Source organism: Poecilia mexicana, unplaced genomic scaffold (assembly GCF_051168715.1).
Source record: "Poecilia mexicana isolate PSO_F unplaced genomic scaffold, ASM5116871v1 scaffold_8, whole genome shotgun sequence".
NCBI classification, from domain to species: domain Eukaryota; kingdom Metazoa; phylum Chordata; class Actinopteri; order Cyprinodontiformes; family Poeciliidae; genus Poecilia; species Poecilia mexicana.
This window is the reverse complement of record NW_028263377.1, coordinates 21,147,829-21,209,911: the sequence shown is the minus strand read 5'-3', so window position 1 is coordinate 21,209,911 and position 62,083 is coordinate 21,147,829. Positions and strand designations below refer to the sequence as shown.

Below are 62,083 nucleotides of genomic sequence, written 5' to 3'. Positions count from 1 at the left end.
CTATTTTCCACTTGTGCTGTCAGAAAAGAATTACAAACATATAATATTCTCAGGTCAGCAAAGGCCAACACCTTCACGCCATTCTTGATGCGATCGACTGTAACATATGTTTGCTGCTTTTCAGCATTCCAGTTACGAGAAAGCCGCTCTCCATCCTCATACCGGGATCCCAGCGATCGTCACAAAATGACGTCAGGAAAAAAAATGTTCTTATCAGGTTCAAAAGGTGGATTTATTAAAATTTAAAGTCTTATGAGGTAATTCTGTTCACAGGAAAAAAAAAAAGAAGTCTTTGGTCATCGACCAAAAACTTTCATCAACATTTGTCTGGCATGGCGTGACATTTAACTTCACCACATTCACCACAGCATGTCTGTAGTTGTTTCACTTCTGCTCAGCTCTTTCACATGGGGCTTCCTGTTGAGCACATCTGCATCTGTTGCCTCACTACAGTACAGATCTGATTCTGTGAGTGCATGCATTCATGTGTCTGTTCTTTCACAACATTAGCATAAAAACGCACAGATTTCATGTTGCTGCGGAGCATTTTTGGTTCCAGCACTAAACTGTTTGCAAAGCGGTGTCAGCGCGGCAGTTTTCTGCATCAAATGTCTAAAATGAGTCTCACATTTTCTTCCCTTTTTGTTCTGAAAAATGCCACAAAGACATGTGGCGGTGCACGTGGGGTAATAGAATAACTTTCCTCTCTCTTCCGCTCTCATTTCACAGCTGTAAGATTTTCAAAAGTCTGCTTGCCCTTGTGATGTGGGTTAGTCTTGCCAGAGAGTAATTTTAATGTTTTTTTCTGGGTCACTGTGCACTTCCAGTGGACCTCTCGATAATTATTGGGCCTCAGAGACACTGTGGGTCATGTGCAGCAGAAAGCTTCCAAAACTGCCCATGCTTTCACCAGCCTGCCAGAATGGATCGAAGGCCAAACGACTGAGACCGGCTTGATTGTGTGCAGAGGTAAAAGTGACTAAATATTACACAAAGCTGAACAGATTATCATTTTCTGTTCCCTTACTCGCCTATCAACTCATCGTCATCATTTTTCAGTAGTGCAATCTGCTTATGTACAGCTTTAACATCAATTATAATGATGAAACATCATATTCCAGAACAATTGGCCTCTGTAGGTCAACCGGACACCCCCACTTCTCCCATTTTGCAAGACATAGAACAGCTAAAACCCTCTAAGGTCAGTCAGTTCAAAAGCTTAAAACAATGCAAGGGAGTTGCAGAAATTTCAGAGAGGCTCAAGGCTCACTGTTATCTGTCCTGCAGACTCCGGGACAGCAGCCAAACTGATGCCATCTCAAGGAGAGGAACGCAACAAAATGGCAGGAAATTCCTACTCGGTTTGCTCCCATCAGAAAAAGAAATTCTTTTCAAATGTGGCTGCCGAACAGCTTTGTAAGTATGGAAGCTGCTCTTAAAAAACAAAACAATTACTGCAGCATTGTCATGTAACAATGGCCAGAATGGAACTGTTCACAGAACCAGCAAACATATCCAGCTTAGTCTGAACTTAAAAAGAAAAAAAAACAAAACTTTTTTTCTGCACGGAGAGCAAGCTTTCGATTTAACATTTTGTTTTGTGTTAGGATTTGCTGTCACAGTCATGCAAAACAAAGCCCATAGATCTGTCAGGGAGCCCCAATGACAGATCTATAGTTTGTATAAGAGGCCACCTAGTGGTAACTCATCTTTTTGCACATAAACAGATTTTTTTATTATTATTAATTGATTAAATTAATTAAAAACAATGAGGGATATGTTTGATCCTGAGCTGCTGGTAGCAGTTCAAATGTAAAAAAAAAAAAAGTTTGATCTCCAAGTCATATTAGATTAAGCGTTTCTTGTTAGTTTTTTCAGTGTATCCTTCCTTCTAATCAGCTAGAAAAGTCGTATGTTCATTGTGTTAAATTTGCATTTGCTACAGTTATCCATCTCACTGATGATTTTGAAGCTGTCATACGTTAGAGCAGATTTAGAGACTGCTCTATAAACCAGATATGAAAACAATAGTCAAACAATTCTGTGCTAAACCTATATTACTCATCGCAAAGTAATGGTAGATCTGCAAATCAGATATATTCACTTTACTACAGTGTCAGGATAAAACCCATTAGGCCCTCCATTGTTGTCTTTTTATCAATAAAACATAGCCTATTTGTCATAAGAGTGCCATTATGAACTTATGCTGCCATCTGGTGCCTGGTGGCAACACTGAAACTATGACAGCGCTAATCCAACTGTTTTAAACATTTAGAGCTCAGACCATCGTAATCTCATATACTCTTGTTATTGTTACTGATGTGGCCAGGAATTTTAGCAAGGCACATAAAAAAAAAACAAGGTTCAGTTTCCCACACATCTCCCCTCCAAAAACCAAAACAAGCCAAAATAACAAGGACATGAGATTTAATTAAGGAACTCCAGATGGTTGGCGACGTGTGGCCTTGTGATGATCTGAGGAGAGTTTTCACCAGCCCCCCATCACATTGTTTGACTCACTTTGATCGTCTGTACTGAGCTGCAGTTCTGTCTTTTCAGCCGAGACATTTTTGAGACACCAGCATGTCGATGGAGAAGAAGGTGGTGTTGATCACAGGATGCTCCTCTGGGATCGGACTCAGCTTGGCCGTTCGATTGGCCTCTGACTCCAGCAAAGTGTTCAAAGGTAACCACAGCTGACATCTTTCAGTCATGATCTCGAGATGTTTTTGCTCAGGACTAACTCAAAACGGAGCCAGGCATTCTGCTACTGGATAGCAATAAATAACTTGTCATTCTGTCAGGTTTTATTGTCAAGTTTGTTGCCAATCCCTCACTTTTCTGTGCAGTTATTTTGTTTAAAACAAAAACATGGGTGTTGCATTCTCTTTAGTGTATGCCACAATGAGGAACCTGGCCAAGAAAGAACGTCTTTTAGAGTGTGTAAAAGATCTGCACCGGGATACGTTGGAAATACTTCAAATGGATGTGACTGATAGACAATCCATCCTGACGGCACGGGACAAAGTTGTGGAGAAACGGGTGGACATTCTGGGTTTGTTCCCGTGGCTGTCTGATCTCTTTCAGTTAGGATTGCTTTCAGTTTTCACATAATTCCCTCTTATTCTTCATTTACAGTGTGTAACGCTGGTGTGGGTTTGATGGGACCCCTGGAGGTTCAGTCCTTAGACACAATGAGGCGTATTCTGGAGGTCAACCTTCTTGGCACCATCCAGACCATTCAGGTGTTCTTATCAGGAATGAAAGCACAAGGTCAGGGCCGCATTCTGGTCACGGGCAGCACCGGAGGGCTTCATGGTGAGATAATCAACTAAGAAAGGGATTAAGAATGTCAAGTTACTTCGATTTTTGTTAGCTTATGCTTAACATTTCCAAAATAACACACTCTAATGCCCTCGCAGGTCTGCCTTTTAATGAGATGTACTGTGCCAGTAAGTTTGCAATTGAAGGAGCATGTGAGAGTCTGGCTGTCCTCCTGCAACACTTTAACATACAGTGAGTTTTAACGGCCACATCACCACTCCTGACAGAAATACTGAAAATAAAAGTGTGTATTGTTCAATAATCGTAAATTTACATAAGTCCAATCTGAGTTGTATATTTTTGCTTCTTTTTTTTTTTCTTCCAGAGTCAGTCTCATCGAGTGTGGTCCGGTCAACAGTGACTTCTTGATTAACCTGCAGAAGGCAGAGCTTGGGGATCCATCTCTGCAACAGGTTGATGGCCGAACGATCAGTCTGTATGAGAAATACCTGCAACACTGCAGCACGGTTTTCCAAAATGCTGCACAGGACACCGAAGATATTGTCGAGGTGTGCAGTTTTTGTTCATTAACACATCTAATAAGCTAAAGATGCCATAACATCTTTAGCTTATTAGATGAGACTGAGCATTCAGTCTCAATGCTGGACCTATATATATGATTGTTATAAGCATGGTTATGACATAAAAAAGATGTTGCAGTGGAGAAATGTTTGAGAAAAAAAAAACTTTGAATGTGTAGCTCACTGAAAGTTTTTTCTCTCCTGTCTGCTGTGAACAATTTCTCCAGCAGCCAAGAAAGAAGCTAAAAATCACTCACAATCAAATACCTTTGTTATCATTGCATGATTTACACAACAACAGATGTTAAGCAAGACCAGCACACCAGAAAAAACAAACAAGGCATTGTAAAATAAATTACATGGTGTGAAGCTGCAATAAAATTAAATCACATCACACCGCCGATAGACAGCCACACCATAAAAATGCACTATAAAAGTCTCATTTGGCGTTCTGTGCCAAATAGCACTTGGATAAAAATAACTTTTAAATCTGGTGGCTCGTGCTCCGACGGAGATGTAGCATTTCCCAAGAGGCACAAGTGCGAAACAGTTGTTCCCTGATTGAGAACTGCCCTGAATCATGTTTGTGCCTCTCTGCTCACAGCTTGTCATTCAGCCAATATAGCGGTGTCTTTACAACGCCCTACGCTGATTTTCTGTCTTTCGCTCACAATCCACACATTAAAAGTTCCTCTTTAACAACCTCAGAATCTTATATAAAATCCTAAAACTACACGTACCCACCTTTTTATACTTCTCACAAATGCTTCTTGCCCACTTTTCCAGCTCCGATCAGCAGCATTGTTACTCTTCAGAGATTTTTTGACAAGATCTTTGAAACCTTGAAAACAGACGAGAGCTACATCCTTATCTCTAAACCCTCCCTAAGTTCCAGCGGTGTAAAGATACAATGAGCTGCACATAAAGAAAGTGAATGCTTTTCATGTTATACAAACAACTGAAGAAAATGTACTTTTTATATTTCCAATAACAGCATTTTTTATTTTTTTTTAAACGAAGAAGTTTACAATAATAAAATCTGTGACTGATTTAAACCCAGCAGACGTAAAACAATGCAAAACAAAGGAAAGTTCATGAAAACAAGAAAAAATAAAACTCTTGCATTTCACCCACATCAACGTTAATAAGACTCTTATTAAACACAGTGCATTTTCTTCACAACAGATCAGACATTCTTAGTTAGTTACAGGTTAGATAAACAACTGAATTCTTTAAAAGGAAAGTTGCTGTTGAATTTTGTAAATAATTCAGTAATAACCTCTTCACGTGCAGTGGTGTAACGACTGTTTCCTCATGTCTTTGTTTTTCTTTTCCTCCAGGTATTTCTAGATGCCATCCATTCCACCAGTCCTGCATTCAGATACTTCACCAACAGCGTCATGCCTCCTCTTACCCAACTGAAGGTCACAGAACCAGATGGAATGGAATACATCAAAACTATGAGCAAGCTCATTTTTGCAGATGTGGACCAATAACTGCAGAAATGTTGCTCTTTCAATCAAGTAACCGCTTTATCTGCAAACTTTGGCCTAAGTGAAAAGAATAGTGTTTGTTTTTTCCAATTTTAGCTTCTGGGGCAAAGGTGATGAAGTGAGTTTCATAAGAGGAGTTTGCAAAAAAAAAAAATGCAACTCCACATTCTATATTTGTCTGAGTTATTGCTTGTGGAGTAATATTTGATAAGGATTACATATCTTGTTTTAAGTCATTCCACAACCTTTACATTAGTTTATTTCAACAAAGCCTTTATCTCACATTCCATATTTTTTCTGGGATTGCAGTGCTTCATGCTAGGCTCTTGCATTAGATTGTTGAAACTGAAAATTTTCTAAAAATGTACCTATGTGACTGTAGTTTGCTATTTTTAACACACGGAAAAATCTGTCCCATTTTAAGGCAAGAAGCAAAGACTGGCTGAACGATGGTCTATTTAAAGACCAAAAACCTGGAATAATTATTGGGTGTCACGTTATAATAATATCCACACATACATACAAAATTATGCATGTATGTGTGTATTTGCATGTGGGCATTTTGCAGTTTTTACTTATAAAAGCAAAAGTTATCCAAACCGACCTGATCCTAAAGTGAAAAGCAATCGCTCCCTTTAAAGGTGCAAACACTTCCACAAATTGTGTTAGACATAATTTGTATAACAGTTTTTTTTTTTTTCTTGTTTTTTTTGTTAATGCATTCATGCCAGCTACACTAAAAGCACAAATATGGGGGCAAAGTTTCAAAGAAACAGCCTGCATTGCATCACTGCATCATGAGATGTTCAGTGTACTTAGTGAAAGGCCTGTGACAGGACGTCAGCCAAAAACAAACACAATACAAAGAAATCCAATTGAACTTTTAATCAAAGCTATATGAAACAAAGGGTTCCTGCAACTCCTTTCTCTTTCAGCAAGAATCGAACAGGGTTAGAAGTCAAAAAATGTTTACAAACATTTGTCTAATCTGAATTTGACTGATATTTGAAGAAACTGCTGAGACATTAAATTGTTGCACAAGGTTTCATGGATCAAAGTCTCAGTAGACAGTGGTTCACGCTGTAATGTTTAATTCAGTCAGGGGATTAGCCTGTCCTCTTCTGACATGAGTCAGGTTGTCTTGTCTGTACATCTACGTCTTGCGTATCTGACCTATTTTTTGACATGCCTGACTGAGACTCTGAAATCCTTTCCTGATCAGGTGCTCTAATTCCTTTCCGAGGATCCTTTTTTTGGATTCAACTGCAACAAGTTTGGCCGTGTTAGCTCACAACCATTTAAGATAAAAGCACTTATAGACATGTGAGCTCTTTAGAATGTAATGTATTATGTGGATCTATATTACTGGGATTTAAGGTGCTGCAACAAATGATTTTTCACATTCGGTCTGGAGAGATGACTTGACAACATTTTTTTCCAAGATATTTTAAATAAATCAAATGCTTGAGTGCTATTTTTTTTCTTTTTGTGTCTGGTTTAATTATTACTCCAGTCAGTTTCGTGACCTCTGCTGCTGCGTCATATCAGAGTCCAGGTTCATCATGTACAGGTCAGTGACCTGCTGGACTTTCATTCTGCCCTGTGAGTGGAGAATTCTTTAAATGCCATTCATACACTGGATGCCAAACGCCATGTGATTTAGTTGCAGTTCACTCTTTCCTGTCTAGTGGTTTATAGGATTTAGGTAATTATGTACGTAGATTAAAGGTAAATAGACGAGTTGCTGATCCTGTTAGATTATTACTACAAATGTCCTGAAATAGTCTTATTTCAAAACTCTTTTTCCCTAACAGTTTTGTATCTGAACCAAGGTATTTTTTGACTAAATTAATTTTATATCCAGGGCTGGATATTGGTTGGTTGAGTTCAGAAGAGGACATTTCAAAAGAAGTTTTGTCACATTCTTTCATTACCTTGTTTATCCAATCTCAATGATTGCTAACCACTACCATATGAGAAATATGAGAAAAATATGACAAAATGAACCCGTTTTTGAACGCTTTGCTGGTACATTTAAGTTTTGTTATATAAAAGATGGTTTAATTCAAGCAAATTAAAATTTGTGATTGTCAGTTTTTCACTATAAAAACAGCTTTTATTTTAGTTGAAAATGTTCTACTTTAAATTGAAAATAAAAAAAAATCAGACAATCTAATTAGCAGACCAACCATGCATAGATTACATTCATAACTGCACAACATCTACACAAACAAACAAAAAATCTTATTTTGCCAGGCTCGCTAGGGTAAAACAGGCACAGTACTACCAAAAGAAGTGACTTATTTTGTTTTTTATTTTGACATTTTTCTTCCTTTTTTCTATAAATTACTCATACATATGCATTCAAAGATAAAGTTTATCTTAGACAGACTTTTATATTATGCTGCAAAGACATTGAAATTGTGATTTATGACTACTTTTGGAATTTGTGCGCATACTCACCTTTTTAAAATGTATCATTTAAAAACCACCCATGCGTATTCTGATTGGTCAACACCGATGACGGGGCGGCGTTACGTAAGCCATTTCCTTATTTGGTAGCATCGACACGCCCCATTTGTGAGTATAAGGCGCTCGCGCAGCAGCTGCTGGCATGGTTTTACCGGTTAGTTTGTGAAACGAGGTATTTGGTGGAAAAATACAGAATGACCAAAAGAACGACTTCTCTGCTGTTCAAGGCGCTGGTGGATATGAAGGACGGCACACTTTTAAAGGCTGTACGTGGAAACAGCAGAAGAGCACACTTTAGGTGAGTGAGACTTTTTCCACTCGAGATGCTCCTCCCAAGCATTAATTTTCTTTTAATGATTTTGCTTCATCATCTTAAAGCTTGTTTCTTTATTAAATAGAAAGTGCATGTAGGAGATTAAATAACTTTTTCTTTGATTTATTCAAAGCATGCATTTGCCATGTTCACAATTTAGCAGATTATAATTAAAGCGAGTTTATTTATTTATTTTTTTCAGTTGGTGGTTTACTCTATTGAGTAAATGAAATAAGTAAATATCCTCTAAGGGGTTATTCTGAAGTATTAGCCACAGACTTGACGTGAATGTGTTCAGAAATACATGTTTTCTTCCACTTTAGACACTTGGGGTCTTGTGGGATCCTGACAGAGAGGCGAGCCAGCCTTCAGCTCTGCCCTGCAAACCCCATGAGGACAACCAGGCGCACCTTCATCAACCTGGCTGCCCCCATCAACACCCGCAGGATGGAGTACACGGAGAGCAGGATATTGGAGTGAGTACCAATTTAAACAGTTTGAAATGATCATAGTAATAATAATAATAAAAAAAATAAATAATCTTGTTGGGGCTACCATCTATTATTTTGTAACCATATCAAAACCATGAAACATTCTAACGGAAAGGGATTTAAATTAATTAGATGATTTGCTATGTAACTGTGTGTCCAGGTACACTCCAGAAGAGATGTACAAGGTGGTGGCCAACGTAGAGGAGTACAAGTATTTTGTTCCCTGGTGCAAGAAGTCTCGAATGCTGAAGGGACCGAAGGGAAACGTCCGGGCAGAGCTTGAAATTGGTTTCCCTCCCATCACAGAGCGTTACACATCTGAGCTCACTTTTGTTCCTAACCACCAAGTTAGAGTAAGTCCTTAGATTGACTGGGATTTTTATAGTTTAAAATGTTTTTAAATCGTCATTAATTTACAGTTATAATGCAAAATGCTTCTTTTTAATAGTTCTCATGAGTGGTGTAGTGATTAGCTTGTTAACTTTTAGCATTGACACATTGCTTGTGTCCAAATCAGGCGGTGTGCTCTGATGGATCACTCTTCAGCCATCTTGAAACGGTGTGGAGGTTTGCCCCTGGAGCCAAAGACCTCCCAGGATTCTGCAAAGTGGATTTCTTTGTAAGTACTTTTCTGTGAATAAGATCATTCTTCTTCTTTGTGAGTTAAGCAAAGACCAGAAAATATCCAGACTGGCTATAAATATTTAAAAGGGCTCGGACATTGATTTAAAGGGAAGAAATTAAGAGATCAGACTCTATTCCTTGGAGTCGTTACTTTTGATCTTTTCTTTCCGTACTGCTGTGAATGGATTACTGGCGGAGAGGAAGTGTTGAATGAAATCTCATTATGCTCTAAATTTAGTGTAGTGCATCGTTGCTGGTGTTGTGTAAGAATGCAGCAGCAGTAAATGTAGCGCATTAAGGAGCTGCCGACAGGAGTTTGGCCTCAATGTCGGCACTGATTACACCAAGATTAACCAGAAACCAGTTCGTGTTAAGCTTGGAGAATCTTTGGCTTCTGATAGTCCTGAACTTCCAAAGCCTAAATATCATTCAAGGATGCAGAATTTGTGATCATTTGTAATTTTTAACTTTTGAAGATTTTAATTTTTCTTTCTCCTGCAGGTGTCCTTTGAGTTCAAGTCTCTGCTGCACTCTCAGCTGGCCTCCGTGTTCTTCGACGAAGTTGTGAAGCAAATGGTCAGTGCCTTCGAGTCCCACGCAGCGACTCTTTACAGAAACAAGCCGGTCGCTTCCTTGAGGAGCCGTGCAGCTATTAGCAACCACCTCTGACCTCTGCAGTGTCCTTATCCTCCTGGGCTACTACCAAAACCAAAACCTCATCATGCTGCTTTGACTATGGTCAACACTTGACTCTCGTCTGAGACCAGTTCTCCTGTTTGCACACACCTAGATATTTTATTGATATGTAAATTGAACATACTCAAACTGTATTTATTTTTGAGACAAATTATAATTTATTTACATTTCTGTACATATTTATTTATTTTTGCTGACAATAATAAATCAAATAAAAGTTTTTGTTAAAAGTCCTTTGAGAACTGATTCTGATCTTATTTTTTATAGTGTAACTAGAACTGTTTGTTGTCCAGTGACCAATCACAGCATGACGCCAGTAAAGAAACAAAGGTCAGGTTATTGCATTTGTAATCTTTACCATTTAACTCGTTGTTGGGTAAGCATTCAAAGAAAAGGGGGGAAAAAAACAACTGTTTACGGGAATAGTTGGACAATGACCCAAACACAAAGATGTCCATCCTTAGTAATAGATTGGATTTTGTTTTTAGGAATATTCTCAAAGAATGTGTTATTTAGTACTTTTTTCTTTTTCGATTAGGTTTTAAAGTGAGAAAAAACTGACAGGAAGACCTGATTGGGGTTTATGATGAGAACTACAAGTTCAGAAATAGTTCAAACTGACATGCACAATAACTTGACCTACTTCTTTAAAAATTACCTGCTGTGGGAGGAAAGTGTTTGAATTTTAGTGGGGTTTTCCAAAATCAATCAACATGACATCAAAAACAAAGGCAGCAGTTCCCGGAGTTTTGTGAAACCGGCTTTTACGCTTTTACGCAACATCACATGCAGCCAGCAGGCATAAAAGGCTGGAGACGTCTGAGGAGAGGAGCAGAGACTCAAAAGCAGCAAACATGAAGAAGATTGTTATTCTGATGCTAGCATTCGGCTTCTGTCTTTCTGATCCTGGAACTGATGAGAATCACAGAGTCTGTCAGACTGCAGGCTCAGCTAGCTGCTGTGACATCTGTTCTCTCACATCTGTAACTCAAAAAGTGGGAGAACTGGGGGAAAAGGTTGTAAATATGGCAGAAAAAATTACTTTTCTGGAGACCAGGCTGCAAAACGCTGAAAAAGAAGTTCTGGAGTTACGGAGCCTCACTGCAGGTAGAGTAATACATTTTCCAGCTTTATGGTGAAATATAATCACTTCATGTCCAGTTTTCCAACGTATTTGTGGTGCTTTTGATGTTTTCAGGCTCTCCTCAGGTGGCTTTTTCAGCAGCTCTCAGGGATTCCGGTTCAGGAAACATAGGACCTTTTACCACCGCTACCCCATTGCAGTACAAAAAGGTTTTCTCCAACACAGGCAATAGCTATAATCCTTCAACAGGTGTGTACAGCATTAGGAAGACATGTAGGCAAATAGAAAAAAACAACAGTCAAATCCATATTAAGTGGTATATTCTTTTCCATTCTTCTAATCCTTCATATTTTCACAGGTATTTTCACAGCGATGGTCAGTGGAATGTACTTCTTTCGGTTCTCCATGTTCAACAACCTGGCTTCTCCTCCCAACTCGGTTGTGAGCCTCATGAAGAACAGCGAACGGCTGACGTCAGTGTGGGACACCAATGGGTCTGACATCAACGACATGGGCAGCAACGCCGTGGTCATCCCTCTGAAAGTGGGAGACAACGTGTTTGTGCAGCTGGAGCCAAACAGGCTCGTCTACGACGACGTGATGAACTACAACACATTCAGCGGCTTCCTGCTCTTTACGATGTGATGCGTACAACAGCTCTGCATGCCAGCATGATTCTTCATTGTCTCACAATAAAGGGAGTTTCTTTTTTCAATTTGCAAATTAGCATTATTTGTGTAGAAAATGCTTGATGAAATAAATAGATCAAAAATACTGCATTTTGTGTGTGTTTAAAATTGTGTTTTATCTGCATAAGTGAACATATTAAATAGCATTTAAAATATTCTAAACAGTAAATAACGGGGTTATTTTCCAGATAGCTTTTAACTTTTATGAGAATTTTAAAGTCATAAAATGAATCAGTCAAAGAGCAACTGTTGTGACTTTTTTACACTTATATTGTTCAGTATATTTGCATGATAAGTGGCTGATATGTTAAGCATAATTTACATGATGATTATTATTAATTGTATTGAACATGATTGTATATAATTACAAAGGTGAAGTGAAATATATTTAAGTGCAAGACATGATTTATTTGAATAGAGGAAGTCTTTTATTTTGAAGAATGCTTAAGGATCTGTTTCTGTTTTGTCACTAGCTTGCTTTGTTGACTTTTGATTGCTATTGGTAATGAACAGCTGTTGCCCATTTATCAGCTGACGCCGTTCCTTTTTTTTTTCTCTCAAATAAATACTGAACAAAAAGGTTCAGTAAAAGAAATACGAGCCTCCGTCTTGTTTGAGAAGAAGCTTTACTCCGTAACAGCAACTGCAGCAGAGAAGTACTTGGAAACTTACAAAATAACTGAAGTAGATATTTGTAGGAGAGAAAAATAGAGATGTTGAAACTTTTAATACTCAAATAAATAGTTCAACTATGTTATACTCTTTCAATTGTACCAAATGTTTTTCAGGACATTCCTCATTTGGTACATATTGCAGACACCAAAGATACTCATGTCGGTACAATTCCTCTTTGCAGACATAGATATACTAACTATTATACAACTGTTGGTTTAGCAGTGCAGAATTTCTCCCCGTGGTCATTGGTTGCCCTGCAGGTGTACATATTTGCATCCTCTGCTTTAACTTTTGAAAGAATCAAAGAATCCATCATCATCATACTCTATTTGGAGAGTGGATGACTCTTCTACAGATTCATCTCCACACAGCCACACCACCTCTGGATCAGGATATCCTGCAGTAAGAAGTAAGAGGAGTGAGACATCTGATGTTGGTGCTACTTTTACACCTTCAATTGCAAGAGAACCTTTAGCTTTTCATGTCTGAATACACTAACAAGTAACTGTAATGGGTTGTCATCAAATTGTTTGTTTTTGTAATAGCACATTAAAAGGAAATAGTTCATTTTTTCTAACATAGCTACATTCTTTAAATAATGTAAAAATGACAAACATGAACCAATAAAATAAAAATAAATTCTATCCTTTTTTAAAAAATATATTTCAAAAGACAATTTTAGTTACTTAGTATCTTTTACTGCAAGTCATTTTTTATTAATTGTAGGACCTCTATGTAGACTTCAGTTATCATGTCATGTGAATTGTTACAATGATGGAAATTGAGCATTTTTTTCTTGGTTGCTACGTCTACTTTAGACTGAACTCTCTCTTGGAGGAAGCTGCACCTTCCAAACTGGTTTTGGGACACAAAACTTTGATCATACTTTTATGTTGGTTTTTATGAACAGTCACACCTTTGATCCAGAGTTAACAGTACTTATGCTGGCCTGGTTAATAAATAACAGCATGGTGGCGAAGACCAACAAGATGGTAAAATGGCTTTGGATTAGCAAAAAATAGATCTAAATGAAAATATGGTAGTGAGAGTTTCTGACCTTAATCGTTTTATTTAATTTCAACAACTCAGAGTTAGCTGAAGCACAACTGAATATATCTAAAATTTTATGTTAACATTCACACAGGATTCCTGACCTACTTTTGCGCAACATCACACTCATAAGTGATAAAAGGTTGGAGAGGTATATAGAGTGGTGCAGAGGCTCAAAGCAACAAACATGAAGAAGGTTATGGTTCTGATGCTAATCTTCGGCCTTTGTCATTCTGGTCCAGGGAATGATGACGATATGTGTGCTATTGGAGGCTCAGCCAGCTGCTGTAACATCTGCCCTACAAACATGGAACAAAGAATTACTTCCCTTGAAACCAGGCTGCAAAACACTGAAAGAGAAGTTCAAGAGTTGCGGAGACTCACTCAAGGTAATACATTTACCAAACTTACGAAGAAATATAATTACTCCCTGTCCAGTGTCCAATCTGTCATTTTGATACTTTCAGGCACTCCTCGAGTGGCTTTTTCTGCAGCTCTCGCTGGCTCTGGAAACACAGGACCTTTTATGACTGCTACCCCACTAAAGTACAAAAAGGTTTTCTCCAACGCAGGGAACTGCTATAATCCATCAACAGGTGTGTACAGCATTAACAATAAATGTGTGCAAAAATAGGAAAACAACCCAATCAAATCAATGGGTTGAATTTCTTACAGTTCTCATAACTCTTTATATTTTGCAGGTATTTTCACAGCGACGGTCAGTGGAATGTACTTCTTTCGGTTCTCCATGTTCAACAACATGACTCCTGCTCCCAACTCGGTTGTGAGCCTCATGAAGAACAATGAACGGCTGACGTCAGTGTGGGACACCGCTGCGTCTGACGTTCACGACAGTGGAAGCAACGCTGTGGTCATCTCTCTGAAAGTGGGAGACAACGTGTTCGTGCAGCTGGAGCCAAACAGGGCCGTCTATGATGATGGGATGCACTACAACACATTCAGCGGCTTCTTGCTCTTCCCCATGTGATGCGTACCATACCCATGCATCCCAATATGATTCTTTACTATTTCACAGAAAATTTTTTAATTTATTTAAATTGAAAATTACTACAATGTGCAGAAATAACTTTTTTTTTTATTAAAAATGTCATTTTGTATAAATGTGAACATTTGTATTTTATCTGCTTGATTGAATATATTGCATACTCTTCAGATATAGTCTCAGCAGCAAACAATCATGCTCTCTTGTAGATAGTTCTTACCTTTGGAAACAAATTTTAGACTTGTGGAAAGGACCAAATTGGATTAAATTGTGGAAGCTAATATGATGTAGCTTCCTTCTGCTGCTTTTTAATATTATAATAAAAGATAACATTAAAGCAATGTGACACTTGATCTTTCCTCCACTGCCAAAAAAAGTCTTCTTTTGAAGTTTTCTGCATCACTTTTCATGTTATTGACTAGGAGGGTATTTGAGCATCTAGTTTACAGAACTCACCTGTACATTTGTTTTAAACGTTTTTTTTTTTTACCCAATGGCATAGGGGTTGCATTCACATCAACGTCCCCCGAAAAGAAGTAGTGGTCGTTAGTAGGCAAAGATGTGATGTTGCAAAGGTAAAAATCAAAGACGTTTCATTGCTCTTTATTCATTACAAAAATATTTCTGTATATATCTTCATGAATCTCTACATTGTTTGGTATGCTACCGGTCAATTTTAACAAGTTCTCGACAATTTTATCATGGTAAAAGAAGCAGCAAATGTGACACATAGGTTGCAAAAAATTACACCTACTTGAAATGCAAAATAATGGTTGGTTATACTTTTTCCAGTAATATATTTAGACATGATTTTTTTTTTCAAATATTCTACCAAAACCTTAAAGTCAATCAGAAATATGATGGCATCCTCTTAACATTACTCCAACACTTTAGTTGAGACCACTTTATCTCTAAAAGCTAATATGAAAATATTGCTCCATTGTTCACATTATCAGCAGAAACCTATTTTAAATTAGCATATCTATAAGCCATATAAGGAAATATAAACTCTTACACAGCGTGCTTTGTAACTATATTCAGGAACCTTATCAAAACTGTGTACAATAATGTGTGTTATACTCTTTCAAATGCAATAAGTCTTTCAGAACATTCCCCATTTGGCCTTTCCACATCAAAACATTGCTGTATATATTAAAGACACCAAAGATCCTCATGTCTGTTCAATTCCTCTTTGCACATATATTTACTCAGTTATAGAACCGTTAGTTTAGCAGTGCAGAATATCTCCCCGTGGTCATTGGTTGCCCTGCAGGTGTAAACATTTGCATTCTCTGCTTTAACTTGGGAAAGAATCAGGGTGCAGTGTCCATCATCATCATACTCTATTTGGACAGTGGATGACTCTTCTACAGGTTCATCTCCACACAGCCACACCACCTCTGGATCAGGATATCCTGCAGTAAATAAACAAGAGGAGTGAGACATCTGATGTTGGTGCTATTTTTACACCTTCAGAAGCAAGTGAACCTTTAGCCTTTCATGTCTGAATATGCTAACAAGTGTGACTTGTCATCAAATCTTTTAGTATCATACAGAGACTGTTTCAGTATGAAAGATTTGAGTAGAAATTACATAAATTAACCAACAAAATGAAAAAAGGGTTTTGTTTCCATCTTTTATCACAGCATAAAATAAATAAATGCACAATTAAGTTTCAGGTCACTGTTACAGATTTCATCTTCTAATATCGATATCAATTCATACTAAATCATTGATATTCTTTGCTCTAAAGTGCAAAGAATATCTAAAAAACTTCACAATTATTCACAATTAGAATGACACCAACAATAAACAAAGACTGTTTTTTAGAGTTATTTACTTCTTTAACAGTTACATTTTTCTTCCAATCATCTTTTCCTAGACGCAACACTTCTGTGTCGACTCCAGTTACTGCTCACTATGAGTTTTCACAAAGAAGGAAATTCATAATTAGGCTCTTTTTAGGCTATAAGCTCAGTCCTGTTGGTAGAAGGTTCAGCTTTGAAACTGGTTGTTGAGACATTGATCTTGTTTTCTTGTTGGTTTGTCAAAAAGGCGTACATTGAGTCATGAGACCAAAACACCCAGCATGCTGGCCGGGTTGATAATTAAGTGGGTATGTGCGTACCACTTAGGTGGCACGAGAGCCGGGCACAGGAGCCCCGAGCTACTTTCTGGTCCTCCGGTTTCTTGGTAAATTGGGGTGGTCTCTGCATCTTACGCTCCAGAGACTCCAGTGCATCTTCTGCCTCAGGGCTCAGCGGAAGGTCTAGGAGACAAAAGTAAATAAATATGTCACACAAGTAAAGTAAAGTGACTAAAGTCAAGATGAGGAAAGGATAAAAGTATCTCACCCTTACCAGTGCTTGGAAGAGATGCAGAGCTTTCATTTTTAGACAGCAAAGCCATTCTCTTTAGGGCTAGCATAGCCTTGCCAGCTTTCTGTAACACACATTTTAATGAGACAACAAAGCAACTGATCCCCACAGGACAGATTGCTCAAATATTGTGTGTTACCTTCCACTTCTGCCTGGCTAAAAACCTCTTCATCTTCTCCTTCGACAGACATTTTGTGGAAGATAGGTTTTCAGAGTCAAACTTCTTCATCCAGGGGTGAGCAAGACCCTCTTCACAAGACATCCTCTGCCTACAGATACAGAGAGAACTGCGTAAGACTGACTGAAAAACGGTGTCTGTGGGAGAGTTTTGGCCATATATCTGTGAAATGACCTGGGATCCTTATTTAGGAGAGAGCTGATGAAATGCTGGGCCTCCTCAGTTATATCTTGAAAGCTCTCTTCATCAAACTCCCACTGAGCTGCTGTGACCAAGGCCAGAGTCTCCGCATCGCTGTTTCCCTGGAAAGGAGACTCACCGCTTAGCCTAAGACAGAAAGATTGAGAAGAGTCTTTGTGAGTTTTTACCACTAGGTGGCATTATAGTCTGAGGTTTACTCTATGGCTTTCGGATTAAAGTTTGTCCTTCTGTATGATTCAGCATTGTATACTGTAGAAAGCCTTAAAAATACATCTTTTATGTGCACAACTTGCAAAAATATTAACACCTTTTTAAAGTTTTCACTTTTTTGATGCTACAAACACTAACTTTAATGTATTTTATTGAGATTTTATGCCAATAAGGTGCAATACATAATTGCGAGATGAGATGGAAATCTCATTAAAATCGTTCAGAAATAAGAAGAAGTCCAGTAAAATGTGTGGTGCCTATGTTTTTAGCTCAGTGCTTTCCAGAACTATGTTTTGTTGATATTTGCAAGCCTTTAATATTGTTTTTTCCAACCTTGGATTTTCATAAATTTAAAATGTTGACCATTTTCTTTGCAAAAGAGTTCCGGTTAACTTCAATTTTGAAGCTTTGCCATTTTCATTTGGATTTTGGTATGGACTTTGACTGAGCCATTCTAATGAATGTGCTTTGATAAAAACCATTCATTGTTCAGGTTTATTGTTCTACCGGATCCATAAAACCGGCAATAAAATAGATTGAAGTTTGCAGTTTAAACATGTTAAAATGGGGAGTCTTCTAATTTCTTCTAAGTCAAAAATCCAATGTCTAATAAATGTATGTAATGCATTCACATGTGCTAACTAGCAACAGGTTTTACTGCATGTAAGAGTGGTGAAAGTAAAAATGTTTCCTGATGATATCACTTATAATTACTTTGACATATTTGGGGGGAATTTTTGATCCAAAATTTCTTGGGTGCTTCCTGGAGTGAAAGCTAAGTGTCTCACCTTGAGCCAAATCCCTGCTTTGAATTTATTGCGCTGTCAGAAGAGCGATACCAACTTTTTGATTTGCATTTTGGCAATAAAACGAATAACTGTGTCAAAGTGCTGTTTTGATGTGGCGGAGACAACAAGGTGACTCACAGGATGTAGCAGATGACGCCGATGCTCCACATGTCAGTGGCCAAACACACAGGTTCGTAGCTGATAACTTCCGGTGCTACAAACTCAGCAGTGCCGTGCATCACCTTCACAGCCGTGTTCCCATCTGTGTAAACGCGCATTGCAAACTGAGAACACGTGTCCAACACAAGTGAGATGCATAAATGGGAAAAGAATTAGATTTTTCGTACCAAGTTTGCAAGCTAATCCAAAGTCAATTATCTTTATGCAAGTGCCAGTGGTGTCAACGCAGACGATATTTTCAGGTTTCAGATCCAGGTGGACAATTTTCTGCTGATGCATGAAGGCGATCCCCTCCAGAATCTGCTGTATGTAGCGCACGCTGCCAGGCTCTGTGTACTCAAAGCTGTCATCCACAATGCGATCAAAGAGCTCCCCACCTGCAATGCTACAGGGAAAAAAATAAATAAATAAAATACAACTCTGACACCTGGCAGACAACCTAAATTTTGAGTTTTAATGAGAATTTGACATGATGGTACTTACAACTCCATTACCATGACCATCTCTGGTTTATGATCATATGCTCCCAGACACTGAACCAGCTTGGGGTGGTGGAGGTGATTCATCAGCTCGATTTCTTTACGAGCAGCTTCTCTCTCTTTGGCTCGCCGTCCTTTGTAGAACTTTCCCGCGCACACACGGCCCGTCTCCTTGTGGGTGAGCTTGAACACCAAGCCAAACTTTCCCCTGAAGAGGACAGAAGAAGGTTTTGCCTAAAATCTTCAGGCATGAAAGTGACCATACAATAACATCTCAACAGATACAAGCTAGCAAGTTCATTACAGTATAGAAATCATGCAGTTTAGCGTAAATAAAATAAAATGTCTTCCACTCGTAAGACACTTTATGCAAACTGTTTGCATAAAGTGGATGGACAAACTAAAAGATTATCATTCTCTGTCAAATCTTAATTGAATTTCTTTCAGTCCTGTTTGTCAAAGCATGACCTTTAGACATATTTCATCTTTGAAGTGTGCTTAAACCCCCAAAAAGTATTTTTATCCATAACTTGCATTTGTGTCATGGTAAGGTTAAAAAGGACTAGATACTTTGGACAACCTTCAGAGAGTCTGAAGATTAAGGTTACTTGAAAGGATTACGAGAAAATTTGGCTTCTTGCGAGTGACGAATGAAGAGACGTGATTGAAACGGTTGAAAAATCAAACACAGACAACACATGTGCATTTTAGATGAGTTATTATTTCTTTCTTCAACTGTCAGAGTCAAATTGCATTTGTTTTTTACAGATACACATCAACACACTTTACGTTATAAACTCTGAATCGTTGGAGGAACAGGTTTCTGCAAGCTCATGTTGTAATCACATCTCCTGGCAGAATTTCCCCTCCAGCCATACTGCTACTCTTAATTTCTTTCTTCCGAAATACTGTAACAGAAGTTCTCGAGAAAGGGGAGTTTTGGCTCAAGCTCCAAGAAAAACAAGTGCTAGAAAATGTGTGGGCTGCAGATACTCACGTCCCCAATTTCTCATGCAAGTTGTAGTGATCTGTAACTTTGTGGGAAGAATCAATAGTGACACAGGAGTATTGAGTGGCTTCTTCTTGTGTTTTCTTAGAATCTACAAATACAAACACAACATATTGATTAAACACTTCCTATTATAATTACAACTTTCAGATATGGTTCCAGACACAAATAACACCCAACCTGATTCCTCCATCTTCACCACTGCTGAAACTGGGCTGGGATCACTCTCCCCCACTGCGTTGTAAGCCCTCACTCTGAAACAGTACTCCTGTCCTGGTTGCAGCCCGGATGACACTTTGTATGAGGTGCTGGCACACTTGGCAGTGAGTTTTTTCCACTCCCCAGCCTCAGAAAGTCCCTGGTCTCTCAATTCCAACACGTAGCCCAGGACAGCACTGCCGCCGTCGTAACAGGGTCCCGACCAGGACAGCACAAGTTTGGACGGAGATATGAGAGAGGCCACCGGGCCCGAAGCAGGAGGCTCTGGCCGGTCTGGAAAGATGATGGAGAAGGGCAAGCTGGTTCAAACTGAGAGGACCATCATATTTTTGAACCTTAAAGCCAATAAGCTGCTGTAGCTGAATACCACACCAGCTGTCACAGTGGTTCTCCAAAACTGGACAATAACAGGTTGAATAAAACAAGCCCTGGTCCTATGAGTCTTCATTCAGACATTCATGAGTCATAGTTTAGTGTAAATAAAGCATAGATCCATCATGCTTTGAAGTAAAGTATTCAGACTGCTGGTGGTGTGATGTGATCAAAATATTCGAGGAATGTTTGTCATATTCTTGAATCTGTACCATAAAGATTTGAGGCAGTTCTGAAGGTAAAAATGGGTCCAACCTTGTATTATCAAGGTCCACTTAATAAAGTGACCACTGAGTGTAATGTATGTTATTGTCTTACCTATGACAGAAAGGGTAAGTGTGTGTTGGGCTGAGCTTTTGCGGTCTTTCACTACCACAGTGTAGCGTCCTGTGTGCTGCGCCGTAGCCTCTGCTATGACCAGCGTACTGCTCCGTTCTGTATGTACTGTCCACAATTCTGGACCATCAACTATCTGCACACACACACAAACACAAAAGAAAAACCACAGTGTTAGGTAAATACTGTGGAGAACTCAACAGCTGGACATTTGCTTTGTTTTTACCTGTTCTTTGTTCCTGATCCAGCAGGATACCACAGGGGGGCTTCCAGTAAAAGAACAAGTCAGATTGGCAGTTTGTCCCACCTTCACTTCCAAATGCTGGGGCGGATTTTGAAAGCTCAATACTGGGCCTATAAAGACAAAACAACAGGAGTGTTTTGTCTTTGAGGTCAGAGTTTCATTTTATCATGCTGGAAGGAAACAATAAAACAGGGAATGTAAGTTAGAGATAAAGACTACAAAAATGTCTTGCAGAGGGTTTTAGGCCTTGTTCTGTCCTGTATGGTGGGGGAATGTGTTCGGTTTCCTGATACCATTATTATTGTGGTATACAGGAATATCAAGTGTCTTATGTAAAAACAAAGAGCAAAACACTAATGATATACTCACTAACCTAGCTCATGTTAAATGCAGGTAAAACAGCTCACTCTTTGAACACAAGTCCATATATGAGCTTAGGTTATCGTCTTCTCACACTCTGTCAGTATGTAAATATTGTGGATGGTAAATTTAAATGACCTTAGAAAGATAAATATGTTTTAAAAGGCTTTAGTGGTAACAGTTAACTCACTGTGTCTAATTTCTCTCCATCTTTCATATCTAATTTATTATAATAAAAAAAAAACAAGAAAAAAGAAATATGACACAGTATGTTTACTCTACAACAGATGGCCTGGCATTATCATGTGCGTTTCTCAAGCTTTTGTTCAGGCAGCCAACACCCTTAGGCAAAGATTTTCAACATAATAAAGCACAATAACTTAAAAGCAATTCATGTTTGTTGTTTGTTTGTTTTTTTTGCAGCCCCAATTCAAACAGCGCAAACACCAAACTACTCACAATTACAAGTTATTCAACAAAAAAAGCAGTGACTAAAAAGAAAAAAAGAAAATTAAAAATTATATATTAAACAACACATGGGAATGTTTTGTTTTGATGTATATCTGAGCTACTTGGTTGGCAAAAAAAAAAAAAGAAGAAAAAAAAGTATTTCTCACCTGTTGAGTTGCTTCTCTTCTTTGGGATGACTTCTATGCAGAGAGATGAAGAGCAGGCAGGTTTAAGCTGCTGAAAACGAAGGTGTGGTTCAACTTTGACTACTATGGCTATCAGCTCACAGACTCAGGAAGTTTCAGTGAACTTGAAGTGCAATGTCCACTTCCCTACATGGTGTTTAACTGGGAATGAAAACCTTCAGTGGGTGTATCAGGGAGCCACATTGTTGAGGAAGGCTTTTACAATTGGTATACACGTTGCCTGACAGCCAATCACGCAAGGACTGGAAGTGTGTTTCCTTTCAGAGACTAAACAGGAACATCCTGAGGTTAAGATATGGTTCGGGTTTTAAATGCAGGAAAAAGTAATATATATATACATGGCTTCCTTTCAAATAAATAATGGAAATTGCCACAAATTAAGATGCTATTGAAAAGTGTGATGATGCCTTTACCTTTCGGTGAAGAGACTGGGCTCTGCTGAACAAACGTTACAGGCGATGTACAAATAGATCCATTACTCTTGTGCAACTCAGCTTTGGAGGTTTGTGAAGACTGGCCATTTTGTACAGTGCTCTTGAATGCAGAAGTGGGAATCTTTGTGACACCGTACATACTTTCGAAGTCTGTATTGGTTGGAAATTAAGAGGAAAAGAAAAGAGGCAATATCAACAATAAAACTCTAGTAAGCTCTTACAGTGTCTTGCGAAAGTATTCACAATCAGTCACATCCATTTACAAACATAAACTTCATTTCCTTTTATTAGGTTTTTGTATAGTAGACCAAAATAAAGCAATTCATAAATGTGATGTTAAAGAAAAATGATGCATTCTTTATTTATCAATAAAAAAAATAAAAAAAAGGTGTGCAATTGTATTTTACACACCGGTAGTATTTACAAGTTCTGACTCAGATTTTCAGTTGAATATAGGTCTAAAAATTGGATGCATGAATACCAATCCACTGAATATTTTGTGTCATTGCTCTGCTGGAAGATGAACCTCCACCCCAGTTTCTCTTTTATGTCATAGTTCCTGACACGTTTTAATTGGCAACTTGATACAACACACTTTGAAATGTTAATATTTGCTCCATTGATTCTGTTTTAATTAATTGTGGCACTTCTGGCACAAACTTGGTCAATTGATGGTTACGTAGAGTGGTTTCAAGAGGTTTCTGGGATGCTACTTGGCCAAGTAGCGTTTTTGTTGGAGATTTGTGGATTCCTGCAGAAGGAAGCTTGGTGTATTGTAACAGAATGTACAAAATGAGCAAGTTCTTTATTCAGAAAATATTACTGTCATTAACTCTGTTAAAAATTAACTTCCTTGTTCATGAATTACTAACTTCTTTTTAACTACTATGAAAATATGTTGATCTCTCTTACCTTTAACAAACACAGCTGCACTGCAGGATGTTCTCCCTGCGCCATTTTCAGCCAAGCATGTGTAAGCCCCAGCATCTTCTGGCAAGCACTCCCTCACCACAAAACTTACATCATGGCCATTCAAGGAGGAGTTTCCAAAACGCACCCTTTCACCTGCCAATTAAAATAAAAACAATTAGAAGCTTGATTTAACTAAAGTGGGTACAGTCAGTGTTACAGACAGAGATAAGGGGTGTTCGAGAATTGGGAAGAAATACTGAAAAGGAGCCAAATCTTGTGTTGAAAACAACTTTTTCCCTAACAACATCCAACTTAAAATTTTCTTAGGAGTTAGCTGACCTACTGCTATGCCAGCGGTTTAGATAGCTGTTCAAATGGCAGTGTGGAGGAAGAGAACTTTGTCGTTTTGCTGTCCAGGTTCTGATGTGAATTCTGCTTCCCATAGTGGTTGGAAATTTTGAAATTTCCTATTTTGACCTCATTCCAATCTTAACTCCCATTTTAGATTAAACCGATTTATAAAAATCATCATATCTGAAAGTTAAACATGTATTGGATAACTTTAAGGTCTTCAGTCAGCTTTAATTCCAATGCAAAACAGCATTCATATTTTATCTACTCCTGTAAGTAAGAGGTTAATTTGTTTGGATTGTAGATTCCAGACTTTTTTTTCTGTTTTAGATTACCAGTGTGTATTGTGAGACAATAATATCTGTCACTGAGCAAGGATACAACAATGTACCTTATTCTTTGCTTACCGTTGTGCAGCCATGTAACTTTGATGGGCTGACTTCCTGTGAGAACTCCTCTTAGCACTAAGTCACTTCCTTCATCCACACAGCAGTCTTCAAGTGGCTTTATAAATACAGGTGGGTGCAGATTTTTTGATGAATCTACAATGGGAGACAATAATGTAAAAAGGTTTTTGTCCATATTGACATTAGAGCATCACACAGTCCCTGCAGATTGTTGAATAGACGTCCTCTATGTACGTTACCCATCGCACCAGATCTAAAAGGTTGAAATATGATGACAATGAAGGCCAGTGGAGTTTAATGAATTCTTTTTTTTTTTACACGTTCAAGAAACCAGTTTGAGTTTAGTTGACCTTCATAACATGGTGACTTGTCCTCCTGTAGATAGTTGTGCCAGTGCTCAACAGGGGCCAAGAGTGTGAGAAGAAACTATCACCACCACCATGAATTAAGATGTTTACACCAATTTCTGACATCAGAATGTGCTTTTCCAATTTGTAATTATCCAACTGTGCTAATGGTACCCTCGGTTTCCTGACAGGATGACACCTGTTGTGTTCTGCTGCTGTTGCCTGTCTGCTTCAAGTTTTGACATGTTGGACATTCAAATATTATATTCTGCAGACCTAGGTTGTAATGAGTGATTACCTGAGCTGCCACTCTAGCTTCTCAAACCAGTATTCCCTTCCTCCTCTGAACTTTGACGTCAACAAGGCAATTTAATTCACACAACTCCTTCTCACTGGGTCTTTTCTGTGCACAACCCCAAAAGGTGGGGTGCTAAAGCTGCAGACCAACATTTTCTGAAATACTCTGACCATTCTATCTGGCTCCTAAAACCATGGTGTATGTTACATAAATAACCTTTCGATCCTAAGGGTTTGGTTTGAACTTCAGCATTCACATTGTTGCTTAAATGGATGAAGTTGTTACCCTATAAAACTATTTGTTGACAAGGTAGACCTAATAAAGTAATACAGTGCCTTTAGTCATAGACAAATATTTTTTTTCACCTATCATTTGGAGAACATGATCAAAATAGCTCTCTTGCCAATAACAACATTTCGAACCACTGCATCAAGTAGACAATTTGCTCTGCGTCTGTTTCTTAACACGTGACACGTTTCACAACAGAAATTAAGATAGTATACAAGGAAGTATGCAAGTTATTTTTCTCAGTAACAAAAAATGGTTGCACTTCTTTATCTTTTTAGTCCTTCTCATGTTAAAGGAGGTGACAATGGCACAGAAAAGCTAGATATTAACGGCACAATTTAATGAAAGCATGGTTTTTCTGATGGGGGGGGGGGGGGGTGAGGAGTGTGCACACATTTTGCGTAATAATGCCCCGAAGGTAAATACCTTGTTCTCTTTGATAGAACTTGAGTTATTTTGTTAGATTTGGATGATGGCCATGCGGGGGTTGGCTGCTGCTTTCTCAAGAATTTCCCTTCCTCATTCTGGCATGGCCTTGTAAAAAAAAAAAAAAAAAAAGTGCTATGTTGGAGATGCAGCCTGACAGAAAGTGTCACTGCTTGCATGATACTTCTACAGGTGCATGTTAAGCAATAAAACTTGCAAGTTAAGGTTTATCAAAGTAAGAATTTTGCCTGCAATCTTCAGTTGCTTAAAGCTTTTGATTTAGTGCAAAACGTTCTGTGTTAGGACATATTTGGAAACTGTCACGAGAATGGTCAATCTTTATCACTCTTTCTTCAAATCATATTTTTTACTTAAGCTGAGCCTTTAATTCGGGGGACTGCTCTCACAACCACCTTCTATTCTTACTGAAAAACCAGATACCTGTCTAATGGTTTTCTCAGCTGCTGAAACTGCAACATGCCAAACGCAGCAGAAAAGCTTTTTGACTGACAAACGAAAGTTTGCAGTCATGCATCCCACATGATAACTGATGTCCAAACACTTTGTGCAATACTTTGAATAACAAATGCATGCATGATGAGCTAAAAAGGAATGATAAAATGTAGCAGATTTAAATGTTGGAAACTATTCATATTTGTAACAAGAAAAGAGGAAGAAGCACAATTTAAAAAACAAAAAGTTTGTTAGCATGCAAAATATGACATTTTGGACTAAAAGGAAAGCTAAAGATGTTTGATTAAGTACAATGAAGACATATTGAGATAACCTATTTGGAAAAACTGTGATGAGTGCAATGTGTACTTTAAAAACAAGCCCTGCTGCAATGTGTTTGAATTCAGTGTGCCAACTTATGAGATGCATTGCCCTGTTCAGACTTGCTGCTTGAGCTATTGATATTAGTACCAAGGAAAATGTGACAAATGAAAGTACTGAAATAAAACATTCTCTGGTTTTCTAACCCCATCTTCAGCTCTTACCTGGTTCCGAACATTTTCCAGGAGTCCCGATGTCTGTTGTTCTTGTCCCATTTTTCTGTGCACATGGGGGACGTGATGGCTGGAGCTGAAGCTTGAAGGTTGACACATAACGCTGTTTGCTCCTGTCTCCGTTCATGTCTGTTTTAGAGTGCCCTGCAGGGTCTGGACAGTACAAAAAAATGAAGTTACAAAGTTGTTTCTCTGACTGGTTATCACACTTCCTTTCTGGGTTTGTGGTGTGAGCCTCCACAGCTTGAACTCTCTTCTGTATAAAAAAAAAGAAGAAAAAATCAACAAGTCACTTTTGTTTACACTCCTCCCTGTTGAACCAGCAACGACTCTGCTTTCTGCCCTCACACTTTTCTGTAAAACCCTCTTCTCTCACCCTTCCTTGAACTGCACTGACTCCACCTACGTGACAAATTTTGTCTTACCGAGACCCTTTCAGGTGTGAAAGGCAGCTGCTAATCTTCGTAGAATCTCTCACTGTAACCACAACCCGCATCTACTACAACCCCCCCCCCCCGTCTTTTTATCATCATGGACAACAGACACGCACTCTGGATAAACAGGGAAAGGCAGAAAAAGAAAAAAGAAAGGAAGGGCTTATCTCCACCACCCAGGCAAAGGTCATATCGTGCACCGTTTGTTGAATTCACTGCTGTCCGTTGGTTTCTATTTGACTGGTAACTTATCGATGCTTCAGCTGAACTTTGTAATGCCTGACATCAGCACATTCATCCCAAGTGTGACTACCGTAAAGCTTTGATTGCGAACAGGAGCGTTTTAAATCCCTCCTCTGACAGTATTATCCCTACACACACAAGGTGGCCCTTTCTAAGGCAACCGACCCATCCACTGCTAGGGTAACTCTCCCTCTCTCAAGGGCTCTGTTGTTTTTAGACTGTGTGCTGTAGAGGTAGACGGCACACCAAACACACAATCTGAATCGGTTAGGTTAAAATAAGGAGAAAAGTAATAATCAAACAATCTGCACATAACTGCTCAAAAACCTTAAATGCCAGCACTGAAATGAGTTGTGCATTAAGCAAGTGACAACCAGTGAAAGGAGCATAACAACAGTTTCTACCTCGCTCCCATCCCCGCTTTCCAAATTCCACATCACCGGTCACAAAGAATAGCACTGCCAGGGGCTTGTGTTAGTTTCTGTGTGAGTGGAATTCCTAAACTCACAGAGATTGATGTTTAGTGAAAGCAGGTTGGTGTAGCACAAGTTGTAGATGCAAGGTAGACAGCACTGTTCGATTAGAGGTAAAAATGTCTTCTTGTCAAGAGGAAAGGTTGTTAGCCTCATCAAAACTATACTCATCTTCTTAACAGCACTTAGCTTGTTACAATCTCTATGAAGAAAATGCTGACATTTCTTGCAAAATTTAATGGAAGTAGCACAAAAATAAGGCACCACTGTTGTCCACTACTACACTACATGATGGACACCTCTGCTAATACGGCAAGGCACAAAGCTTTTAATCAGCCATGACAGATTCCTGAGAAGAACAGAGAACATTCAGATGAAGTTGGTTGTTAAAAGAAAGCTGCATGAAACACTGAATAACTGTAAGAGTTTTTGACATGAAGCAAAAAAAAAAGTGTAATGTAATTAAAGCTGATGTTGCACATAAAAGGATTGTGGAACACGAATCTCCTAGGTTTTGGGTTTTGATTATTATACCCGCATGTAGCTTGTCTGCAGGTATCCTTCGAGGAAGTTCCTATTCTTGAAAACATTTCTATCATCTGTTTACTAAAGCTTAAGATTGTAGATGGTGGAAACATCTATTATCTGAGTGGGCGACAGATTCGGAAATCTGAAATCAGAAATAGTCACAATTAGTTATAGCAGGTAGATGGACAAATAAAATCTCCAGACTGAAGTCTAAAGTTTCAAGCAAAGGTGTTGAAATACAAATGAATCAGAAACCAGTAAAATTAAAGAGAAAAACACACAATAAGGCACAAACACATAAAAACAAAATCAGAAAAAAGACACAACTAATTTTATACAAAATTAATGTTGAATAGTCTCTTTTCAGAATAAACCTTAGCTAAAATATTTTGTTTATGTTTTTACACAGACTTTATTTTGTTCAACGTAACCTTTTCTAGTTACTATTCCTCCAACTGTTTGGTCTGCATGTATTTTAGAATAAACATAGTTTCTTGTAAAATAAAAGCAAAGTCAAAAGGCAAACTGACACTACAATTATTCCTCAACCTGAGCCATAACAGATCCAAAACCCCCACCTACACAGAGTTAACGTTTTACATTCCTTTGCAAAGGTAATTTAAAGGTGAAGGCCTCTCCTGTCCTTCAGGTCAATCAGATTGTTCAGGGAACAGAAGGAGTCGTTATTTACATATCTGGCTAATGGATGGGGTTCAGGGCCAAAGACAAAATACCAAACAAACCCTTATTGATTTCCATTATTTGGCAGGAACAGCAAAAGTGACAACTTCCATAGTTAACTGCACCGTGACAAGACACTATTTGGAATGGAAATCGATGCATGTACATCTCCACTTATTAGAACTTCATTACACCATTGTAAAAACAAACTAAAATATTATTTTAGGAACACAATTGCATCTCATCAGCTGTACCAAGGAAGGCTGCCATTTTATATCATGTGGGGGGTTTTTTAATAGAAGCCCCTAATATATTAACATGAATGCTTTTTTTTGTGGCACTACCAACACTTTTTGTATTCAACTTTTAAGAAGGGCAGGAAAGAGGTTTTTTTAAAATAACTGGAAAAGAGCTGGAGCACGAGAGAAATTATTCACGGGGTCTTTTTAAGCCCTGAAGTCTGAAATGAAAAATGGCATGATCTGCTTCTACCACTTTGTAAAGCTGGTAGAAGCAGCTGCACCACCAACAGGAGGGAGAGAGTTTGCTCCACCTAGAGGTTAATTTTGTACATGGCAGCAGGCCCGTTAGTGGCTATGAACTAAATTGGGTCATTTGCTCCATTACGAGACAAGCAGTGGCTGAAAACTAGTAAATAAAAATCCCTAACTAACTATTTAATTAATTAAGTAATTAATTAATTAATCAATTAATTAATTAATCTAACAGCAAAACACTCACAGATGTTTTCTACAATGGTGATTTATTTGATCTTGTAGTAATATTCTTACAAATAATATTTGCTAATAAGAGAGAATTGTTTACAAATGCATTCATTTCTTTGTAACTGCAAGATGAGCTTCTCAGAAGTATTGTTTATTCCCTTCCCCAAACACGGGTTGAGTTACACTGAATGCTTGAACAGTTTAAGGCCCAAGATTCCCAACACACTCTCCTTTATGGAGCTCCCCCAGTGTCAGTTTGACTGTTGACCTGCTGCATAAAGGTTCCTGCTTGGTTTTTGCTTCATTGGTTTTACACACTGACTGTGACTGTCTGGTCTCCAGTTCTCAAGGCGTTTCAACCAACAGTTGCACACATGTAGACATATGAGACCATGAGGAAACCACAAGATGCAAAAAAAAAAAAAAAAAAAAAAAAAGCCCACGCAATATTCTAATTGTATACTGGAAACTACTAATGAACATTAGTTAGTCATCCAGAAAAAGACGTAAACTAAAATAAAACCAGAGAAAACTTAAAGCACTGGACCTGGACCACAGAATCTTAACCCTTTTTTTCTCATTTTGTTTCATTGCAACCACAAAATTCTATATATTTTAATGGGGTTTTGCATGACAGAGCAGCACAATGTATAACTGTAATTATAGAGGAAAAGGATACACACATTTCAACAGTTAATTTAAAATATAAAAGTGTGCCATTCATTTGTATTCTGCCACTTTTACTCCTTTAGCCCATAATTTTACCCATCATTTTCCATCCCACAGGAAAAAAGAAATCAATCTTTTGTTTGCTAAATTTTATGTTCATTTTTATTTTAAGACAGAAATAAAAATTAAATGTTAGCTCTTAGAAAATCGCGACAAATTTCCGAGAGGAGACATTTATCTAAAATTATATGTTGTCTTTTTTCAAGTCTTGTGACATTTGCAGCTTTAAACAAATTTCATTTGGCTGGTCAGAGATGGGGAATGGCTCTTTAGGCTGTAAAGATCGCCCACCCCGGAGCTAGACATTTCTGGACCACCTGCGTCTCTTCTAAATCAAAGGGGAGGAGTTGATACCAGATGTTGCTATGCTGACAGATCTGCTGCTTTTTGATAATTGGACTAAATAGTGATCATCTATTCTTTCAGCCAATGCGCGTTCAAGTCGTCAACGCACAGTATTGAACCCCGGACAAGAAGAAGCCAGGTTCGGGGGGGCTTCGAGAGGTCCCGAGAGTTATTCGGTCGACTTCTGGAGGAAATGGTAAAACTCTTAAAAGTGTTTTTCCCCGATAAAATTTCATTCAGAGTTTTTTCTTTTGGTGTTCGACGGTTATACCGACTAGATAAGTTGACGTATGTCAGTTTAGAAACGTGAGGGTGCGTGCTAAGAAAGCTAGCTTAAGCAGCGTCAGGTCCACTTCTAACGGCTTGTTAAATATGGAAAATTAGCTATCCGGTGTGCTATTCTTCGACTACAGTTAAACCAAAATTGTAAAAAATGTCTTACTTAGATAATTGTGTTTACTGTACAGGGGTTAAATGGCATTAACAATGAAATACTTGGCCTTTTTCTTGCTAGCCCAGTAATGAACTGAAGAATCGGCCAGAGTTTAGAATGGCGTTTGACGGGCATCAGACCACTTTGGGAAATTCACTGTTTCAGCCATGTCAGCGTCAGGTAAGTTGAAATTCTGATTCCTCCCCCCACCACTCTATATAGTTCCTGCATCTAATTTCTTGGACAATGGTGTTTAATTAGTTTAATTTCTTGTTTAAAACTATGTGAAAGCAATGCACATGCATGTTACTGTTATTACAAAGTACTTACGGAAATCCTTGGATGGCATTTTTTTTCCTGACAATCATATAACTAGCAACTGAATTGCCGTTTTAAAATATATTTTCTTGGCATGTTAAAATTACAAATTTAGGTTTTTGGGTTTCATTAACCCTCAGAAAATTTACATATGACAGCAAAATATTTTTTTATCTAAAAATTGGAACACTTCCAATTAATGTATTTTTTTTTTTTTTTACAGAAATACACTTTAGTAAATTTCAAGATTATTAAAATGTTAAATTATTTTAAATAATTCAATTAAAAAAGTGAAACATAACATCTGGAGTGACACATTTATAGCGTTTGTGTGTGTTCATTTTGATGGCTATTGTTTACAGCAAATGAAAAGCCTAAAGTATGATTATCAAAAGGCAGAAAAAGTTATTTAATTATTGATTTGGTTCTTATGCAGAACTTACTACATTGTTGTGGCATAGGGTAAAAGCAACCGCTCTATGGCCCTCTATGAAATGGTAAAGGAAGTACAGGTTGCTTTAAGTGCAACCTTTTCCTCATCTGTATTCCTGGACTTGGTGTCTTATTTTTTCTTGACAATAAGCTATTCAGTTCTCTATTGGGTTGAATGTAAGCAAAGTTTTACAGTATATTCAATTAATGCAGTATATGTATGCAGAACTCAAAATGCCTGAATACCGTTTTTTTTAATATTGATGTTTTATATTCAAATTTTCTGAAGCTTTGATATTATTTGGCATATATTGTTTTGTAAAACAAATCTATGTAGCATATGACTGACTTTTTGAATCTGTAGTCTGATTTTTTATTTTTATTATGGGTAATAATTCCCTTATCTGTAGGTGAAAGATGTCATATCAGCTTGAGCTTGTTAGAAAAGTAACATCCTCACAGTGCTGGAAAGCTGACATCATCCAATAGGCAAATGAGCTGAATGGGATGATTTTTAAGATCTAAAAAGCTATATTTCTTGCTACGCTTCTGGGTGTCTTCAGATTTGTTGCTGACAAATTTAACACAAAAGAGAAACAGGACATATTTTTAGTTAATTAAACATCTTGTACATTTGAGCAGTAACATATAGAGGATTTTTTTTTTTTTACAAAATTGAAAAGGAAACAAGAAAGCATGTTGTTTGCATGGCAGCTTTGTATGATCCAGATGAGGATCCAGGCTGTTATATGGAGAGTCCAACTGAATAATTTATAGTTTATACCAGGTGTGAAGTGTTCAGAACCTCATTTGTAAGACCAGTCGACATGGGAGGAAGAAAGAAGCACATTGTTGAATCTAATCTTTCTCTCTCTTTTAGACAGGTGTTAATGTAGGTGGTAAAAGTGGTTGCATGTCAGTCCCCTTCATTCCCAACCCAGTTCCATCACGTTGTGAGCTTTCGGATGTTTCCTGGTCTCAGGAGTCTCAAGATGATCAGTATGAACTCAGATATACCCAGACTGCCATTAAGAACAGGTATTGCTGTTATTATAGGACAAAGTGTAGTATTATAGATGTGCAATTTATTTCTCAAAATAGGTAATACTTTTTAATTTTGTTCTACTGAAGAGCTTCTGTTTAAATAAAAAGATGTTTAATGAGCACAGAATACCTAGAACACAGCATAAAGGTGATTAAAAGAAAACAAAAATTTGCCACCAAAACACTTGGAAATTTTTAGATTAATTTCATATATCCATCCATCCATCCATCCATCCATTTTCCATCCATTTTCTGCCGCTTATCCGGGGTCGGGTCGCAGGGGCAGCAGCTGTCATATATTTAATCAATTTCATATAATAGAATTATAGAAATTATAGAAATAATTTCAATGTTAAAAAAATGTAAATTTGCTAGAGAAAAATTAAAATTTTCCATGGTCAGAAGTTTCCTGAGAATATAAAGTCAGACACGGTATGTTTTTTGTATATAGAGTTTTTTGACAGAAATGTACTCCTTCATGGATAGTTTTTTTTCTTTCTTTTATATACAATGACCCTAATGCTTAGTCGTAGAACATCATTTCAATATCAGATTTTGTTTTTCTTTGAAGGAAACACACTGATACCAACTGTGATGCTGAGGCAGACCTTCAGGGTCTTGTTTCAAATATTTTGGATGAAGCAGATTCACAAGATAACTTCTACAGTGAAAGGTATTTCAGGGTTTTATTGTTACATATTAAGTTCATATGAATTGCTGTACAGATTATGACATCAAATAAAACGGACATATGTTCCATAAACTCTGACAATAAATCCTATTATCTCTTTTTTTTTAAGCCTACCTACATGCAACCCTATCTGGTCTCCAAAGACACTGAAAGAAGAGTTACTACAATATTTTCAACCAGAACCTAAAACATTCAACAACCCTTCCTTTATACCAAACCATCTGCCCCATGAGGCCTTCAGTAAAACACAACAGTCGGTAGACAAAGAAGTTAACGAGCTGAGTCAGCTGTCCAGTGGACTAGCTGGGAATCAGCAGTGGTCGTTTAATTCACCAAATGGAGGCAGTTATTCCATTCGTCCTCAGAAGCTGCCCCCAGGACTACCGTTGTCCAACAAAGTAGCCGCTGATCTGTCTCAACAGTATAAACACATCAGCATGCCGCCTTATAACAGCAGAGGGAATGATGCGCCTTCCAAAAACGTCCCAGTGCTGAGCGACATCTTCAGACCTCAGAAAGATGCAAACGCCTCGTGCCTTGACGATTTATGCGAAGACCACTACAATCCAAAGACCATGAATCCGTTCCTAAACGACCGCTGTGTGCCAGAAGACATGAATCAACTGGTCAGCAGCTTTCGGTCATTCATGCCATCAGATCATGGTAGCGGCTGTTGTGGAGACTTTCCAGGCATGCACAAACCAACGGTGGACATGGTCAGAGGAGGAGGACTGGCTCAACAGTGTAGGAAGCCCAACGACCCTACAGCGTTGACACAGAATTTCCCCCCAACGCAGACCCAGAAGGAGCTCTTTGGCCACTTGGAGCAAATGCAGAATGGAAGAATGGGAGATGTGAGGAAACAAAACTTTAAACTTGACGACTTCCAAGATCTTCCAGAGTTCAGCTCCGAGCGCATGGAGTACTTTCAGAAACCAAAGCCGTTCCCAGCGCATCTGACCTTCCCGAACCAGCACAAGATGATAATGCATGTAGACAACCACAATCATCAAAGCATGAACCAGTATTCAAAATATTATACAAGGCAGAGCCAGAAAAAGATCAAGCCGCAAATGGAGAAAGAAAACAAGATGATGCAAATGCCTGGATTTACAGGAGAAGGCTTCTCGAGAAGGCAACAAACCAATGCACACCTGGCAGAGGGAGACAAACAGCGCTTCTCACAAAATCCGTACTTTGATTTCCAGGGAAACATGCAGTCCCAGAGACGTGACGGAGAGAACATCATGATCAGTCCAGGGAACATGCAGCAGTTCACGCCTCTTCCGTATTCTCTGAATGACTTCAGGAGATACTCCAGCATGGCCATGAACTCAAACCTCAGCTCCAGATCCATCTTGCCATGTGAAAACCGTGGGCCTCACATGGACATGAACGGCATGAGGTCCACTAATGATGCAGCATTCAGCTCCTTCATCAGCGACATGAAGAACCACAGAGGGGAGAGCACCTATCATGGCATGGCCTCAGCACTGACGGCTTCACTTATGATGAATCAAGAAGGACCCGCTTTCCAGATTCACTTCTACCTGGATGAGTGTTACGAGCAGTTTAGGAGTTTGGAGAAGGAGAGAAAAAAGGTATGGTTTTTCTAACACCAGGATTTTATATATATATATATATATATTTTTTTTTTTTTTTTTTTTTTTTTTTTTTTTTGTGTGGTTATCGTTGTCTAATGCCTTCTATTTTAGGCAGAGGTCATCCTTAAAAAAGCTTTTCCTGGGAAAAGAGCTGCAGTGATGACCAATACCAATCCCCCCAAAACTCCACCAAAATCAACAAGAGTTGACTACCTTATTGTTAATCAGATGAAGGAGCAAGCAAAGGTAATATTCTCTGCAGCAGAGCCATGTGTAGGGACAATGGGGTATGAGGGCCGTAGTAGATAGAAAACAAGAGAGTAAATTTTCACCAAGAAAACGGACATTTTTTAGATTAATCTCAGAAATCTTGGAAAAAAACTCTTTTTTTCTTTCTGAGTTTGAAATTATAAACTCTTACATAAAACTAATCTCCGAAATTTACTAAAAAAAAAGTTGGAAAATTCTGGGGTTTTTTTTTCTAGAAAATGTTTAACTTTTCACACTCAGAAATTTCCAAGTTTTTTCTAGAAGATTTCTGTGATTTTTTTTTTTGGGTGGAAATTTTCCCATATACTTATTTTCCATTTACAAAGGCCCTTATAAGCCGTTTCATTTAGCCACCTTGAAACCTCAGGAAAAAATGTTTGTTCTTAAATGTAACTGTGTAGCTTAGAAAAAAGTTATAGCTTTAAATATTATTTGTAAAAGTGCTTCCTTTCCTGTTGCCCCTTCATCAGAACACACTTAATAAATTATCAAGTATCGCTGTTTTTATTATTTTTTCCTTGTTTAGATGAGTGAAAAAAATGGTAATATTAATTTGTTCCAGGTGGCAAGCCTTTTTGATAGAATGGAGTGTCTCTGTGGAGTTCCCCTGCATATTAACATCCACGCAGCGCTGAAAACACACCACATGGCCGTTTGTATCACCCAGTCAAGACGCAAAGAGGACAGTGGAAACATGACAAAACAGCAGCAGCAGGGAATTAATTTCACAGAGGACAGAGGTAATCATACTTCCATATACGTTTACCTCTTCTTTTAAAGATGCTCATGGTTCCACCTGGCTTGCTTTATAGATAACCCGTTGATGGTCATGGCACTGAAGGAACTGGCTGCTACAACCAAGAGGCTCCGAACAGCCCTGTGGTGCGCCCTCCAAAGCACGCTGCCGAAAGCCGTCAAGACTCAGGAACACGATGTGGATGAGGAGGCCGCATGTGCCGAAGGCGTCTCCTCTCCTTTCCTAGGTTACTCCTTCTGCTTATGAATTATCTAAGTACAAATGTGAGATTTTGAATAAGGTTATAGAATCAAATATTCCTGTAGTATTACTTACCTTAAAATGACTATATAACATTTTATTTAAAAAAAAACAACAAAAAAAAGAGTGATCACAACAAATGAGATAAGCAGTTTGAAGCTCGGAAGATAACTGATTTTTCTGACATCGTTGACCTTTTTGCTCCAGAATTACATGAAATGTAATTTACAATTTCCAACATCTTAATTTCCTTTGATTAGTGTCCTCTCCAGATTAACAGCAATCTTGTACCAACACAGTTGTATTTAAAGACACTATTTATGCAGAAGATTTCAGTGAATTCTTCATTTTACTTATTTATTGGAATATAATAGAACCTCAGTTTTATGTATTCCCCAGTAATAATTGAATCACAAAGGCAGTCGTTTAAAATTAACAAACCCTAAATTGCTTTCTGGAATGTTCCAATCAAATCCTTCGTATTTCTTTTGTAACCTTACCATTCTGTAATCAGACAAGATTTTTTTTTTTTATCTCTAGTTTGATTTAAAATGTTCTAACAGTATTAAGAGAAAGACTCAATGTATTTAAATGCTTTAATCACACTTATTAGAAAAAGTGTTAAAAACATCAGTGAAATAAGAGTTATCTCAAAAGTGTTAAAGGTTTCACTCACCAAGTTTATGTACAAAACATTAAACCTTTTGAAAACTTTTAAAATTAACTTGAAGTGTTCTAGTTTGTGAAAAACTATATCTTTTGGTGTTAACTTTATAATCAGTCAGTTTTACTTATTTAAAGCATAGATCTAAAGATTGTAAAATCTTAGTAGTTAAACATTTAAATATAAACTTAGATTTCATATTGTTAGCAAAATGCTACAGGTAGAGTGTGACCGTTTGTACGGAGTCTGTATTTAACTCCTGCATTTCTGTATTTTAATTGTTGTGGATGTTTTTTTTTCATGTTATCTGTTCTGTACAACTAAATTAAAAAAAAAATAAACACACTTTTCTGGAAAAAAAAAATATTTTATTAGTACTTTTAAAAAGATAAACTTGAAAACATTTGAATGATGGAACATTGTACAATTAGGTTAATTTAGCAAATTTTGTTCGTATTTCTTGGCAGAATGCATAGAAAGTAAAACCAAAACCTAATATGCAAAAATGCACATGACTTGCTATTGAGAGTTGTGCAGAAATATGAAGCATTTATCAGATGATGGCTGCTGGAATAACAGTTACATGCTTTTTATTACTTAAATGGTGATCATGTCAAATCCTAACCAAAGTATGCGAGACTTTGAAAAGAATTTCCTAAGGGTAGAACATTGTTTCAGCATACGTACATCATGTCTAAGGTTTCTCTGGATCGCCTTGAATTAGTGTAAATGTATTCATGTATGAATTTTAGTTCTATGCATCCAGTTCAGTGTTTCTCACAAGTGAGAAAATCTTCACCAAGAATCTGACAAACATGACATTAACATATTAGGAGATTTAGTTAAGAGAAGCACACATTTCTAGCTTTTACTTCCCATTGTTTAAGTATTTGTTTTGCAAATCAGGTTTTTTTTTAAACAAAAAAAATAAAAGTCCTTTCTTTTGATTTTATCTTTTACGTTCACCTTTTTGTGTACGTTTCTTCTCTTTCTCTTTTCTGTCTTGTTTGGCTAGTTTGTCCTTCTCTCGTTGCATTTTGTCCATTTCCTTCTTCTTCTGAGCATCTTCTCGAGCCTGGTCACGCTTTTGCTTCTGTCTGTTCAGCACCTCCTCCACATTGGTGTTCTTGAACAAGGCTGATACCAACAGTGAAGGAATTTTAAAAGTCATTGGTTTTTTTATGTGTAACCACTTTGGAGACATAAATAACTGGGAAACGCATAGTGAAAGGCTGGCAACACATCTAAGGAAAGAAATGTTCATATGTTAAATATTAAGGGATTTGTGGTAAAAGCAGTAAAAATAGTTATGAAGGATACATTTATCACTTCCAGGACCATCAATTCCAGTTGGTGGCTCCCGTTCTTCAGCTTCAGTGCTTTAGTCAAGGAAAAGGTTTACATTTGAAATGCAACTGGTCTGGAGAAAAAAACAAAACAAAAAAACATCTACCTCCCTCTTTTCATGATTATACTTAGACCATAAGTTTGTACCATTAAAGATGTCAGTAACCAAAGACACAGATATAAAACACATTCAAGGATATTCCTCTTCATCCGTCACATTAGCGTATTGAGCTAGAAGGGCCTCTTTTCTCTTTTTCGACTCCTCAGTCACCTCTTTCTGTTTCACCACAATCTGAGCCTGTTTTTCTATCATGCTGGCAATGGCCTGGACCTCAGCTAAGAAAAATGAAAGGAACAGAAATGGTTAAAATACCATGCAAAATAGTTCAGTCACTGTCAAGACAGTGACTGATGAAATTGAAGACTTTGAATAAAATGCATAAGTACTGATTATTCTGATAGTAATCAGTAGTTAAGCAAATCTGAATAAGTAATCAGATTTCTTGTACATTACTCTTTAAAATTCCTTTCCATCTTCTGAAGCAAAGGTTTGATATATTCTAAAGGTCAAACGCAGATGGACATTTCGGCTTGATTTCAGACAACTTCATTTTGAATTATGTATACCGTCGTCGGTGTTTTGTCTGGCAGCCAATCGGTTGCGACATTCCGTCCAGTGACTGATAATCTGCTTGCAGACTTCTTCTATGGTATCTTCATCCTTAACACATGAGGAAAGGGGATAGTGACGGATAAAGCATTTTGATCATCAAACGCAGTAAACATTTATCATTGTAATCACTAACTTCCGTGAACTTCAGCCTGAGTGGAGCAATTATCAGATAAACATATAAATCTATAACAAGGAAAGTTAATTTTAAAGCCGAAAAACAATATTCTGTAACTCTTGTCAGAACAAACTACACTTTTAGTTAGCTGAAATAAATATTGGGTGGGGTTTAGCTTAGCAAGTTAGTAAAACTCATCTATGTGAGTTAATCAGCCGCTGAATAAGGATACATGGCTAAATTTAACGCTGTCATCAGCACTACAGGACTTAAAGCCAGCCGACCGAGAGAAGACAGACAGAAGCAGATGTGAAGGCAGCCTTGGTGAGCGAGCGAGACACGCTGCTTGAATATTCACCAGAAAAGCGGACAAAATTCCCTGAAGGGCATCTTCCTTTTCCTCGTCGCTCTCCTCTTCCTTTAGTATTCCTAAAATATATGCACCGTACACCTCACGGTCAACTTCTAGCGAGTCCAGTCGGTCGTTGAGCCAGCTTTCAAACTCCCCGGCATCTCCCGTGGGCGCCGCCATCTTGGCGCTTTCAGGTCCTACCTTTCCAACAGTTGCCCTAACTCAGTGCCTGTTTAAAAAATACAAACCCAATGATCGAATGAAAGAATGCACATGATTATGGTCTGAGCAGAGGTGGGTAGAGTTTCGAGAAATTAGCGAGAATCGAGAATTAGAAATTAGAAGAAATAGCACTCCTTCAAACGCCATGCAATTATGGCCACTGAAATAAAAAGATTCTTCTTCAATCTCAAAATTCAGACTTTTTTTTTTTTTTACATGAAAATAAAGCAGAATTTTGACTCACAACTGTGACTTTCATCTCAAATTAAATATCACAGTTCTGACTTTTTAAAATCAGAATTAATGTCATAATTCCGAGACTAAAACCAGAATTATTTTTTGTCCCTGTGGCCCTACATCTTCTGTCATTTCAATTTCACTTGGTTGTATATTTGGAAACAACACTAACAGAAGTGAAATAAGCAATTTTATTGTATGTTATAATTATAACAGTTCATTCTAGGACTTTAAAACATTTTTCAATAACTGATGTTATTTCAGGCATTTTATTTGAGTGCTGATTAGAACTGTTGGGAATAATCTTGTTGGTTCTGAAGTACCAATATTATTATTATACTATTTGGGATGGATTATTCCTTGTTCATAGGAGCCTCTTTAGGCCTTACTGATAAATAAGCCAGTGTTAAGTAACTTAACTAAATGGTAGATGGAACGTGTACTTCAGGGCAATCAAGATTAAACATAACCATAACGTATGTAAAATTAAAGTAAGCAAATGCCATATGAAAATATACTGAAGTCATTACAGCCTTATTTAATGGCATAATTACTGTCAGCTATGTGCTTCTTCCCCCCCACCCCCTTTTTTTTTGCCATGTTTGGATTTGAGCCTTTTGAGTAAAGGCTAAGTAATATAGCCCATGTTTGAAGAAATCATCAAAAAGAAAAAACAAAATTAAAATTCAGGATCAATGTCCGATTGTCTCACAGTTCCCTGAAGTACCGGTAAAAAAATATATATATATGTATTTATAGTATCATAATCTCAGAATAATACGAATATATCAAATTTTATTTATTTTACCTAAATAATTGAAAGTCTGTTTTTTAATGTAATGAAAACGGTTGAAAAATGTATTTTGCAATATTATTATTACTATACATATTTTTGCTTAGTAATGTTTGCCTATAGTTTATTTTTTTTCATACTTGTGACAAATATTTTTCTCAATTCATATTGTTGTGTATAGTGAATTCTTTTCTGGAGTGCTACTCAAATTGTGTCCACTAGGTGGAAGTAAAAGAATTATCTACTCCTGTGCTTTGACAGAAAAGTCACCTTAAGTTTTAACCTGGTAGTTTTGACTTTAATAATCGTGTCATTTGAGTTGATCTGTGCATGCACACCAGAGTCTGTTTTGCTGCAATGGAACCGTACACAGAGACGTGACACAGAAAAAAAAACAAAAGCCCTGTCAGATGTGAATTCTCTTTCATTTGACAATGAAACAACAGAAAACACCTCCCAGCTGATTGAGGATCTGAAACACAGTTTCCATGTGAATGGGCGGATTTTGCTTTGTGCAGGGAGTTTGTTCTGAGGTGCCTATTAGTTACTCCACAGCTACAAATTAAACCTCTAACGTGGGCTTTTTCACACACAAAACCATGCCGACACAGCCTTTCCTGCTGCTTCTCCATAATAGAGCACATGCCGTTTATATTGCAATAATGAAGTATAAAGTCTCTGAGATGCTAGAAGGAGGCTCCCAGGTGGAACTATAATCTCTATTTTAGTGCACCACCTTCAGATCCTTGCAGGCCACACAGTTAAGCTGAAATATTTGTTTCTATGAGCATTTTTTAAAAAGTTGAACTTATAATGACCATATTTGATAACACAGTATCAACTTAAAAGGCAGAATCATATAAGTTCGTAAGAAGTGCTTAGTTATATTTTTACATTAAAGGCCAGTTTGAATTCATACCACAGGAATTTATTCCAGACTTGACAAGGCCAAGCCAAAACCTCCATTTAGCTTTGACTGAGACGTTCAGAAGCGTACTTGTTGGGCTTAGGTTCCCAAGCTGCTAGGGAGCAGAAACCATGGTTCAGTCCTGAAGAAGCAATGCAACTTCAGACCAAACACTACCACCACTGTGTTTGAATGGTAGTATTATGTTTTTATTTTTCTGAATTTCTGTGTTAATCTAATGCCAGATATAACTGGACCTAGAGTTTCAGAAATGTCCACTGTTGTTAAAATTGTACACAGGATATTTTTCTTCTCATCGATATGTTTTCTTGGAAACATTTACCCATGTTATCTTTGTCTAGTCACGAAATTTGTCCAATGATCTGAGACATTTGAGCGAAACAAAAACAAGCAAAAAACAGAATAATTTTTTGCTTGCCAAAAAGCGTTCCCTTTTAATAAAGCGGTGTATTAGTGAGCGGGAAACTGCCATTGAAGCAGGCTGCCGTTGCCATATATCCAGCTCAGAGGTCCAGGGACGATGAATAATGCCATTGCCTCTCATAGTAGCGTGTAGCTTTAGGACGTCTGTCCTATTTATACTGAGGGGCTGTAGATTGATGCGAAATGACGATTGCCGCGAGGCGGCTGAGTGGGTGGGGATCCACATGCTCTGTTCCACAGGCAACCCTCTACTTGTATACACGCATACATGCACACACAGATGCACGCTTGTCTTCATGTCCCAGTGCCACCAGGCTTAGAAGAGCCCTACAGACTCGATGTGCAATGTCCTCTCTCTGTCAACATATCCTCTATCACAGCGCTAATATGACAGAATATAAGCAGAGCCCAGAACAACCAGGCAGTGCGTAGAAGTAAAAAATAGCATGTGTATTGGGCATGTTCCCTCCTCTTCCCAGGCTAGAGGATTCCTCACACTGTAGTGAAAAATGTGCAAGCAACTGTAATCTTTGTCATGGTAGTCGATCTGTTTGAATAAGCTGTTAAATTGCTGTTTAACATATGAAGACCAAAGTAGACATTAGAGATGATGCTCCCCTGAGCCAGCTGTGGGTATTGTCATTGCGTGTGTGTCGTGTGTGTGTTGATGTCAGTTTTCTTACTTCACAAGGCAGACACACGATCAAAGCAAACAACGCCATGACATTACACCTTTAATTAGTTGTTTTATTTACACAAAAATGTATCTCCTCAGAAAAATTAACTTCCCCTCCCCCCAAGCATTTGTGTTGGGAAAATACTTGCAGGTATGCTAATGAGGTCAGAAAATTCACTTGCCTTACAATTGTATTTGCACAAAGATTTTGTTATTTTTTTAACCACTAGCCAAATATAAAACTGACTTTTTTTTTTTTTTTTTTTCATTATTCTTTGTTTAAAGTAAACAAACATGACTGTTTGCATTGATTGCAGAGCTGCAGAGGCGCCGAGTTGTTTTCCCTTTTCCCTTTGTAAAGAATTAAGCTAAAACGCTTTTACAGGACAAGTCACATCAACGTAGTCTCCTAAACCCCCCCCCCAAAAAACAGCTAAGTAAAAAGTGAATAAATGGAAATGTAGTATGTCACCAAAATTATTTTTCCACAGTTTTCAGGCTGTAAATCTATTATTAGTTGTCTGTAGCTGCTGCCTCCAGATTGAATCTGATATTAATATAAGAAGAAGTACTGAAAAACAAAACAGGATTAATGTGTTAGTTTTCTCTAATCTCTGGACAATGAACATCATGGACATTTTATGGTCAAATAACAAAGTAACCATGCTTGGATACTCTGGAATTATATGATTTTAAATTTGTATCCAAAAAGTCAAGTAAATATTACAAAATATTGTTTCTCAAGTCGTTTTTTTTTTTTTTTTTTTTTTTTTTTTTTTAGCCAATACTGCTTCAGTAAATTATCCCTTTTGCAAGTAATGCCACACATTTTAAGATGAAGTATAATTAAATTTTGACTTTTTTTTTTTTTTTTTTTTTTTTTTTTAGTTTGTTGGGATTTGTCATGAAAACAAATGCAAAGTTCCAAACATTTACCACTGGATAACTGGCGAAAATATAGAGTTTTATCATGCAAGCCTGTATTTTTTCGTGTTGGAAAAAACAAGCTAAAAACTCCCCATGACTTGAGAATTAGAAGTAGGAAAAATGAAAGTTACTTACCAGTTCATCAACCTGCAGCCAGAACAGGTTAACTTGGGTTCGATATCATCTCCAGACCCGAGCTACAACTTCAGAGGCAAATGGAAATGAGTATAAATATCCACCAGCGCTTGTTCTCACTGCACTGCTCCAGATCACTGGAGTTTTTGAAATGTTTTCCACAGCGGTTCTCTTTCGGGTAACTTCTGTTTGAAGCAAAATAATCTTTTGGCTGTTTGCACTTACTTACTCTCCTTCCAAGTGAATTCATTCGTCTTACCTTATGATTAAGTAGTACCAAAGTTTCTTCCACTAAAGAAGAATTTAGTGGAATTTGTGCTACAGTTTGACAACCATGGTTAGAGAGTATGTGCAAGATAAAAGCGTAGAGTCAGAGTGGGATATGTACAAGCGGAAAATGTTCTGGCTCATAAAAAAAAACACAATTATTTGCATAATTTTTTTTATGTAGTTTCAATTTTACAGCTATAAATTAGTACAACTAATTTTATGTAATATGGCAACATGCTGTATCACATTAAACCAACCTAATGTTGTAACTGAAGGTTTGTTAATGGGATCTATCAATTTCATTCAAATTATTACCTCAATATGTTTTAGCTTGAAACCTGTTTTTTGTATTTCCTTTGGTCATATCTTACTTTTTGTGCTAGGCTTTAACTCAGCTGGATTTTATTTTAAAGTATGTACTTTGTATACCAAAATTGTATTGATGTCCTTAACTGAAAGGTCTCAGAATAAACCCCAGTAGTCCTGCTACATTTAAATATGCACAATTGCTGTTTTTTAAATAAATGTGCATACTTTCTAACTTGATTTCTCACCTTTTTGTGAAAGATAAAAAGTCTTTCCCTCGAGACGCCTTACAACATTTTAAGAGTCTCTGCAGCATTAAATGCTGGGGCATAGTTTTGTTGGAGCAGCACAACTGCGAGGATCTCAGAAGGTAAAAAGATTAAGTTGAGCTTATGGCTCAGGGAATAATCTGGTAATTTGTAATGAAGGCTCCTATTAGTAGTTATGCCTGTACCAGGTTGAATATGCTGGTGGTGGGCTTCCCACATGTCTCTCTCAGGAGGTATTGTGCTTTCACTCTGCTCATCTAGCTTTTTACTCTAAATTGTAGGCAATTAAAATCCCACCATGTATGTGTGGGGAAAAAGGTAATGAATATGGAATACTAACTCAGAGAAATCCACAGAGACCGCTCCTTGAGTTCTGAGGATTTCTTTTGGCAAATCATTGGGAAGCACAAAGACCATTTCACAGTTTTTTTTTTTCTCCTCCCCCCCCTTCTTTTTCCCTCGCTTGGGCTGCATGTGACTCCCCAAATTATGGCCCAGAGGTTTTAAAAATTCAAAACCCGTCCTTTCCAGGTTTCTGAACTTGCATGACCTCTAGCAGCGAGTGGAAACTTTTTTGTCGCAAGTTTGGCACCCTGCCTGACTGACCGTGCCAGCTATCTCCACTTCTGAACAGAGCAGGAGGGTGATGGAAAGGGTGGGGGGGCTGAGAGGATGTGTCTAGACAGCCAAGTGGACGAGGACAAATATTTAGCCATGCCACTTGGGGAGGAGATCCAGGCCTCCTCTCCACACACTCTCAGCCGCAGAATCAGGCCATGTCTCCATCCTGCTCCCTCATCCCGGTTCACGCTCTGTATTCAGGGTCACGGATCTCATTTCTTAGATAATATTTCAAGCTGGTCACAGATGGGGAATTAAATTGAAAACCTGGCTTAGTATGGGGTAAAAAGGATAGATTTTTGGTGGCTTTGCAGAGACTGTGTGGAAAGAAAATGGATACTGTAGATTTAGATTCAGTTAGACAAGTTTTAAGGGTTCCCGTGAATGAATGCAGAAAACGCTGACTGAGTTATGAGCTTAGTCAAAGCAGAGCAATCCTCAGAGTCATCACTTATTATCCACTTTGACATGCCCGTCACCTTACTTTTAAATGAGTTGTTATGTTTCTGTTGGCAGCTGAATGCAATTCACCCCCCAACCCTTTTCCCTCACGAAACAGCATGAAGATGTTTTTTGTTGTTTTTATTTTTTGACAGTACCGTAGGTGTTAACATGCAAGCTCCCCAACATTTTCTCCAAACCCGCTGCCAATCCATGCAAGGTCCCATGGATTTTTCTCCCCGCTATTTTTTTTTTTTTTTCCCCCCCGCATTTGAATAAGTCTATAATCAGATGAATTGCTGTCAGATGACTGCCTAACAAGGCCGTTCAAATCGAGGTTACTACAGACTCAAGCGAATCGGTGTGTGACGGTTTAGGGTATCACCGCATTGCCATACTGACAATTCCTGTCTATCTTGTCACCGCCCTGTTGCTGAATGCTGACAGAGGAGGAAAGTAAAAGTTGGAGGGAGAGGAGACGGAGAGCGGCGTGGTGAGGCACATGCCACCTTTTCGTTTATGCGTGCTGGTCGCTGCTGGTGCACCTGCCGATGGGCTGCATTCGCCCTGCTCTACAGGTTGCTGTCACTCACCCACACATCAGACGGCGCTGTGCAGTCCCATGCCACCTGTGTTCCTACTTTGTGTACATCATGATCTGTCTCTGTACTCTCCTGTTCTTTATTTGGTCCCTGTGGATACAGCCGCCAAAAAGAGTTTTATTTATTTTTTTCTGACTGCAGAGAGGTTCACACACACCACAGAGTGGATTGCTCAAAAGCATTTTTTTCCCACCCCACCAATGATCAGTAGATACAAAAAAAAAGTGATGAAACAATTAGCAGAGCCATCAGAACTTCATCGATAATGGATTAGTGTTGAACAGAAAATGTCCTATGGTTTTCATTTGATTATTGATTTTTTTTTCAATAGTGAGTGAAACCTCCTTTGCTTTTATTACATGATCTGTTAATTGATGTTTAGAGAATTTCTTGAGGAAACATTTTTATAGTGTTTTCATAGGCCATGGAAAAGGATGGAAGAAGAAATGTATGGAAAATTACCCATCCATCCATCCATCCATCCATCCATCCATCCATCCATCCATCCATCCATCCATCCATCCATCCATCCATCCATCCATCCATCCATCCATCCATCCATCCATCCATCCATCCAATTGTCCTGTTCCAAACTCTTTAAAGAACTGCCAGAACTTTTACATCAATACCCAAGTCTGAGAAATAATATTGTGCCAAAGAATTATTTAAAATTGAACATTGATGCACTTTGTTATTTGGAGTTTCTCTAAAGAGAAAAACATTGTTCCCTTTATGGTAAAAATCTTGCAAATATGCCTGTTGTGGAAAAAGGGCTATTACCAAGCACCCGTCAGGTGAAATCACTCAGTTAGGTTTATTCATATGTTCATATTCATACAGAGAGCTTGTAGAACAATCAACAATGAAGCAGTTCTGGGTGAAAAGCTTCGCCAGGCAGAGACAACACATGAGTTTTATACCCGGCATAAGGAATCCAAAACAAGGGGTGACACAGTCTGGTTCTGATGCAGCTGTAGAAAACAACTCTCAACCTCGTGTGTGTAGATACACGTTGCAGCTGATGTTCCTAGTTAAATGCAAGAACTGAAGAGAAAATAAGTGACAAGGTTCCTATAAAGTTTTCATGTACATGTTCCATAGTCATTCTCACACCAGTTACCTATTAAGATTATTATTTTTTAATTCATCAACATTCAAAGGTTTTCAAGCATTCAAGATTCAAGGTTTAGACACTTAAATCTTAAATTATTCATAGATCAAGTCATAAGGTTGTCGGTTAAGTGTTTAGTAACTTAAGAAATGACTAAACGATCCTTAGAAAATGTTGAGCGACTGAAAAGAAACTTAGCACGTGGAAAGAAAAATACTACGGAAGACCTTAAAGGACTAATGATCAGCTCCTTTTGAAACAACTCTAAGAATGATAGTCTGTTTAGAAGAAAAACATTAAAAGTGTATTTTTGTAAAGCACTAGTATGTTGTGGTGCCTTGCCATGTGTTCACCGTTAGTAAACACGGGCTCTAATAACAACCATGTTCATGACCTAAAAGTTTTCTGTGCTTAATCACCATCTGCACTAAGAACACGGCATGTTTGTGGCTCCCACCTCTTTAAACCAACAGAAGCATTTGTGTCAGTTTAATATAAAAGCATGTAGGGCTTAGTCATCTGTCCGCAGTTAAGTTGTTACAGTGCGTGTCATCAGAGTCTACAACAGCAAATTACCACTTATTAGTACAAGTACCAGCGGTGACAACATTTATCAAGGAACAAATCTCGTACCATCCCTAATTGTCCCCCTCAGGGCCCACGGTTATGTGGACCGGTATCGACGGCCAGGCACTCATTAGGACATCACACTCGAGCTGACGAGTGGAGACTTAAAGGGGGGGGGGCTCGTCCATTCTGATCGGTTAATTTGATGTGAGCAGAATGACACCACGTCTGGAGCTGGGGAGATATTTATAGTCCTGGGTGAGGACACTCAGACATCCACTGTTAGTTTGCGTGCCGCTGCTGGTGGACTTCTGATAGAGCATGCCCTCGGGGCCGGTCGCCCAACTGAGCCAGGCGCCGATGTGAATAGCTGGCAGGAGTCACGGAGCAGGAGGTGGAAAGGACAGTAAAGTTTATGTCATGTTGCTTGAATACCAGCAAGTAGCTGATATTCAAGTGCATCTGTCAATCTCTCGTGGCCTGGCCTGTGAGAGTGTGCAACAAAGAGAGTGCAGGTCGGCCAAGCCATCTGAGCTTTTTTTTTTTTTTTTTTTTTTTTTTTTTCTGTTTCTCCTCAACACAATGGGATCTTGTCTGATACAGATATGCTGCCTGTCTGTCATTTTTACTCTGTGATATTTTGTCTCCTTTGTCTGTGGGGCCTATACCGAGTGAGGCGGGCATGTTCACCTTCACATGAATGCCTGTTTGTGTTTCAGCCCTCAGATTGTGATCTCCAGTCAGGCTGAATTGTCACTGCCGCTGCCCCTCATTCATGCTGATACCTCCCCCCTGCCACCTTCCACTTCACACTGCCAACGTCCCCGGGGGAATGACAGATAGAAATCAGAGCCTGAGCCCCGCTCTCTGCAGCTCAGGACCCGTTCAGGTTCTGCTCCCAGATGCTGTGATCTTTTAAAAGGGCTTTGTGACCAAACTCTGAGCTTCACAACTCCATTTTCTCCAGTTGCATCTACCATCTTCTATCGTAATATTGCACAAAAAAGCATTTTGTTTCTTACCCAGCAGCTTACCTGCCTTCATTTTTCACACTCCTGACCGTGCAAGTAAATCATCCCGTTGCCAAATGTTGCTCTGATTGCACCTAATTTTTCATCCCTGCGAATTAAAGGGGTTTGAAGTCTACGAATGGGGATCAGCGAGGCTAGAGAAGTGTCTTTGTTCTGCTTCCTCCTAGATACCAAAGGCCAGATTTGTGTTGTCAAAAGATAATCAGCATTTTTCACACAAACACGATAAAAAAGTAAGAGAGGGATTTACTTCCATCCTGCCTGTCAGGCAGCCCGCTGCGGAGAGGGGAATTATTTTGGCAGCAGCACTAATGTAGGGACGGTTGTTGTTTCCTAAACTGATTTCCTTAATCCTCCACTTGTTCCTCGCTTTGTAAACACGGGAGCTAGATTTTGTAATCTGGGAGGTCCCATTGATGCAGCAGCGCACATGCACACACACATTAACAACTTGTCCCTCTAACCTCTTCTCGTCAGCCGCTGCCTTAATTAGTCAGAATTAAGACGAATGCCTGGGCCTCCCACGATCAATTGGTATCGAGCGGACCTTCGCTCGCCCCTGCCTGGGGGCCTCTCCTGGCCGGCAGATCATTTATATCAATCGCTTTTGTTTTTCTTTCCTTACACCCTTCCCATTCTTCCATCCACCAAGCGCAAGATTCAGTATATTGGATAGCGTGCAGAATTGATGGCAGGCAAAATGGCCCGGTACGTTAAGTGCTTCAGTTATACTGATGTGACACACTTAAAGAAAGCTCAAGGACACATTTACTTATGATTATGAATGTTATCATGTCTGTTTGGCTTCATTTGTAGTGAGTAGTTGAGCAAGCGCTTTCTTCTTTTTTTTTCCAGATAATTTTCAGTACCAAGAAATTGCTAGTCTTTTTTTATATTTCTGCTTTATATCCTGGCAGCTCAGGCACACAGTGTGGTGGGACCGGTCGCCTTGTAATGTCAGTGGCAGATTCACCATACCAAAGTGGGAAAGAAGGATACTACCTGGGACAACAAGATATGTTTGGTTCATACAGCAAACTGGAAGCACCACCAGTATGAAGAACTAGATTTCTTAGATGCCTGCAGTTATGTGATTGTGTCTGTCCCAAGGTAGAATATATGGTTTATAGTTAAATTGTCCATATGGATAAAAACAATAACCTGAAACACAGAGCAAGACGAGCACAGAGCATGCTGCACTCCTCAACAACCTTGAAAATAAGATAATCAGTCTAATTAAATATATTGCTTATCTCACCAGTCTAAAATGTTAAAAATATATATTTTTTGCATCATGAAATTATGTCACAACATAACTGAAAGAGGAATGAATGAGATTTAAACTGGAAAATATCAACTTTAATTGGAAATTGAAATAGTTTGAAATTAGAATTAATTTTACTTGAACTAATCAGTGGTAGAAATAACCTATTATAGTCGTATCTTAATAGGAGTGGGACACAATTAAAACATTCTCCAGTGGCTACTTTCACTTCCTGCTTTTTTTTTCCTTTTCTTTCTACAAAGTTACTGACTAAGTTCAAGGGTCACCAGGGGACACTACAAACTGTTCATTACAGAATTAACCACTAATTATTTGTTCTTTTAAAAGTACAGACATGTCCAACTTGTCTGCATATTAAGACTGAGTCGCTTTTACCTCCTCTCCATCTCCTTGGTTAATAAAAAGAGGCATTTGCAGTTTTTAATGAGTCTGTCTCACACACCCACCTACACACACACGAACACGCACCCACCTACACACACACACACACACACCTACACACGTAGTATGTCTTTCTATCCTCAGAAGAACTTTCCTTGACTTCCAGTCATTTTTCATTCATTTCTTCAACTCAATTCACACCGTATTTCTAACCCTAACCCCATTACAATACTTTTTCTTATGGAGCCCTAAGTCCAGCTCCCATAAGGAGAAGTCGGCCCCCACAGGGTAGAATGTGTTAGGAAAATTGTCCATACAAGGTATTAAATATGAGGCCAAACACACACACGCACATGCACACACACACACACAATGCATTATTTTGTATGCAAAAAGAACAATTCTCTGACAATTGAAACCTTCAGCTCTCCTAACTGCTAACTATTAATCTATTAATCTCCTGGAGCATTTAAGCATTGTTTAAAATCTGTTTATTGGTATGCACAATTTATTGGATTCCACTGGAAGCTGTCTCTTCCCGCCTTGTTTTCCGAGTCAGTGCCCAGAATCTGCTAAAGCATATCTTACCCAGAAGAGCAGAAACAGTTCCGTGTTGCATTATTTCTGTTCTCTGCTACTGCAGCACCTGAGGGAAATACATTTTAGGACAGATTAAAAAGAGAAGAGTAAATGGTACAAAAGCACACTTTTGTTACTCTCGGTCTTTTGTGTAAATGAGACAGTGCTGAACTGCCCCTTAGCACACGTTTAGTTTTGGTTTGTCCTCTGTGTACCGTTCTACTGGTCACTGCCTATGTGCCTTTGGTGTCCTGCATGCTTGGTAGTACCTGAGAGTGTTAGATACTGATTCTGCCCTGGAGGCAACCTCTTAGATCAGCTGTCTTTTCATGTTGCATGCTTACTGTGCATGCTTGGTGCATTTGTGATGTTGCAGACACTATGGGCTCCCTGAATGTGAGCGGGATGGCACTCAGTAACACTTTTCCCTTCCATAGGTTGGCAACTTACTCTTTGATTTGTGTCGTCTATTCGATGCACCAAAATCTACTGCCTTTGGTGCATTTTCCTCTGAGGTCATGCCAGGGAAACAATCCGTGGCTCACTGACTTAACCTATGCAGCTAGGCTAAGATAACCCTCAGGCTGCAGTTTAAGTACATCAGCAAAGGTTAGGTAGAGTCAAATTAGTTTTCTCCACCTGAGTGAGTGTTCCTTGTTGATTAAATGTTCTGTGCATAACGGGTCCAGGGAAATTTTACTGTTTGGACACACAGAATCCACATCTCCCTAACTTTCACCTGAGGACGCAGATGTTCTGGTTTAAAAACAAAGGCATTTTGTTACACACTTTGTTGTCTCTTCTGTTTCTTTGGCACCTTCTCTTTAAACCTCAACTCTCTCGATTCCCTCATGTCCTGCTGGAGAGCCCCCATATGTGCAAACAAAAGCCCTGCTTTGAACTTTCACTGTGGATATAACAGAGAGAAAAACAGACAGGTAAAGAATGTTGCTCTATAGCATTGTCTTGGATTAATGGAGGATGGGATGGGACCATTAATCCTCTCACACCCTGTGCTGCAGGGTAAATATTAACTTTTGTGTATCCGTTCGCAGTTTTGCCTTATTGCTTTCATTTTCTGGTTTTCAAATCTGTAATGAGTCACAGAAGAAGAAAAGCTCACAATTTCTTCGTGTGTCTGCGCATATGCTTTATTGGTTTGGGTGGTGCTCTTGTATTTCAGCCTAATTGGTCATTGTGGATACTATTGAGTTAGGTGGCCTGGGTTTGCTTTGTTGCAGTGCTCCTTGCTGTGGTAGCATTACAGTATTCCTGAAGAAGAGAGAAAGACAGAAAGACCTGAGAATTTAAACAAACAGGGACTGCAGAGTCACAGTTTAAAGCAAGGCACATACACTGATGCTGACAAAGAAAGATCTGGTGAAGGGAGACTAATGTGTGGACTCCTAAGTGTTGCATCAACTGTAGCGATGGTTCCCAGTGGGCTAGCTTTGGTGGACGGTCGACTGTGGCTACCCTGAAGCCCTGCCAACTTTGCTACATTTAAGTTGTTGCAGATGGCATCTAAAGCAGCAATAATATGGAAGAGTGCTCTTTATGATTAATTTAGAGAAGAATACACACTCTTTCAACGCGTGTCTACTTTCAATACTTTGAATAAAGGGCACAAACTTAAGAAGATGCAATTTGACAAAAGATAGAAAAAAAACTGATTAAAGACTCAGTAAAATGTTTTATATATATTGTACAGCAGAAACCTCCCTTCTCTTTGCACTTCAGTCATCCACAAATACTGAATTATGACACCAGGTGTGTTGTAGATTAACTGCTAACATGCATAAAGAATAGTTTTGCTTCTAAATATAATTTTGAAATTGGTCTCAAATTTTTCTTACTTGCTAAGATTTGTTAGATGCAACTTTGTTTGCAATTTCATTCTTGGATGCTGGTCTAAACCTCAGAAATGTTGACGGTGTTGATACATTTTCTATTAAATATTTACATTATTTTCATTGTTTCTGTTTACCTCTCAGGACTGAGAAATATTTGATCAAACTGTCATTTCTATCAAACATGAATCCAGAAAAAAAAAATAATAATCTGAGTTTTGGTCTTTTCGAGCTTGTGTTAAATACCAGCCAAGAATTATACCCCTTAAGCTTTGCTATGAATTTTTAAATGCCATTTAATATTGCAAAAAACTACAAAACAGAAAATACAATAAGATATACTTCACATTCTGTACAATAAAGAACTTTGTTTAACTTCCAACAAAGTTAAACTCTCCACTCTTTCATCTAAAACTGCTTCTCCTGATTCTGTGATAGAATCTGCAGTAAGTCCAGTGAGAAAGGAAAAACAAGACAGCCCATTCCCCCTTGCTTCATGATGTATTCACAACAAGACATGTTGTGTGGAGATCCACGTGGCAAATTCTTGTTAGTCTTGATCCTGAATAATCAGTTATTGCTGGCGCTCCCAGCAGCTGCCGCCGGGGCCACAGAGACATGCCAGGGGGAACCTCCGGGGCCTCAACATTGGGGTGAGGGTGCTGTTTCACTGCTACGTCTGTCTATCAGGAGATTTGTGTGAATGCTGGGGGCATGGAGTGGAGACAGTGTCAGGGCGATACCCTTGACGGTGACGTGATTGAGTAGACAGCTGCGACCCGCTCCTTTCTTTACCCGCCAACCATCTCTTTTCCCCCTGCGCCCCAACCCGCTCCTACTTACACGACAGCTTCCCAGAAGTGAGCGATCACTTAAAACCGGTTATTATACCTAAGAACATCCTAGTAATTTATGCATGATTGCCTAGCAATCCGAGGCAATTCATCATCCTCTTTCCTATCTTTCTTTTTTTAATCTGTTGGTGTCTTGTTCCTCTGGACTTTAATCTATAGGGCTATTAAGAATGCCTGTGTAATAATGGCTCAGCTCAGGTGACAGGATGACATTGGTACCGTCATTGCCATGCAGGTTTGTGATCCTGGAGGACTTTAGGCAGGAGGAGAAGACAGATTTTGCTATTATATTAAGGAACCGTTAAGGAATCCATTCTTTGTTTAATACACAACGTTCTTATCAAGTTAAAAACTATTTTATTTTGCAGTAGACCAGCTGCATGCATCTAAGTTTTGCAACAAAACAAAGTGTTCACCTAATTATGGTTTTGCTATTCCTTCATGGTTAAAAAGATTTGTTTTAGGAATAAAAATGTAAATATGGAGTGCCCTCCATATTTATTGGAACTACTCGCTGGTAGTGCAGTCAATAGTACAATATGGATCTCTGCAAGTCCACTTCATTAATGCAGTTATAAATGTAAACACCATGGGAATCTTCAGCCATCATACGATTCCTGAAGGAGAATCCAAACAATGTGACGATACTGGCTGAACCTGTTAAACAAGTGTCATTATTTTGTAACCCTGAGAAAGAAAAAATTGGGGTGGCATGTTGTTTGGAAGTTTTGCTGCAGAAAGGAACTGCACAATATCACAGAAAAAAACCACCTAAAATATTATGTGTAAATACAAAAAAAAAGTGTGCAAAACAGAGTATTACAAAGGCTCAACCAGTTAAAGCATACCACCGATCTATTTACAAAGTCACAATAGAGTTTATGATGCATGGTGGCTATCACAAAGGAAAGTTCCAAAATTTCAGTAAAGTTTTGTGATAAACTGGCAGAAAGATACTCAAGTCATGCAGTTTAAAAGGAAATGGCACCAAACTTTAAGGAAGTGTATGTTCCCTAACGTGATCTCAGCTTTTACTCTGGAAACAATTTTGGTAATCCTAACTAAAGGAAAACAGAAAAAGTTTAGTCTAATTTAATATCACAAAGTAAAGAGAAAAAAAAAGGTTGTGTGTTTCTATGCAGTAGAAGAAAATATACGATTTAAACTGTTTGTAGCACTGTGAGGTTTTGTAAAACACGCCTCAATGAAGGTGGTAGGTAGACACGCATTTCAAGTTTCTTCTAGATTGATTTTATTTAGTGACATCTTCATTTATGCCTCATTAAGCCCAAAGTTGAAAAACAAAATTCTGATTATATTCACAACTAAAACAAACTTAACCCTCATCACCGCTCAAAAGTTACTTTAACAAGAAGAAATAATAGGTAACACTTTATTTGAAGGGGGTTGAATAAGACTGACATGACACTGTCATGAACATGAATAAGCCTTCATGAATATTTATGACTGTTGTCATAAAGCGTCATTCGGTAAATTATGACACTTTTAATACAAAGTTGACATTATTCAAAATGTCTTTGTTATGACAACTTGACATTAACCAAGAAATCATTACTGATATAAATTTGTTATAAAAGTATTACTGACTGCACTTTAAAAATTAGGTAACTTTATGTTATTAAAGGTAAAGTTTAAACAGTAATGATTTCTTGGTTTATGTCAAGTTGTCATAACAAAGACATTTTGAATAATGTCAACTTTGTATTAAAAGTGTCATTATTTACCGAATGACGCTTTATGACAACATTCATTAATATTCATGAAGACTTATTGATGTTCATGACATGTTATGTCATGTTTATGACAGTGTCTTGACAGTTTTATTCAACCCCCTTCAAATAAAGTGTTACCAAATAATATTATGCAAAAAAGAAAACTTCACTTGATTGTACCCTGTGATGTAATCAGTGACATCATGAACCTATAGAAACAGGAAGTGCTGGGCCGGCCCCTCCCAAACAACAGATCTGGATGTAGGATTTGAGCAAACAAACAATGGTGAGCAGAAATTCAAACAGAATGTAATTTTCTAGATGTGTGGTTTTGTGTTTTCCTGAAGGACACTTCAACATGTTTTTGGGTGAAGGCTCTAATATCAAACTGACAACTTGTGAGTTGACAGACTGCTGCTCTTCAGGCAGGAGCCACAGCGGCCCAAACATCAGAATTTCAGTTTTGTGTCAGCTAAACCAATTAAAGTCTAACACGCATCTGCATTGGTTTCATGCGTCAGCTTTTTCTAGACATGTGTGTGTGTAAGACACACAAAGAAATCTCTATTGCAGGACAGGCCTGCTACTTGCTGGCCCTTCTGTTGTGGAGTTATCCATCTGTGACTTCAAGGCATGGCTAATGGATGCCGACCTTGCTCCATGTTCTCTATTGGTTCCATTCACTATCTATCAGCGCGGGGATGTGTCTTGATTTAGCCCTGTCCCTCTGCCACTTCATGCTTGTAGAGTCGAGCACCACGGCGCACTTTGCCCTGTTGCAGGCCTTTGTAATCAGTTTGAGCACAGTAGGGGCTAAATTAAGAACTGAACAGTGTGAGGAAGAACTGAGGCAGCAGAAGGCAACGTCTCAGCTCAATCAGATAAGAGAATGAGCCCAAGTTGGTGACCGTGGCTTATCTTCTTCATAATATTTATTTACCGGATTGGTCGTCTTTCAAGCCGCTTTTTTTTTTTTTTTCACAACGTAGTCAGCATTTGTGTCTCGCGTAGCAAAGAAATTCTGTCGTTGTTCCTCATTAATGCGGAGCTTCTGCTTGAAGAAAATAAATTATTCAATGTGTAATTCCAGTCGAATCTTAAGTGAATGTAAATATTGAAATTAGTGGTAATTTTGCTCCCTGTATAAGACTCTGTGTGAAGATGGAATAACCCACTGGGCACATTAGTCTGTTTATGGGGAAGATGTAAGGTTGAAATAATTTGAATTTCTTTTACAAACGTTTAACTTTTCAATATTTACAGTGTTGTGTTTTGGTGGCAAATAGCATTTTGCGCGCTTGTATTGATGTTGTAAATCTTTTCTACAACTAATAAGGGACTACTTTGACATTTGTGGAAATGTGCATATTCAGAGGATCGATAACACACTCACCCGCAGTTCAACCCGTAACCCTTGTAAAAGGACATATCGTACTTTTTAAATGGTAAACGGTCAGAACTTTTTCACCTTTTTTATTGTTAACCTTTTCTAGATTTCAAAAATCTATGCTCTGATACACACACCAGTAGTTGTTTAGCTTCTGTGCAAGGACCACTGCTGTCATTTAAAGTAAATTGGGGTCAGCATTTTGCTCAAAAACACTTCAGCAGATGGAGAGGATTTGAAACATCTCAAATTAAGGAATCACTTCTATTTTAAACTTCTGTTCATTAATATTTAAACACATTTATAGCTTTTTTTTTTTTTTTTTTTTTTTTTAACCATAATCATATTTTCTTAAATAAGTAGCCACATAATTTAAGAAGTACTTGTACACTGACACAGATGGTTGAGGTTATGTTATAAACTTGCAGATGGTGCTCAGAAACATGAGTCATATTTCATGTGATGTGATACAGTTCAGAGATGCATCTTTCATTTACGGGAAAGTGGAAAAAAAGCCTTGCAAAGTCAAATGAGTCAGGTAATGGATTCACTGTTGAGTTTTATTCCTTCATTTCAGTTCATTTTCTTGTGATTTCTAATATATATATAAACACTCAGTGAAGATTAACTCATTAATCTGGAGTAATCCATCAAAAAGACACCCTGTTGTTTTGTTTCTTGTTTAATTGCAGCAGTGTATCCATGCGTGGTTGTGTTTTTTCAGTGGTATCTGCGAGGCTCGTCCTCATTTCCATGTATTTTGTCAGTCTTGAATTCAGGCTTGGTGCTTTCTATTCTTTCTATTGCAGCATTTCATCGACACTCTCGACAGCATGCAGCTCATTGATTCCCCATTGGTCGATGTTGGTTGAGTTCCCTTAAGGAATTACATGGAAATGTCTCTTCTTTTTTTTTTTTTTTTTTTTTTTTTTGTACCACTGCAGTGCCCACGCAATTTTTTTTTGTAAGAAAAATCTAAAATTTGCAAATGTTGACAAAGATGCCTATGGCTGGTGGTGCTCAACAAATCAAATAATTATTATAAGATGGAAATATATAGCTTCAGTAAAGGTTTTACATATAACATCAGCATAAATGTCAATTTCTAGGTGAAATCTTATATAACATGCAACTGGAAGAATTACAGGAAGCCAGAGGGCAGCGTAGCTGTTAAGCCCTGTTGGCTTCCCTGCTGGTTTGGTCGCCCTCAGAGCACAGCTGCTACACTGAGGCCATTTTTTGTGCGCAAATTCATCCTCTCACACGAAGCACCAAGCATGTTAGACATGCATGCATGTTTGGTTCCACGACATCCCATTGCGCCGTTTTTCTTTTATCTGTGTCAGACAGTTTCTTCTCACTCATGGTGTTTCATCAAGCTTTCCTCTTTCTCTGTCACCTCCAGAGTCCTCCGCCGTCACTCCACGACATGCTGTTTTATTTAAACTGTGAAAAAGAGAGGAAAGCCGAGGTGACTCTGGTGTTGGAGACGTTATTTGGGTTTCCATGTGTGTCATGGAACGCTGCATCTGACCTGATCTTTAAGGTTGCATGAGCAATATGCGTGTTTGACATAACCTTTTTTGTTGGAGGTTAGAGTGTTGGTGACAAACTGACAAATTCACTGACTCTCTGTCATTGTCGTTTGAATCACACCTCGCTGTTCTTTTCACTTACTCAGCTTGACTTGGCAGACAGCTGTTTGGAGGATGTAAAGAGAACTGAAGACAAAAATACAGGTTCTCTGAAGATTTCCCAATAGTAATACGCTTAAGAATGAAAACAACAAGGCCACTCACAGTTTAATATTTTGGGGCAGCCATTTTTGCAACTTTGGGGGCAACTATGACTTTATAGAACAAGTTGAAGGTTTTTATTCCAGTTTCTTGCTTTGTGTTGATTTGCCAATTGTCTAGGCACGTAAGCCCCAGTTACATACTCATTTCTAGTATGAGTTCAGTCCAGGGTAAAACACAGTAATCACTCCCAACCAGCAGTCTCTACTTAACAGTAAGATTTCTACATTTGTCAACAGGTTGTTGGACCACTCTTCCTGAGAAAATTGCTCAAGATGTGTTAGAATCCTGGGTTACTATCTCAGTTTTGTGTCTTCATTGACATTGGCACACGATACAATGTCAAATACCCCAAATCGAGCACAAGCACTCTCCATGTCTCACAGTAGGTATTTTGTTGGAAAGCTTTGTTTGTCCTTCTTTTGACACTGAGCCAAAGGATTGGTCAAAATTCTTTGATTATGTCTCATCAGTCTTAATAACATTGGTGTTTGTCGAGATGCATATGCACATCATGTTTTTGTAAACTAAACAGCATATAATTTACTTTGACAATCTTATCTGTTAACCATGCATGTACTTCCATCATCTTGGAGTGGTTTTGTGTATTCTTTCTTTTCTTTTCCCCTCCCTTCCAGTGCAGTAGCGCTTCTTAAGGGTGAACTCAAATTCTGAGTCACTTTCATATGCAAATGATTTTAAATCATAGACTTCTATAACCAAGAGAAAACACAAACCAATAGCAGTCAATTCCTGGCTGTGCACCTTCAATCTTAACCTTCTCTGACAATCCAGATCTACCAGTCCATCAGTCAGGGTGCCATCCTACAGCAAATAGAAAAGCAACAATAGTTACCCACTGCTCCTAGCTTCAGTCATTCCTGATTTCCTGCCACCAACAAACACCAACAAATCAATTCACCCTCATTTCTGAATCTCTCCTGAGCATTTCTGACCATACCCTCTCTCTTCCAGTCAGACATGACATCCTGAATAAATAGAAATCTATCTCAAATACTTTACAATTAGCTGTTTGAACTGTCATTTTACTCTCCTCAAGTCATGCATATGAGTTACTAAACTACCAAGCCATGATGGATATACAACTGACACTTTTGATTCAGTGAATTGCTTTTCAGGAGACACACAGCATTGTATTAATGCGCTTTAAAAGGTACCAACAAATTTATCCAGGTGAATAGATGATGATGACGTAGCAAGCAAAATGAGACAATGCACTAAAAATGAATTAAAAAGTAGTAAATATACAAATCAACAAGAAATCAGAAAGTCTGGTGAAAAAAGCTTGGTACATTTTAAAAGGATCCAACCAACTCTGGCTCCTCGGAAGGAAATGAGAGATAACTTAAAACTTTTGCACAGTGTATACTTTTTGATTAATTGTGGCATTTGATAGGCTGTTTGAGGAACTGAGCATTATTGCAGTTAAACATGAAGGACCTTCAGCATCTGATAAGGAGCCACCTCAATGTCACGGAGGAATCAGTCTCTCTCGTCTTTTAAATGTACTTAATCTTCTGATGGCATTCATCGTCCATCTCATCCTCCCACACCTCCTCATTGACGTGTTCTCATCTTAATCATTACCAGAAGTTAAAGTTTCAACGTGGCAGCCGGCACATAATGAGTCACACAGTTCCTTCAGACTGAACTCTCTCCCGGCTCTAAACAAACTCCTCTCGGAAAAAAAAAAAGACTTTGTAATTCTAGAAAAAGTCTCAGCCAGTTTTGACAGCGTTTCACTGATCTGATCGTCAACAAAATAAAGCGCAGGTAGATTCACCTTTAAGAGGTCAGAAAGACAGTCAGTGGACAGTCTGTCATGATTTTCTTGGCAGTATCGGAACAAAAGCAATAAACTGACTGACTAACAGACCAACACTGACATCCATAAACCAAAGTCTAGTGTAGATGCCTTTTCAGTTTAATACTTTATACTGCCCATTATAATAAGGAAAGTGTTTCGGCTTATACCGAGGTCATGAAAGATTTACATCAGGGAAGTAGCTGTCGCGCACTGGGAGTAATGCATTTTACATTACCTGGAGCAGCAGTTATAGTTTTTATTTTTTTTTTATTTTTACCTTCACTACCTCACAGAACTCATAAGTGCAAGAATTCATAAGATGACACCACGTGCAATTATTCAATGAGAAACTAAACCGCTATGTAATCACCCCCTCCCCAAAAGACAATAATAGAACAAACTCCTTAACCATCACCCTGAGAATGTAATAGGATTGCAAAAAGATCCAGATTACAACTTTTACGTATTGATCTGTTTACAAAACTGCAATTGCAATGTTGCTGCATGTTTGTAACAGGAAACTGGGTCCCCTGTCTTCGCCTTTTAGTCTCAAGGAGGAGAGGAAATAAAAGGAAATTTGATTTCAGGCAGGTGTTTTACCCAGGAACCTCAGAGGGGCCCCTCCTGACAGTGCTACTTCAAAACAGTTTGCAGAGAGTGAGATGGGCTGTCACCAGGAAGTCCCTGCTGATGTTTCACAGAACTTCAGCTTCTCAAGGATTTATTTATTTCACCATATCTGTTTGTTTGCATATTTCGTATAGTTTTTTTTTTTTTTTTTTAGCTTTTTGGTAATAAATAGCCACTCTAAATCAGTATCCATACATCAGTCCTCCAGTTCTTTTCAAGAATCATTGCATATCTTAAGAGTATTTATTTGACGAATTACATAGAATTTTGGTCATCACTCAAAATGATTTAACTTCAGCCAAATATTAAAATAAAAACCATCAGGGTGTAATGATCCAGAATTATGTTCTGCAGGTCTGGTCAAATGGTTCCTCAGAGGCTGAAACGGTTTTGGTTCGGATTTAGTCTTGGTGATTCCTGACTTAGGAAATGAAAGAGGGTGATGGGAAGAAAAAAAAAAAACAATCTTGCTGAAAATTAGCAAAGCATATGATTCATATAAAAATGTTTATTGTGACTGAATCTCAACAAGTTGAATAGGCTTCTTGTTGGCTTGGAGGGGCGAAACTTTCCGCTGGTTTTCTTCTT

The 62,083-nt window shown here is 38.3% G+C and overlaps 6 protein-coding genes across 8 annotated transcripts; 5 read left to right on the top strand and 1 right to left on the bottom strand.

Annotated features, from left to right (window-relative positions):
- The first annotated feature begins 2,399 nt into the window (after nt 1-2,399).
- On the top strand, nt 2,400-6,812 carry hsd17b1 (hydroxysteroid (17-beta) dehydrogenase 1). Its single transcript, XM_014969472.2, has 6 exons — nt 2,400-2,686; nt 2,894-3,055; nt 3,139-3,318; nt 3,423-3,516; nt 3,650-3,833; nt 5,186-6,812. Exons 1-6 carry the CDS (start codon nt 2,584-2,586, stop codon nt 5,339-5,341), a joined length of 879 nt encoding a protein of 292 aa, XP_014824958.2. The 5' UTR covers nt 2,400-2,583; the 3' UTR covers nt 5,342-6,812.
- A 1,136-nt stretch (nt 6,813-7,948) lies between these two features.
- LOC106904932 (coenzyme Q-binding protein COQ10 homolog, mitochondrial) lies at nt 7,949-10,167 on the top strand. Its single transcript, XM_014969473.2, has 5 exons — nt 7,949-8,108; nt 8,447-8,599; nt 8,775-8,967; nt 9,132-9,233; nt 9,740-10,167. Exons 1-5 carry the CDS (start codon nt 8,005-8,007, stop codon nt 9,905-9,907), a joined length of 720 nt encoding a protein of 239 aa, XP_014824959.2. The 5' UTR covers nt 7,949-8,004; the 3' UTR covers nt 9,908-10,167.
- Nucleotides 10,168-10,738: 571 nt separating this feature from the next.
- Nucleotides 10,739-11,797, top strand: LOC106904933 (complement C1q-like protein 2). Its single transcript, XM_014969474.2, has 3 exons — nt 10,739-11,041; nt 11,133-11,267; nt 11,377-11,797. Exons 1-3 carry the CDS (start codon nt 10,789-10,791, stop codon nt 11,661-11,663), a joined length of 675 nt encoding a protein of 224 aa, XP_014824960.2. The 5' UTR covers nt 10,739-10,788; the 3' UTR covers nt 11,664-11,797.
- A 135-nt stretch (nt 11,798-11,932) lies between these two features.
- On the top strand, nt 11,933-14,517 carry LOC106929698 (complement C1q-like protein 2). 2 transcript variants are annotated; one of them, XM_088007675.1, is made up of 3 exons: nt 11,933-12,791; nt 13,675-14,028; nt 14,134-14,517. In XM_088007675.1, the coding sequence occupies exons 2-3, from the start codon at nt 13,689-13,691 to the stop codon at nt 14,418-14,420; spliced, it is 627 nt and encodes a 208-aa protein (XP_087863801.1). In that variant the 5' UTR covers nt 11,933-12,791; nt 13,675-13,688; the 3' UTR covers nt 14,421-14,517. The 2 variants fall into 2 exon arrangements, with proteins under 2 accessions (XP_087863801.1, XP_087863802.1); XM_088007676.1 differs by lacking the exon at nt 11,933-12,791 and having other exon boundaries at nt 13,620-13,821; nt 13,900-14,028.
- Nucleotides 14,518-15,022: 505 nt separating this feature from the next.
- On the bottom strand, nt 15,023-39,835 carry mylk5 (myosin, light chain kinase 5). 2 transcript variants are annotated; one of them, XM_088007674.1, is made up of 22 exons: nt 39,620-39,835; nt 39,101-39,194; nt 38,674-38,809; nt 38,447-38,502; nt 38,093-38,263; nt 26,507-26,668; nt 24,150-24,284; nt 23,392-23,544; nt 22,459-22,629; nt 22,007-22,039; nt 21,012-21,139; nt 20,768-20,921; nt 20,039-20,350; nt 19,847-19,949; nt 18,854-19,057; nt 18,538-18,755; nt 18,329-18,452; nt 17,166-17,318; nt 16,953-17,082; nt 16,790-16,877; nt 16,564-16,704; nt 15,023-15,850 (listed from the first exon to the last, which is right to left on the bottom strand). In XM_088007674.1, exons 1-22 carry the CDS (start codon nt 39,791-39,793, stop codon nt 15,648-15,650), a joined length of 3,243 nt encoding a protein of 1,080 aa, XP_087863800.1. In that variant the 5' UTR covers nt 39,794-39,835; the 3' UTR covers nt 15,023-15,647. The 2 variants fall into 2 exon arrangements, with proteins under 2 accessions (XP_087863800.1, XP_014862279.2); XM_015006793.2 differs by lacking the exons at nt 38,093-38,263; nt 38,447-38,502; nt 38,674-38,809; nt 39,101-39,194; nt 39,620-39,835 and adding an exon at nt 26,941-27,038.
- On the top strand, nt 31,209-36,468 carry meioc (meiosis specific with coiled-coil domain). Its single transcript, XM_015006787.2, has 7 exons — nt 31,209-31,286; nt 32,737-32,894; nt 33,472-33,573; nt 33,701-35,192; nt 35,307-35,441; nt 36,028-36,205; nt 36,278-36,468. The coding sequence occupies exons 1-7, from the start codon at nt 31,224-31,226 to the stop codon at nt 36,466-36,468; spliced, it is 2,319 nt and encodes a 772-aa protein (XP_014862273.2). The 5' UTR covers nt 31,209-31,223.
- Nucleotides 39,836-62,083: the final 22,248 nt, after the last annotated feature.

What these genes read in the sequence shown, in the direction of transcription:
- hsd17b1 (XM_014969472.2), top strand. Translation starts at nt 2,584, where the DNA reads ATGTCGATGGAGAAGAAGGTGGTGTTGATCACAGGATGCTCCTCTGGG. An exon ending in CAGCACCGGAGGGCTTCATG is followed by an intron (nt 3,319 to 3,422) that starts GTGAGATAATCA and finishes ATGCCCTCGCAG; the next exon opens with GTCTGCCTTTTAATGAGATG. An exon ending in ACACCGAAGATATTGTCGAG is followed by an intron (nt 3,834 to 5,185) that starts GTGTGCAGTTTT and finishes CTTTTCCTCCAG; the next exon opens with GTATTTCTAGATGCCATCCA.
- LOC106904932 (XM_014969473.2), top strand. Translation starts at nt 8,005, where the DNA reads ATGACCAAAAGAACGACTTCTCTGCTGTTCAAGGCGCTGGTGGATATG. An exon ending in ACGGAGAGCAGGATATTGGA is followed by an intron (nt 8,600 to 8,774) that starts GTGAGTACCAAT and finishes CTGTGTGTCCAG; the next exon opens with GTACACTCCAGAAGAGATGT. An exon ending in TCTGCAAAGTGGATTTCTTT is followed by an intron (nt 9,234 to 9,739) that starts GTAAGTACTTTT and finishes TTTCTCCTGCAG; the next exon opens with GTGTCCTTTGAGTTCAAGTC.
- LOC106929698 (XM_088007675.1), top strand. Translation starts at nt 13,689, where the DNA reads ATGTGTGCTATTGGAGGCTCAGCCAGCTGCTGTAACATCTGCCCTACA. An exon ending in CTGCTATAATCCATCAACAG is followed by an intron (nt 14,029 to 14,133) that starts GTGTGTACAGCA and finishes TATATTTTGCAG; the next exon opens with GTATTTTCACAGCGACGGTC.
- meioc (XM_015006787.2), top strand. Translation starts at nt 31,224, where the DNA reads ATGGCGTTTGACGGGCATCAGACCACTTTGGGAAATTCACTGTTTCAG. An exon ending in GATAACTTCTACAGTGAAAG is followed by an intron (nt 33,574 to 33,700) that starts GTATTTCAGGGT and finishes TTTTTTTTTAAG; the next exon opens with CCTACCTACATGCAACCCTA. An exon ending in AGATGAAGGAGCAAGCAAAG is followed by an intron (nt 35,442 to 36,027) that starts GTAATATTCTCT and finishes AATTTGTTCCAG; the next exon opens with GTGGCAAGCCTTTTTGATAG.
- mylk5 (XM_088007674.1), bottom strand. Translation starts at nt 39,793, where the DNA reads ATGGCGGCGCCCACGGGAGATGCCGGGGAGTTTGAAAGCTGGCTCAAC. An exon ending in ATGGTCATGGTAATGGAGTT is followed by an intron (nt 18,756 to 18,853) that starts GTAAGTACCATC and finishes TTTTCCCTGTAG; the next exon opens with CATTGCAGGTGGGGAGCTCT. An exon ending in GGCGTCATCTGCTACATCCT is followed by an intron (nt 17,319 to 18,328) that starts GTGAGTCACCTT and finishes TTTCTGTCTTAG; the next exon opens with GCTAAGCGGTGAGTCTCCTT.
- LOC106904933 (XM_014969474.2), top strand. Translation starts at nt 10,789, where the DNA reads ATGAAGAAGATTGTTATTCTGATGCTAGCATTCGGCTTCTGTCTTTCT. An exon ending in GTTACGGAGCCTCACTGCAG is followed by an intron (nt 11,042 to 11,132) that starts GTAGAGTAATAC and finishes TGATGTTTTCAG; the next exon opens with GCTCTCCTCAGGTGGCTTTT. An exon ending in TAGCTATAATCCTTCAACAG is followed by an intron (nt 11,268 to 11,376) that starts GTGTGTACAGCA and finishes ATATTTTCACAG; the next exon opens with GTATTTTCACAGCGATGGTC.